General features: G+C 35.9%; 1 protein-coding gene across 1 annotated transcript; it reads right to left on the bottom strand.

Annotated features, from left to right (window-relative positions):
- Positions 1-49,609: 49,609 nt before the first annotated feature.
- Positions 49,610-60,740, bottom strand: LOC123668311 (trypsin-like). The gene is made up of 6 exons (XM_045602071.1): positions 60,474-60,740; positions 54,838-54,945; positions 53,828-53,948; positions 52,289-52,435; positions 51,382-51,510; positions 49,610-50,058 (listed from the first exon to the last, which is right to left on the bottom strand). Exons 1-6 carry the CDS (start codon positions 60,738-60,740, stop codon positions 49,853-49,855), a joined length of 978 nt encoding a protein of 325 aa, XP_045458027.1. The 3' UTR covers positions 49,610-49,852.
- Positions 60,741-72,089: the final 11,349 nt, after the last annotated feature.

Genomic DNA, 72,089 nt, shown 5'->3' with positions numbered 1-72,089 from the left:
GGTCATAAAAGTGTTGACACAGTAAAAAACTAATTATTATATTTATATTTTACTCCTTGAAATGTAATTAATAATGGCAATAAATTTATCAAAAGAAACCTATAAATATTAACCTGTAATTATAATATTTCTTATGTAAGTATAATTATTTATTATTACTATATTGACGTTATCAATTTATATCGCCTTTGTTTTTTGTATTTCAAACCACCAAGAAGTCTAAAGACTTCTAGGAGTTCAACTTGTAAAAAGGTTGGTAATAATAGGAACACAGCAGTGTACCAGACCAGTTCTTTGGCTTTTGATTTATTTTATAGGTAGGTATTATTGATGTATTATTATCGTACATCGCGATTCAAAAGTAAATTCCCTGCTAATTAACAATAACAAGAACCTCAAACTTAGTGAAGGTTGTTGTATTCAATAGCCTTCAGTAAGGTTGAGGCTATCGACCTGTCAAGTTGCTCAGAAATTTCTAGCAGGTTAAGAAAAATGTCCGGTACAGAGATAGGTTGTAATCCGGATTACCAGGATATCACCAGAATATCACTCGGCTAATTTTTAGGCAGGTTAAGTAGTTCGTTTGCTAACCGATTTCAAAAAAAGCAGAAGGCTCTAAACTCGTATTTTGTGTGTGTTTATTGCCTCATAACTCTTTGTCTGATAACGAAGATCTTACGATCTTGTAGTGGTCCAGCTCCGGGGATTATGAGATCGATTGTTGGTCCTAGTAACAGACGACTGTGTGTCTATGTTATAAGATTATTAGTTATCCCTATTTGTCCCTAAAAACGCATAACTATTTAGTAATCCCTCATCGCTTTAATCATCATCATCATCACTTCAGCCTATCACAGTCCACTGCTGGACATAGACGTCCACAAGTTCGCGCCAAAAATGACTTGAACTAATCCCTACTAATGCGTATTTAATAGACTATTTTTCTCGTCATTTTAAATGGAGTTTGGTTTTTTTCGTTTCCGAGTAAACACAATTATCGTGACCAGATTATTTACTCAGGCTTCTTGAGATATTGACCAAGATACTTCCTGCTATGATCTACCTCAACAACATAATTGTTATCTGGTGTTTTTGATTTGTTTTGGACGACTGTTCTGGTGTAATAGTGCGTGTGCCGTGTCGGCGGCGCCTAAACATCGACGGTCGCATTTTCGATTCTCGCTCGGAGTGGATATTTGTGTGTATACAAATATTTATTTTCAGTCTGGTTGTTAGTCCTTGTAAGTCTCCCCACCGTGCCTCGGAGAGCACGTTAAGCTGTCGATCCCGATTGCAATCATGTATACCTGATAGCGATCGTTACTCATAGTAGGGAATATATCCGCCAACCCGCAATGGAGCAGCCTGGTGGATTAAGCTCTGATCCTTCTCCCACATGGGAAAAGAGGCCTACCAGGTATTTATGATAACAGCTTAACGTGCTCTCCGAAGCACGGTGGGTAGACTTACAAGGACAGACATTCAAACCCGAAAGAAATATTTGTACAAATAAAAATATCGCGCGGAAATCGAACGAGCGAACCGTCTGTGTTAAGGCACCTCGCGCACCACTACACCAAAGTGATTGTTCAATAAAAGTTTAGAGTTAAGGAAGATTTTATATATATACATATATATGAATTAAGTAAACGTTAAATAAAATAATAAAGTATATAAAAAATAGAAAAATTGCTTCGTAACAGTTGAATTGAGACAAACAGGAAAATATCTTATTCAATCAGTTTCTTTTAATAATATTTTTCAAAATCCACGATTATTTACAATTATTCGTAAAAAATAGAACAAGAAATAAGACGATAAGTGTAATGTTATTTTGTGAATTTAATAAAAAGTACATAAACACACTTATATGTTGTATATAGAAATTATTTCTTTACTGTTTATATTTGACGACGCGTTGGCGCAACGGTCACAGCATGGCAGGGTTCGATCCCCGCACATGACAAACATATGTATTGGCCATGCAGATGTTTACCGTGATATGGGTGTTTGTGTAGTCCTTGTGGGTCTCCCCACCGTGCCTCGGAGAGCACATTAAGCCGGCGTTCCCGGTTGTTATCATGTAAACCTGATAGCGATCGTTACTCTTAATATTCTCTTAATTATATTTCCGCCAACCCGCATTGAAGTAGCGTGGTCTATTAAGCTCTGATCCTTCTCCTTCATGGGGAAAGAGGCCTATGCCCAGTAGTGGGATATTACAGGCGTGAGCGTTATAATGTTAGTTCAAGTTCGAACAAATTTTATTTAAATATTTATTAATTAATAAAACTTTATTGATTATGAAATAACTGATTGATTGATTGATTCAGTCTGTCATATCCCACAGCTGGGCATCTTTTTCCATAACAGGATTTAACCACCTCGCTGTTCTATCGCGGTTTGGTGGATAATTTCGCTACAACGAGTAATATTGCAATCAGGTATTTAAGACAACAGGGCCGAAAAATTCACGGATTCTCTGAGTCACAGAAAGTAGATCCACAAGGATATACATCCAGACCAGAAACCAATATTTGTAAGAATACAGATATATGCCCCGAGTGGGAATCAAAGCTACGAGAGGCGATACGATCCCACACACAACACCATACATACACCACTTCATAATAGTTGTCAACAAGTTGTTATACTCGAAGTTGTTACGAAATAGTGTTTCAAAAAGTTTTCGTAAATATCAAGGTCGGTTTTAAGTGACATAAATTGACAATTGTATTTAAACATTTTCCTTAAAATGTGTCACAAGAATGTTATGTTATTATTAAGAAATTACCTTAATTAATCGATTTTATTAAAGAGCCGATATTTAACGCCCTCTATGATACAAATTCGTTGTATCATAGAGGGAGATGTATCCATTGTATCACAGATAAATTGTTTTCAAGTAGTGTTTTGTTCTTTCTTTTTCTCTTTTTTCTTCTTTTTCTCCTGGAGAGAGATAGCTCCTGGGGAGTACCAAAAGTAGGGTGAGCAATGCAAGTGATGATATTGCAAGAATCCATAAGCTATGATAACTGCTTACTTAGGCGGACCGTACACTAATTGTTCACACTTACTGTGTATAAAGTAGGTCAAGAAAGACGCAGACACAATCACAAATTCTCAAGTCACCACAACCATTTGAACAAATATTTGTCAAAAGCAGCGGTCAAAGTCGTGACCAAAACCGCAACAGTCATTGCTGTAACCATTTTGCCTACCTGTCACACATTATAAATACAGTAATATAAAACTCTTCCATACAAAATCACAAAAGTCTTGGAATATTCCATTTTCGAGATAAGTTAGGAATTAATTAAAAATCTTCCAAAAAATGTCCAATGTAAATCAATTTAAATTACCAGCGACATAATTATGAGTTTTTTTACCATCAATTCGATTTATTATGCAAGAGATTATCTAACACGTTGTTTATAAATATGCGTAGTTAGAACAAAAATGTAGTTCACAATCGTATTGTCTTCACGTCTGTAAAAATTGCCAATTAGTACCTTCTGTTCTCAACTATTGTTGTGTTTCTGTGGTGATTAAGTTTACCGAGCTACTGGAGAGGGTCGAGCGTAGGGTTGGCAATGCGTTTGCTGTTATTTTTTTTTTATATAAATAGGTCGGCAAACAAGCGTACGGCTCACCTGATGGTAAGCGATTACCGTAGCTTATAGACGCCTGCAACACCAGAAGCATCGCAAGCGTGTTGCCGACCCAATCCCCTATCCCTCCTAGAGCTCTGGTCTCCTTACTCACCAACAGAAACACAATACTGCTTGAAAACAGTATTATTTAGCTGTGGTCTTCTGTAAGGTCGAGGTACTACCACAGTCGGGCTGCTCCATATTTTGAGCTCCTGAGGAAAGTTCTGCTTTGCCCTACCTCGGTAAAAATATATAATGTTATACGATCGATAATATAGTTATAATGTTATATGAGCATGGCAGCGAACAAGGCTACCATTTATCGTAGCGTATAGATGCCTGCAACATCAGAAGTATCGCAAGCGCGTTGCCGACCCTACTCCGAACCCCCCCAGGACCTCTTGCCAACTTAAGTATTATTTAGCTGTGATTTTTTGTAAAGTTGGCGTATTTCTCTATATGGCTTGCTTCAAATTTTGAGCAAATTATTTCCTGTGGTGCCATGTGACCACCAAGGCCATTGTGCGAAAATTAACGTTGCACAAATATTATATCGATTAGACACATAGCTTAAGTGATACGGATGATTAACATATGCGTGGGTTACAACTTAGCTGGGCGAAAAAAAAATGGCGCCCATTATCAGCCAGTCTTAATAATATTTAGAGGCCAAGAAGTTTCTAGAAGCATTCCTTTTTATTCTATTAAATGTTACAACATAATAATTACTATATTAGAAAAATTTCGTGAAAGTATACTTTTAGCACTTGACATTAATTTAATAATTTAATCAAAGGTAAAAATAATTATAAAATTCCCAGTACGCAAAACAGATGACGAATGAAGCAAGGACGTTTTATTAGTATGTATTGAATCCTTTCTAATAGTATGAATCATATATTTTATTTCGCTCTTACATATGACAATGTATTAGAGTTGGAAGGAGATAGAATATCTGGGTAAAACCGAAGGTTGCAACTGCTTTTAATGGAAATTATATCCCAATGCAGATTGTGGTTATAGAGAAAAACAACAATTATTTATTGTTTCCGACATTTTTATATGGTAATTTATTTATTTATTTTTTATTTATTTAATAATTTATGTACACTAGGATAGCAAAAGGAAATAGCTCTTATAAACAATGCTGGTACAAAGGCTCTACTTATCCCATTTTTTTTTTTTTTTGATATCGCAGGGTAACCCATTTACGGGTGATATCCAGGATGCCCGGGTAGGCATTCCTAGACCGTATGTCGGCTTAGCACTTGGGGGTGCACTACCGACCAAAACACCTGCGGGAGCCTTCAGCCGCTTTAATTGGAGGGTCCCGGATCTGCAGGCAATAGGATCCCTCCAGCGACAGGCTGGCCTCGGCGAAAAGACCAGACTTCTCCTCCATGGGACTGTCCGGCTCACCTCTGAACAATCCCGACGACGCCATGTCTAGCAGGACCGGGTTCCCATCCCGGCCCGACATGGGCACAGGGGCGTTACTGGAAACGCATTAAGTAGCGCCTTCTACGCACCCCCGTTCGTCGCCTGCGGATGGAGGCCTCGTCGGCGGCCCCCTCTCTCATCCGCTCGTCGTTCTCCTTCTGGGACATTACTGTCTCGCAGAAGGAGATCATCGCCTTCCAGGACTTGTCGTCGCCGAGCATCGCGGTGATAACGCTCGGCAGTGACAAGTCCCCTCCGAGGACTGTCGTCAGATCGCGACGTAGCGCCGCCCATCTCGGGCACACCTCGAGGGTGTGCTGGGCAGAGTCCACCGCTTCGCCACAATCGTGACATTCAGTCGTCGGCTCCCTTTGGGCCGTCCGACACAAGTATTCACCAAAGCAGCCGTGCCCGGTGAGAACCTGCGTCAGACGGAAGGTGAGGGGTTTGCGCTTACGGCGCATCCACCGCTCAAGGACCGGGCGCAAGGCAGCCGTTACGCGTGAAGGCACTACTTATCCCATGATGGAATCTCTTCCAGTAGTCCTGCTACAGGAAACTTATAAGACAGTCGCAAAATTAACGTGTACAATCTAAACATATAGATAATAAAAATATAATATATAATAAATACATAATTATACAATACACACCGATACTTATACTTATACATACACGCAAACACATATACGATACATAATATAATACATACGATAATATATTCCAATACGCATAAGGACATTTAATTAAATTGATTTTAGAGTAGGATTGATTAAGGTACAATTTTCTCACTCTTTTCTTAAATAACGTAGTGTTTTGCAATCGCGAATTTCATATGGTAGGGAATTACAAAGTCTAACAAAATGTATAGTAAAGGAGTAAGAATAAAAATCGGTACGGTGGGTGGGCATCTGAAGAAGAGAACGTTTAAGTGATCTGCACGGAGAATCATCATCGTGAGAGAAAGAAAAGCGGTCCCGTAGATACGAAGGAGAACGAGGATTAAAAAGAGTCTTAAAAAGGAAACAAAGTATTCTAAAATTTCTACGATGGCGGATAGGTAGCCATTGGAGCTGCTTACGAAAGTGACTTACATGATCATATTTTTTTAAGCCGAAAATGAAACGCAAGCATAAATTTTGTAGTCGCTCAAGTCTATTAAGTGATTCTTCGGTGGCATCTAAACAAGTGACATCGGCGTAATCAATGATCGGATGTATGAGAGTTTGACGAGAGAAACTTTAGTCTTGAAGGGTAAAAAATTTTAATGTATAATAATGGTAATGTAAGCAAAGAAACTTATACACTTTAAAAAATTAGACTTCTTCGTATCTGGTCAAATCGTTTGATGTTCGAGTCATGCTTTGATGTTTATGGCCTACAAGCTTTTACTAAAAAGGCTGTTATACTTTAATTTTATAGTACTATACGAATACAAAACAAATATCTCATGCTGATAATGATTAAGCTTCTAACATTCTATTTCTAGGCCATCCTATTTCATAGGCCTCTTTATCGATGTGGGAGAAGGATCAGAACTTAATCCACCACGCTGCTTCAATGCGGGTTGGCGGATATATTCCCTACTACGAGTAACGATCGCTTTCAAAGCGGTTGTTGTATATTTATTTGTTTATTTATTAATACTTTATTGCACAACACATTAAAGAATTGTACAAAAGGCGGGCTTAATACTATAAGCATTCTCTACCAGCCAACCTTAGGATGTATAAGAACAGACGTTTGTAGGCGTGCAAAATCGAGTATTAGTAAAATTCAGATAAAGAAGTAAAAAGGGAGGAAATATAAAATAACGTTAATGGCTTAGTATATACATGAGCAAATAAAATCATATATATATATGTATGTATATATATATGTATATATATATATATATATATATATATATATATATATATATAAAACATACATAAACAGATATATTTCATGTCATCCTATAATACTTTATCGTAAGCTAAAAAAATAGGAAATAATTACGCACAGTTTTCCAATTTTATTTACGTATTGTTCAAAACATAAATTTGATTTCTCTTTTTAACCCCCGATAAAAAAGAGGGGTGTTATTAGTTTAGCGAAAATGTCTGTTAGTGGCATCGTAGCTCTAGCACCGGTGAACCAATTTCGATGCGTTTTGTTAAGTCCAAAGAAGTGTTTTTACCCTGGTTCTTCTTGCTAAAAACCAACAGTAGGATAATATATTATGGCATTTTCTTAACATCTATTTTATATATTCGTCATCAAACGAAACTATTGTGTTTTTATTAAGATTCTTTAACTTTTAAATTTATACTTGTTTACGGACATGGTGACAGTTACGTGAAATTTATATTTTTAATCTGTATTTATTTTCTCCACAGCAGAATCGCAATGGAGTAGATTTTAACACAATTATTATTAAATCATGCTATGCTGTGTTGTTACAGCATTAAAGAATAAAGCCTCTCTTCCCGTGGGTGTCGTACGAGGCGACTAAGGGATAACATAGTTCCATTACTACCTTGGACCTTAAAAAAACCGACCGATGGCGGGATAACCATCCAACTGCTGGCTTTAAAATACACAGGCTGAAGACGGGCAGCAGCGTCTTCGGTGCGACAAAGCCAGCCCTGCGGTCACCAACCCGCCTGCCCAGCGTGGTGACTATTTGCGGAACACATGAGTTCGCGTCATTTTTGACGTGAACTTGTGGAGGCCTATGTCCAGCAGTGGACTGTTAGGCTGAAGTGATGATGATGATGATATTATCAAATCAAAATTAAATAAATACAATATAATAGCTTGTAAGTGAACTAATATAGGTATGATTTAATTTTGAATATTTAGTAAATAATATTTAGTTTTGAATATTAAATATAACAACCGAAACATGTTCTCTTCTTGAAGGTCATAAGAACTTCCGCTTCTGAATACATTTGACGATTTTAGTGTTACTAAATTTACTTTTTAAGTCTGTTCTAAATATAAAAATTACAGTGCACTTACAAAGGGAGGGCACGAGGTGAGAAACTGGCTTTAAGATGAAACTTTGTGGTACTCCATGAGGGTGACCAAGTCTCATATCAAAGTCCACTCGTACCCTCCCTTTACTAGTAATATCAGAAAATCAGTCAATCATGTCAGAACCGAGTCAGTAGAGATTATTTTACTATATACCACTGCAGTAGCCAACACTAGTCCTCTGATGGTAATACGCTAGACTATGGATGACTGTAACAACAGCAGCATTGCAAGCGCGTTTCTGACCCCTCTCTACCTTAGTCCTAATGAGTCTGGTGTCATATGCACACATTATTTGAGAGCAGCTTCATTTGGCTGTGTTTATTAAATTTGTAAAGTTAAGATACTTCTAGACAGGCTGCTCCAAACTTTGAGTTTTTTTTTTACTCTGAGTCCTATCTTTTTAGAACATTTATATGTCAAGTGTATTTATTTACTTATTATTTTATTGAATTTACATCTTGATTTGATATTGCAGAGAAAACGGTAAAACAAGCTTGATATATCTTTTTTAACTTAGGTTGATCTTACGCTTCCCCTTTCCCCATGTAGGAGAAGGATCAGAGCTTAATCCACCACGCTACTGCAATGCGGGTTGGCGGATATATTCCCTACTGTTAGTAACGATCGCTATCAGGTGTACATGATAACAACCGGGGCCGATGACTTAACGTGCTCTCCGAGGCACGGTGGGGAGACCCACAAGGAGTGCACAAACACCCAGACCACGGCAAACACCTGTATGGCCAATACAAATGTTTGTCATGTGCGGGGATCGAACCCGCAACCGCCAGCGCAACAGGTACAATCCATGACTGTGACCGTAGGCTAATCTTAACATTTTTTAATATCATATTAAAAATCGATCTTTCCAGCGGGGATCGAACCCGTATCTCCGACTTACCGTGTCCGTGCTTTAGCCAATTAAGCTATGGAACGACGTACTCGCTAGATCGAAATTTGATTTAATATTGCAGAGAAAACAGTAGCACGAGCTTGTTATATTATATTTTTTAACTTAGATCTTGATATGAAAGTGTCCTTGTCAAAATAACAACAATTGCACAATTTTTGCAAATACACGCACAATAACAGCATTACGTATTTTTAATTTTGTACTCATAGTTTAATTGAAAAACGAATATTAATTATATCAGATAGGTAATACAAAAATATTTAAATATCTAAAAATCAAGGTTGCCCGAAACTGGTTTAATGTAATGAGCTTAATAATATTATCAATTTTAAAAAATTCACGAGTAAACACGGTTCGCGTAGCCTTGAAGGATTCGTTAACTGTTAGATAATTGATATCGAATACTTAAACGAGCGAAACCAATGTTGCTATCACGAGGTATTTCTTTATTTACTAGCGGCCCGCCCCGGCTTCGCGCGGGTTTTTAACAAAAATTCAAAATTAAAAATTATAATACACACACATAAACCCGTCTATTTACATCAGCTTATTGAAATAAGTAATTATTATTTTAATATAGGTACTATTCTTTATATTTTAATGATTTGTTTGTTATTGCATTTTCGTTAAGAGTATTTTAGTTATTTTCTACACCTTGGTTACATTATTGGAGTTTTCATACGCTCCCCCTAATTTTTTTTGAAAATATAATCTATACTAATAGTATAAAGAGGTAAAGTTTATAACTTTGTTTGTATGTAGGGGATAATCTTCGCAAATACTGATCCGATCATGAAAATTCTTTCGCTAACAGAAAGCTACACTATTCGGGAGTGACACAGGCTATATTTTATTGTAACTGAACAAAAAATTCAGTAAATAAGAAAAAGATTAAAATAGAATATCAAAATGGTAAATAAACTAGCGCCATCTATCGCTATTAGAAAACAATTTATTAGTCTTTAGACATTATTAATTTAGTTTTATTTAGTCTATCGACGACGTTTTCTCGATTTTTGATAGATGTCGTTGGAGCAACATATTATTTATTTGAGTGCTATACAACTTGTTCTTTAAAGTATGTTATTTGGTTCTGTAATTTAAAATAATAAATACACGGGAGCAACATATTATTTATTTAAGTGCTATAAAATGTGTACTTTAAAGTATGTTATTTGGTTAATATAATAATAATTAACGTCCAACGAAGTGGGCACGGGTCGGCTAGTATATTATATAGCCTATGTCACCCGCGGATAGTGTAGCTTCCCAACAGTGAAATAATTTTTCAAATCGGTTCAGTACTTTCGGAGCCTATTCAATGCAAACAAACTATAATATTAGTATAGATTTATTAAAATATTTTTCTCACTAATATATATATATATATATATATATATATATATATATATATATATATATATATATAATAGTTTTCTATTTATTTATACCCATTTTTTTTAGTAAACCCACTTAATTCTTATTTTTTACCTTCTCTTCAAAAAAGGTGGGTGTTCTAAATTAGTTTTTTTTTATCTTTGTTAACTAAGAATAATAATAATAATAATAAATACTCATTATGGTACACCACAAAGAAACATTACAAAAAGTGATACATGAAAAGAAAGATGTACAAAGGCGGTCTTATCGCTAAGAGCGATTTCTTCCAGACAACCTTTGGGCATAGGACATAGCGAAGAAAAAGAGAAGCGGGAGAAGAACTTCTTACTATTACTATATTCTATTACTAACTATTATTCAGTTTCACCCACGGGAAGAGAGAGGGTGGCTAAATTCTTTAGTGCCGTAGCCACACAGCACCCTCTCTCTTCCCGTGGGTGTCGTAAGAGGCGACTAAGGGATAACAAGGTTCCACAACCACCTTGGAACTTAAGAAGCCGACCGATGGCGGGATAACCATCCAACTGCTGGCTTTGAAATACACAGGCCGAAGACGGGCAGCAGCGTCTTCGGTGCGACAAAGCCCGTACTGCGGTCACCAACCCGCCTGCCCAGCGTGGTGACTATGGGCAAAACACATGAGTTCACGTTATTTTTGGCGTGAACTTGTGGAGGCCTATGTCCAGCAGTGGACTGTATAGGCTGTAATGATGATTCAGTTTCAATCCAAAGGTTGTAAAGAAAAAATTACTTGATGCGATAAAGCCATCAAATGTACTTTTTCTTGTTTTTTTTATTTTTTTCTTGGTGTGCAATTAATAATAATTTTATAACTAAAAGTCAATCACTGACATGTACATGAGCGTATAGCTTCTAAGCGATTGCACGGAATGGTATATTTTTGTTTGTTGCTGTCTCAAGAAAATTTGAATTAAAAAAATTAAAGGCAATAAATGTGTTTACCAAAAAAAAAATATGACAGTATGAAGTTTGTTAAGCAACTGCCAGCGCAACAGCCGCAATCCAGCGCTGTGACCGTTGCTAATGCGTTGTCAAAAAAATATCACAGGTATCAAAAATTATATAAATTAGAAAAATATACTTTAAAATTCTTCGGCAAAGATAAAATCTCAAAAAAATGTATCAAAATATTCAGAAAAAAATTAAACAAAAATAATGATGAAATTTTGTTACGAACAAGCGGAGCGTGTCCTTTATTGAAGTGTTTTGTATAGTTCTTGTAGTTTTATAAAATGTATAGCATAAACAACTAAATTAAGTCGTATCATCAGATAGATTTTACTTATTTATTCTGAAAACAATAGTTAGGTACGAAATTTATCTTACTAAATAATTAATTAAAAGAACTGTTTTTTTTTTATTTACATTTGTGTAAGTTCGGTTATAAATATTTAAAAGTGTATCCGATAAACCAAACGGAAAAAAACAACATAAAAATAATCAAAGATATTATACATAAATTATAATTACACAAATAATGCATATTTATGTTTTTATAAAAAGCGCTATGTACCATTCAATTAAACATTTTTGAAGTAACTAATTCTAATAAGATCTACGATGTGTATCTACATAATATATGTAAAATTAAATTGGGGCGCAGGCGCTCAGAAGTAATAAAAAACTTAGGTACAAAAATATACAAGACGGCAATTATTAAATTTATACGAAGAGAATAGATAACGCTAGTTTTTTTATGAATTAATGCACTCTAAAAAGTCTGTATAGGTACAATTATACTCATTTTATTAACTGGCTAGTTTGATTGTCATTTTTATTTAAATAATAGAATATACATTTTAAAAATGGAATTATGTATAGGTACAGAATGTTAGAAAATTCTGTCAGAACAAATTAAGTCATTAAATTGTTATTGTCAAAAGTAAGAGCTTGTGTTATTTCATAGAGCTTCCTGTTCAACCGCGTCAACAGTGAACGTTATAGACCAGCCTCAGGCCATCTTAAATTAATTTAACACATTTATTTACTTATTTATTTAATACATTATTGCATCATACAGGAATACAACATTTTATAATAATAAAAATAAACGTAAAATGGCGGTCTCGTAACATAAAGCGATTTAAAGATTAAATAAAGTTTACTGAAAAATAATTTTAAGTGATTACACAACAAAACTATTCGCAGTCTTAGGTCAGGAGTCGACCCAAGACCCTGAAGCGGACAGCACGGTCATTGCCAACCACGTCAACGAACCGGTAAATATTTGCTAACGTGATTCTAACCTTAAGAATTAAGCTACGATTACGTTTGATAGAAGCGGAAATTATTTTTTAGAATAGATCCAAAACAAAGTTCAATGTTTTAAAGTAATTATTATTCACTTATAAATAAACATACACATAAGACATAACTTATATACATAATTATGTATATAAGTCACTAAACAAAAATAAAAAAAAAAAACATATAATATTGACGTTAAATGCCTTGATATTTTTCACTTAATATTTAAAAAAAATTCGTTCCAATTGGACGACTAAATCTTAAATATATATCGATTCAAATTATAACGTCCCACGGCTGGGCATAGGACTCTTTCCCCACGTAGGAAAAGGGATCGAAGTTTAATCCACATCACTACTTAACTACGGGTTGCCGGATATATTACTATGAGTAACTATCGCTATTAGGAATCCTTTTAAATTTAAACATAACTTTGTTAATTCAAAAAAGTTTAACATTACATTAACATAATTAGTTCGAAAGATGCGAACACAAACTTTCCGGGATTCCTCAAGAAAATAGATATATAAGTTTAATATAACGCAGATATAATTGTTACATATGACGCAGATATAAATACGTCATACTAAAAAGCATGTTAAAACAAGTCATTGGGAATACCAAGCTATTATGTATCCAAGTCCCGTTTTGATGGTAGTGGTATTAAAGGAGTAAATTTTCCATAAATGAGATTGTTACGGAAGGTTTAATCACTAAGGCTATGTTATAATGGGGTGTATATTGAGCGATTTTTTTGTCTTTTGAAATGATTTTTTTAGTGGTATAGATGTATACGGTTACTAGTGCTAGAGCCTGTTTCGTCGGTTTTGTTTAAAGTTTATCCTGTGAATAAGTTACGAATAGGCTTTAACAGCAGGAGGTAGAATACGCCATAATGACCTGTTTTTCCCCAATAATTAATAACCTACAACTTTTATATTCATATTTGTGAACAGAAATATCTCATAAATATAAATGAAATCGATGGCAAAAATAAATAATATATCTAAAACTTTTATCTGTTGGATACCGTCATCCGGCAAACAGCACTATACACAACTGGTGTAACAGGGCCTTACAAATGCGCTACGTTTAAAAAAGTAAAGAGGTAACACACATAAAAACAGTACATACAAGTCATGAACATACAGTCGAATTGAGAAACTGTCTTTTTTTCAAGTCGCTTAAAAATGGAACAAAGCAAATAACAAATAAACTTGCATCAGTTGCAACAGACAACATCAATAAGAAAGAAAAAAAAATCGCTGACGCAAGGGGGAATTTTTACAAGCTATTAAGGTCCTGAAACGAAACCGGTATTTGTAGGATTTTACCCTTTACACCTCTTGCAATGGCTTATACGGATTAAAAGTCTGCGGAATCAGTATATCAAAAGTTTTAAACTGTATGTACCTACAATGTTTCTTTTTTGTTTGTCTTTTTTACGTATTTCTTCAGTTAAAAATGAATATGTTGTATTTTAAAAAAATAGTCTGTATAATTGCTCATTACAGAGGATTTACATTTTATATAAAAATTAATAATGCGCAGATTATTTTTTAATCACACAGACTAAAAAATTTACGCTCCGATTTTATGATTTATAACGCTAAAAATTATTGTAGGAACAATATTGTTGTTGTAATTCGACCATAATTAATTTAAATTATAAAGTTTGAACATTGAACAAAAGTGTATATATGCGTGTGTGTGTGTCAAATACATAGTAGTGTGTATAATGTTTTTTATTTATTTATTTAATGTATTTTTTATGTACAAGTCTAAAAAATAGTAGCATTCTGCACTCCTTCATTGTACAAACTATAAGTGGGCAAAATTACATACTTCTCCGTCCGCGCAAATTTCGATATATAGATAAACAATAAGCATACAAAACTCATTAGTCAATTTTTACTATAAAAATATTATGCCCTAAAAATTTAAATTACTAAAAACATCACTATCGTCCAAAATACTATCAAACGAAACACGTATATAAATAAAACAATTTACTTGTTCTAAAACTAGATGGCATTAAAAAAAGTCTAATTTGTTTTTACGCTACAGTATAAACACGTTCTTACATAACGTGTCTAGGAGCCATTTATTATGACAATTAGACGACCATGGTACGGTGACTTAAGACTATACAATACAAATATAAATTTCATTGTATTGTACATAAGAGAATGAAGCTAAACAAGTAATCTAAAAAAAACTGATTCGGCCAACAAAGAATAATTTTATTATAAATTTACTTAAAGAATTAATAAACTGTACTAACATCAACTACGTTATTTTAAGCAATGTATATGAACTTGATTTGACGAATCAAATGTAAAACTGTTAACGTATGAATTTTTTTACAAGATATAAATATATCCCACGGCTGGGCATATAGGGGAAGGATCAGAGAAGGATAATCCACCACGCTGCTCCAATGCCGGTTGGTGGATATATTCCTTACTATGAGTAACGATCGCTATCAGGTGTAGATGATAACAACTGGGACCGACAGCTTTACGCACTCTCCGAGGTGCGGTTGAGAGACCCACAAGGACTGCACAAACACCCAGATCACGGAGAACATTTGTATGGGCAACACAAATAATTGTCATGTGCGGGGATCGAACCCGCAACCGCCAGCGCAACAGCCACAAATCAGTCCTGTGACTGTGATCATCATCATCACATCAGTCTATTGCAATCCACTGCTGGACATCGACCTCCACAAGTTCGCGCAAAAAATGGCGTGAACTCTTGGCTTTGTCGCACTGAAGACAATTTTTTAGGCGATACATAAGATAAATTATATAAAAATAAAATAGGCGATACATAAGATAAGATAAATCATTAATATAATTTGCAACGTAGACAAAGTCGCGCGTATGAGCTACCTTTGAATGTAATGTCTATTTACTTGTAGAAAACGCGTTGACATAAATATATTTAGCAACTCAATACGCCTCAGCTCAACACAACTCGTACATATGCAAACATTTTTACTCCAATAATATAATTTTACTAAAATTTTTCCACCTTTTTGTATAAAATAAAAGAACATACGAACAAACAACAGTGACTTAGCATATTGTAGAACCAATTTAATCGCGAAGTTTCTTGGCGATTCTCCTCAGCAGAATCTAAAATTCTAATTGGCTTCACTTCGACTATAATTAAATTCTTAGTGGCCAGTTTACTCATAATTATTTGAAAAATGATATTTTAATAGTGGTTTAATCAGTCAAATTAGCATTAAAATTTTTTATTTTAATATTGCAAGAACGATTTAATGTTCAGATTGTAACATCCCACTGCTGGGCAAAGGCCTCTTCTCTACGCAGGATAAGAGTTAGAGCTTAATCCACCCTGCTGCTCTTTTGCGGTTCGGCAGAGTTTTTCAAACTCCTTACGTCACACATTACATTAAATCAGTCATTACATTAAGTCACGTGGGAGATACTCTGGACATCTACATAAGATTGCCGGTGGAAGCTAGATGAGGATTGCCGAAAACCGGGATGTTTGGCGCGAATCTGGAGATGCCTATGTCCAATAGTGAACTGCGATGGGCTGAAGAGATGTTAATGATTGGATTTGCGCTCTTGATCTCGCGGATCTTGCAAATTTCTTCAAATTGATATTTCTATTTCTAAGAGTTAAATTACACACATCGTATGCAGTTTAGTTTATTTATACTATTTTATTTATATTATCTGTGTACAAAAAGGTTCAATTTTCAACTTTAGCATTAAAGAAAAAGAAAAAAAAACTCTAGCATTATTTTTTTTCCGCCAAAGCTTACTTTTTATTCAAGTCTAAGCATTTAATAACAGAAAAAAAAATGTTGTAACCGCAGTCAAGTTTATTTACGTCGTTTCAAATATTATTTAATTGTATCCTTCTCGTATTAAAGAAATATTTCTTATTCGTTTATTACATTTGAATGCCAAGAGGTCTTAAATTTTCCAATGTCTTATAATATATCAGTCGCTATAAGCATGTTTTATTTTTCTCGCAAACGAAATATTTTGGTTTATTGTAAATTTTCCTTCTGTTTTAATTACTTCTAATATTATAGTAGCTTAAAAATGTTTGTTTGTTTGCCCATTATACATTGGTACTGTGTGGCTACGGTACTATAGAATATAGCCACCCCCTCTCTCTCACCGTGGGTGTCGTAAGAGGCGACTAAGGGATAACACAGTTCCGCTACCACCTTGGAACTTAAAAAGCCGACCGGTGGCGGGATAACCATCCAACTGCTGGCTTTGAAATACACAGGCCGAAGACGGGCAGAGCGTCTTTGGTGCGACAAAGCCAGCTCTGCGGTCACCAACCCGCCCGCCCAGCGTGGTGACTATGGGCAAAACACATGAGTTCGCGCTATTTTTGGCGGGAACTTGTGGAGGCATATGTCTAGCAGTAGACTGTATAGGCTGTAATGATGATGATGATGATGATGACATTGGTTGGTGAGCGTCTTGACAAGCGAGTGTTTTCTGCTTGTCACTGGTTTTTTTGACGGTTGTGATACCTGATGGTGACCCCGTTTAGGTCAATTTTATTACTGGACTAATTTTGAAAATTCTTTTACCAGTAGAACGCCAGTTTATCACTAAATGACATAGATAATATTTCATCGAGAGAAGACGAAAAATAAAAATCGTGTAATCGACGCGGTCGAAGCCGCGAGCAGAAAGCTAGTCCAAAACTTATTTATAAAATTAAATTGTGTAGAGATGTTTAAAAAGTTGTTATACATAATTAAAAATGTCACAACCATATACATTTATTTATTGACTATAAAATCATGGCGAATAACTCATTTGCATGCAAAATGGTATTTTTTTTTATAAATTTACAATAACGTACCAAACAACAACCAATAACCTACAAATAATTTTTGTAATGTATTTTTAATCTATACATCTATACATATAAATAAAATTGAAGTACCTGTCGGTGAATTAAATAGTTATCAATCGTTATTTACGCGATATTACAACAGAAAAGAACGATTTAAAAAATTTTGTCTGTCTGCCTTTTTGTTTGTGCGGGCTAATCTTCGGTACGTCTGAACCACTTTTATGGGACTGTCACTAGAAGATAGAGATGGTTGTAGAACAGGGATGTCAAAGATACGGCCCGGATGAAAGAAGAAGCGTGACTTCACTCGATTCCTCTACGGAAATTTCAAAATGCGAACACTAAATTTATTTTTTATTTGAATCTGGCCCGCCTACACACCCTAAACTTAATATATGGCCGTTACGAAATTGAGTTTGACACAACTGTACGTAGAGCAACATATCAGCACCTCTTTTTACCTATTTAACACTCGAACGGTATGTATCTCTTCTGCAGAAATAAATATAATCTACGAAGTCTTGGATTTCAATACGGATTCCGGCACCATCGATATACAAAGAATACCTAATAATACTCGTACCTATCACACAAAGCCAGCCCTGCGGTCACCGACTCGCCTGTCCAGCGTGGTGATTATGGGCAAAACACATGAGTTCACGCCATTTTTGGCACGAACTTGTGCAGGCCTATGTCCAGCAGTGGACTGCGATAGGTAGAAGCGATGACTCGTACATATGTTGCAGTTAAAACTCTTAACCAGTCAAAAGCACTATTGACTAGCAAAATCAGTCAGAAGTACTTTTGACCGTTTGCTTTAGTCAATAATACTTTTGACTAAAATAACAGTTAAAAATACTTTTGCCCAATGGAGCTGGTTAAAAGTACTTTTGACTAAATGATTTCGTCAAAAGTGGTTTTGATTGGTTGTATCAGTTAAAACTCTTAAAAAGTTAAGGTGGTCAATAAAAATAACGACAAACGCACATATAAACTTTTATATTACTAATTATTAGTGGAGAACGTGCTGATATTAGAACAAAAATGAGTGACTACGAAAAGAAAGAAGGCTTTTTGCAAAGAATTTTAGCGATGGAAGATATGAAAGATAGTCATTTCAATGTGATGACAAAAGAAAAATTTAAAAAGTTTGCAATGGATGTGGAAGACGCGAAATTTAATGAAAAGGAAACACCATTACAGTACAGTAGACTACAACGCTTTAACACATTGAAGTTTGTGGTATAAAAAAATTAGTTACAAACACAGAACCTGTCAAATATTTTTGCCGGCTGAGGAAATCTACGACATTATTGATGCTGCTCATATTTCTATAGGGCATGGGGGTCGCGATAGACTTAAGAATGAAACGGCAAAAAAGTACGCTAACGTTACAAAAGAAATGATTAATATATATTTATCAATGTGCGAAGTATGCCAAAGGAAGAAAAACAAGAAAAGGATGGGTCAGGTTTAGAAACCGATCCTGCACACTGAAATGAACAGGCGCTGCCAAGTCGATCTGATTGGCATGCAGTCGCAAGAAGATCGCGGGCATAAATTTATTATGGTTTATCAGGATCATTTACTAAATTTATTCACATCTAACGAGTTAATAGTGCTTTTGACTGACGCTTTTTTGCAGTTAAAACTACTTTTGACGGAGAGCGTCAGTCAAAAGTATTTTTAACCGAGAATTTGCAGTCAAAAGTACTAATAACCAATAATTTTCAGTCAAAACCACTTTTGACCAACTTGTCCAGTCAAAAGTACTTTTGACTGATTTCGCTAGTCAATAGTACTTTTGACTGGTTAAGAGTTCTGACTGCAACACATATATACAATAAGATAGGACATATACAACTACGCCAATAAGTAAAATATAAAAAGCTACTTACTATTTATGGTGTACATTTTTCTTCGCTGATATCTTCACACTCCACTTTACGTAATAAATATAATTATGTATATTGATTATTATCAATATCAAGATATAGTTGAATATGATATGAAAATTGGAATAAGGTATATAATATATATGTATGTAATATGTTATATACTCTCTCTTTTAGTTGTTTAAATTTTTTTTATATGTTATTATAGTCTATTACATTCAATGTTCCACTTTTCACTCCACTACAGTTCTTGACAAATCTGCAACAAAAAAAAAAGTGCGTTAAAGAATTTAGTCTTTATTAAAAAAAACATTAAACATTCTAAATCACTTCAGCCTATCGCAGTCCACTGCTGGACATAGGCCTCCACAAGTTCGCGCCAAAAATGTCGTGAACTCAAGTGTGTTGCTCATAGTCACCACGCTGGGCAGGCGGGTTACTGCTAAACATTCTATAAACTTTTGTTTAAAATAAATTTTTAACTAACTTCCAAAAAAGAGAAGGTTCTTAATTCGATTGTTTTTTTTTTGTCTATGTTACGTCAGAACTTTCTACTGGGTGGACCGATTTCAATGATTCTTGTTATAATCGAGTATCAGTAAGTATAAGCTACTTGTCTTGTAGTCCCATTTAAATTTTATCGATCACTATTTTTTGAATAATCTTTGAAAAGGCGTATTCACATGACAATTTTTTAGTCTACCTACGTTGTATTACTTGTCGATGTAATTGATTTTTTATTAATGAAAATCAGATTTTTTTTATTAATATTTTTTATTTTTATTAATTCATGCATTTAAACTTCTTTAAATGCATGAGGGTAAAATTTTTACGGATGAAACGCAATAATAATAATATTAGCGTCACGAAAATGTGCAACGCTTTTGTCGAACGGCAGAGCCACCTAGCGTGTACTATAGAAATTTCAAAGGTTGTTACATAAATATCGATTAATACATTGTAAACTAACTAGATGGCGCTGGACGGAAATCTAAAGCTTTAGATTTGTATAAATATAAACGAGACTTAAACATGAGTTTGCCAAAGAAGTTTCACTTCTGACATGTTTACTTTGTTCGTTTTATTTTTATTTTTTATTTTTATTTAAATCAGTTATACTGGCAAATATTCTGGAAGCATATCAAATGCCTTATAAGAAAAAGAATAAAAAAAATTAACAAAAATATGATGTAAGATAATAATAATAATAATCTCTACTGTACGTCAAAATATAAATAGAGTAGTAACTAAAAACAAAGAACATGTACAAAGTATACAAAGGCGATGTTATCGCTGAAAAGCGATTTCTTCCAGATAACCTTTGGGCACAGGACACGATATAGTAGTGACGGATAGGAAGTGTACTCTATAAAGTTTCAAAGGATGAATAATAATATTGTTTGATAGATACGTGTATAAATGTAAAATATATACAGATATACAATATGTATATGTTTGAATTCTGAATATTATTATATGTTAAGCGACTTATAATAGTTCTTTAGACGTTGCTCAAAACAGGCTGGAGTGGGAGCACGCCTTATTGCAAGCGGAAGAGTATTCCAAAAGCGACAAGACAGCTTTAGCGGTGAAGGAATTAGAATAGAAGGAGGATGTACGGATGGATTGATGTAAAATACCTATTGTATTACAAAAATATCTTTTTTATCTGAATAAAAATAGCATTTCTTTTTTTTTAACGATAATTCTATTTTTTTAATAGGCGCTGAAATATTTTTTTTTTCTTTTTAACTGACTTCAAAAAAAGGAGGAGGTTCTCTGTAACAAGTACTTTTTGAGCTATATCCAATTATGCGTATTTACTTGACTATGTTTCGTCGACCTATGTTGTATTACTAGTCGATGTAAGCGTCTTCTTAGCGCTTTGGTGTAATGGTGCGTCGGATGTAATAATAAAATAGGTATATATAAATCCATAAACGCAATTTATTTCACATCACTAAATATACTTATTGATACATGTTTCATTGCGATAAGTTAATTATAATCATTTGAACTTTGCAAGTTTTATTTATAATTGGACTCGATAAATTGCAAATAATTTGATAATTTTATTTGGCCTTACATTGTTTGTTTTAATATCTATAATGAGTTCAAAGACCCGCCATGTCTACCTGTGTCTGTCTTTCCTTATTTAGGAGAAGGATCAGAGCTTAGTCCATCACGCTGCTCCAATGCGGGTTGGCGGATATATTCCCTACTATGAGTAACGATAGCTATCAGATGTACATGATAACAACCAGGACCGACGGCTTAAGGTACTCTCCGGCAAGGTGGGGTGACTCACAAGGACTAAAACCAGACCGGAAGTAGATATTTGTATAAACAAATATCCACTTCGAACTGGAATCGAACCCGCAACCGTCGGTTTTTACACGCCGCCGAGACGGCACACGCACAATTACACCAGAGCGGTCGTCACACCAGATCGGTTATTCTAATTTTTTCATATCACAATATATTGTAATATATGTATACAAGTATGCAGATATCTATTTATATGTGTATATGGCTTAAGCACATATACATACATGTTTATGTCTTAATTTGTACACCTACACCGACACAATACCATCTCCTCTGCCCCTAGGTTATCTAGAAGAGATTGCTTTTCAGCGATACGGTCGCCCTTAGTACCTTATGATACTCTGTTAAAATCAATCTGATATGTATTATTTCTGTTATAGTGTACAATAAAGTGTATTGTTGAGTTGTTATGTTATATTTGTTATTGTTACAAATAAGCGTGTGGTACGCCTGATGGTAAGTGGTTCCGTAGAGTACGGAAGCATACAATTGCATATACATCATAAGCACGTTACCGACCCGACCCCCAACAATCCTCAGAAGCTCCGGCAACCTTACTCACCACAGGATCACAACGTGAGTTGAAGTATTTGCCCAGTCGGGCTGGTCTAATCTATATTTGTAATATTAAAATAACCGCTTTTTACTAAATGCATATTGATGTATATGTTACGCTCAAAGATCGAAAACGCTCATTGAGCGGAAAAATAGCTCTCAACGCGATGTGGTCACAGTAAAACATCCACATAGCGAAATTCGTGTTATGGCTCTAATGAAAAGGCGCACGACGCGTTGTGGCAATCAAAGAAAGACCAAAGAGCGAAATTCGTGTCGTGGCTTACATGCTATTCGATCTCAACGCGTTGTGGCAATGAAGAAAAGCCATGACGCGTTCTGAGCATTCATTGTGTTAACCATATCACGACGGACAGGTTGTAACTTGTCGGTGTCGGCTCGGGTGCAAAGACGCATTGAAACCTCAGTTTTATTCATTTCTTTTCTGTTTATGAGAGTGAATTTTAATGTCAGCGCTAATTATGACGAATAAAAAAGAATTGTTTTACGATAAATTACACGAGTTTGTGGAAACAAGCACTGATCGCAGTTTTATTATGACTACAGAAAAAGTAAAGAGAGCAAATGTAACTTGTAAGCTCTTTTTCAGAAAAAATAGCATAAACGTTGAAAGAGAATGTGCTAAATTAGGTCTACAGGAATAGGCAAACAAAATGGTTTCATTGTCTAATTTGAAATTTCCCTGTGTTGAAATTGGTACTAACGTTTTAGTTAGAGTTCCTAAAGTTGATAAAGGACGTGCAGCACCCAGGAATGTTATGTGTGTTGTTATGAGCATTAATCCATCAGGTCTCTACCAGTTAGGAAACAAGGAAGGTACACTCGATAGACTTTATGCACGTAATGAATTTACACTTTCTGAAACCAACTTTATTAACATTTGTGATGTACCCTCAACTTCATAGTTAACACTTCGCTCGGCATCTATGTTATCGTCTGGAAGTAAGCAAGGGTTTATAATGTGCCACTGCAAAAGATACTGTATTGATAAAAAGTGCAAGTGTCGCTCCAAGAATATAAAATGCAACTGAAAATGCCACAGTAATAGTTCATGTAAAAATAAATAGCAATCAAATACTTATTTTTCACAATTATAGTTATTTCTAATATAGGTACATTGTTGTTGTTTATTGGTGATCACCAAATAAAAATACAACAACAAAAAATAAACATTTGTGTTAAATATTTTTATTTCTTGAAAGAATTTTAATTGTCAAGAAAAAATTAAAACCCTTATCATTTTATGTGAATTATGAGTAACTTACAAATGATATGAATATTTTGTGTTCAGTGATTTATTACTTAATACATTGATTTTTTTAAATATAAAGTAATCTCAATAAATAAAAAATATCTTTTCATTTTAATTCATATAATTATATACTTAATATATTTGATAATGAGAAACACGTTATGCCGTGATTTTATAAAATGAATAATATTTCTTAAGGACATCTACCAAAACGTTTCCAGCCTAGGCCTAGTAGGATCTAAATCGGAAAGTAGTGTGCGTTGTAATCAAATAGTATTCCATACGCGTCATGGCTTTTCTTCATTGCCACAACGCGTTGAGATCGAATAGCATGTAAGCCACGACACGAATTTCGCTATTTGGTCTTTCTTTCATTGCCACAACGCGTCGTGCGCGTTTTCATTAGAGCCATAACACGAATTTCGCTATGTGGATGTTTTACTGTGACCACATCGCGTTGTGAGCTATTTTTCCGCTCACTGAGCGTTTTCGATCTTTGAGCGTAACATATACATGTTACATATACCAAAATAATATTTTTTACAATTTTTGTCTTTCTGTATGTCTGTCTGTCTGTTTGTTCCGGCTACTCTCTGAAATGGCTGGACCGATTTTGATGGAACTTTCACTGGCAGATAGCTATAATTGGCTAGAGCACCGACACGGTCAGTCGGAGACGCGGGTTCGATCCCCGCTGGAACGGTCCATTTTTGATATGATATTCAAAAATGTTTAGAATTCCTAATGTATGGGTAACACAAAATAAAAAATCGTACATATTAAAAATAGCATGGTGTCGTCTCCTGTCAAAGATTTTCATTGTTATATGAAACTTTGAATAGTTCCGGGTCTCTGTAAAGAACTCACTATAGACGGCGTTGCGGTCCGCTTAAACCGAATATAAAATCATTATATCAAAAACTTCGATCTAGCGGGTACTTCGTTCCGTAGCTTAATTGGCTAGAGCGCCAAAACGGTCAGTCGGAGACGCGGGTTCGATCCCCGCTGGAGCGGTCCATTTTTGATATGATATTCAAAAATGTTAAGCTACCACATATTGAAACTAAACAAAACACAATAAGAAATTTATTTATTTTGTAGCAATGCGAACTGAACCATATTTTTTTAAATTCCGCGCGGTTGAAGTCGCGGGCACAGCTATTAATATATATGGCAAAACAGCGTTTGCCGGGTCAGCTTATTTTTAAATATATTTAAGGTACATATTGATTATCAGAACTCTCTCTAATATATGTAAAATTGGCGAAATCATCTGTAATATCTTGCAAAACCCTTAATCCCAATAGTACTAAGTAAGTATTTACTCGTAGCGATACAACAATGTTCGAAGACAATGGAGCTTTCTTGTTATTTCTAAATTCTTGTAAACAAAAAAAAATCATATTTGTAAATAATTATCTTAATTATTAACCTACATAAATATATATGTATATATAGGTATATATATCTCTCACGGTCAGTTTTGGACTCACCATCGAATTAGAGAAAAGAAACTTTACGGTCATTCTCCAATTCGGCGTTCTTTGCCTAATTACCGTGACGTTTTTTATTTTTCACTGATTTGGTTTAAACACATTAAAATATGAAACAAATCAAAAATACGAATTCAATAATTATTTTGGCATGTAACAGTTAATTGTGGTTTTCTAGATAATGAGATTTAAAAAAATTATGGGTATGGTAATTAGAAATTTTTTATATTTAATGTAACGGTAATTAGGAAATATGCTGTGTGGTTACGGCAGTAAGAATATAGCCACTCCCTCTCTTCCCGTGAGTATTGTAAGAGGCGACTAAGGGATTACACAGTTCCACTACCACCCTGGAACTTGAAAGTGCCGACCGATGGCGGGATAATCATCCAACTACTGGTTTTGAAATACACAGGCCGAAGACGGGCAGCAGCGTCTTAGGTGCAACAAAGCCAGCCCTGCGGTCTCCAACCCGCCTGCCCAGCGTGGTGACTATGGGCAAGACAAGACAAGACACATGAGTTCACGCTACGTTTTTCTTGAAATATATTCTCTCTTGCCAGGACAAATGCGACTGATCTCATCTTGCTTTACAAAAATTTGGACGTCTTGTTTGGTTTTCTCTACAGTAGTCCCTATATTATTATTATGTAAATACTTTGGTTTTATTTCTTTATCATGACTTTGTTTTGGTTTTGGATGTAGCGTGTTTTATATTTCAGTCTTAATGCTTGCTTCCTGTACTTTTCTTTTTCTCTTCTTAGCTCTATTGTTTTGTCTCAAATATGACATTTCTTTATTTGTTTTCTATACATGCCTTCTAAATAACAATAAGAGTGAGATTTTTTTACGTATCGGTTTCTCGACATTTATTTTGAAGATGGTGAAGTTGGTGAAGTTGATGTTGAACACAAGGAAGACGCTCGTTCCGTAATATTCACACTTGTATCTTTATTTTTGGTCAAATGCTCATTATTGATTAATAATAAAATAACATACTTTCAGTAGAAGATGATGACAGAGCACTAGATGGACGCGGCGTTGATGTAGTTAAAGAAGGTTTAAAATTTGGTGTCTTTTTCAAGGGAACTAATTCTTTTTCAAAAGAAGTCGACTGCAGAAAAATTTCGTCTTGCTGATTATCTTCTTTTTTTGATTTGGGATTTTCGGGACAATTTTGTACTCTTTTAGTGTACTTTTTAGCGCAGCGAGTATGATAAATCATTGAGATGTGGTGTGACAAAGTTTCAAGAGGATCTGTTATATTGTTATCAATCACCTCTATATCTAAGGTCACTTCTTCCTCGATTGTTTTCAATTTTCCCTTTACCTTTTGTCTTTTATAGTAAGCTCTGAAATTTTCTCTACTTCTTTTTTGAGTTTTCTTCCGGCTTTTGGTGACATTTCGCAGATAGGCAGTATTTTTTTATTTTTTTTTTATTGTTTCTTCTCTCCTCCCTTCTTTCTTCTTTATTTTTTTTTTGATTGCTAATACAAAAAGGGGCATTTTTAATTCGTTCTCGGCATTGTCGCGCGGCAAGCCTTCTATTTTCTTTAACTACCTCTTTGGTCTTTTTAGGTTTTCCTATATTATAAATTAAATAATTTGATGAATGGTCAGCATATAATATAGACATTCTTCTCAGTCGTTCACTCTTGACAGAGTGGTCGTGGTTGACGACGATTCATTAGCTAAAGCAGCCTCCGCTATACGTCTCCACTTGATGCGGTTTTTAGCGTCTCGAGAACTCTGGACTATGGAGGTCTGTGTCGCAGCTTTGATGAGGTCTGTCCAACGCGTAGGTGATCGACCGCGTGACCGCTTGCCCTCTACCTGCCCTTGAACAACGAGTCGCTCTATGGATTGTTCATTTCGAACAACGTGTCCGAAGTATTTCAGGATTCGAGTTTGCACAGTCGACGACAATCTCTGCTTGATTTTTAATTCTTCTAGGATGGAAATATTGGTCCTAAACGCTGTCCAAGGGATCCGCAGCAGTCGCCGCCAGCACCACATCTCGAGTGCGTCGATTTTGCGTCGGTCTTTGAGTCTAACCGTCCACGTTTCTGCGCCATAAAGAAATATCGGGAAGATTAAGCTTCTCATTAGGCGGACTTTCGTGGCTTTGGTGATATTACGGTTGCACCAGACTCTTTTTAACTTGCCAACGGCAGATCTTGTTATAGCACATCTCCTTCGAATCTCGTCTTCGCATCCTCCGGTGTTTGCAATTGTGGAACCGAGGTACACATAAGATTGGACAACCTCACAGTTGCCAATCATAGAGATGTCAGGATGGTTTAGTTCGGCTCGATCCACTATCATCATCTTGGTCTTATCTCTGTTGATCGTAAGACCAAAGGAGAGGCTTGTTGTCTCTAGAAGTGTCAGCAGGTGTTCCATGTCCTCTTTTGTTTGAGTGAGAAGAGTAGTATCATCGGCATACCTCAAGTTAGATATTTTTCTACCTCCCACTGAAACTCCCTTGTCCCATTTTTCCAGAACGATTCTCATAATACACTCCGTATAGATGTTGAACAGGAGCGGAGAGAGTATGCACCCCTGACGAACGCCAGCTTGTGTATGAAAACTTTCCGAGTCAACGTCGTCTATTCGAACAGTCGCAGTTCCGTCCTCGTAAAGTCGACGTATGAGACGAACCAGGTGGATAGGTACTCCCATTTGAGTGAGTACGTCCCATAATATATGCCATTTCACGGTGTCAAAGGCCTTGCGAAAGTCGACAAAACAGATATAGAGTGGGATGTTAAACTCTCTAGACTTTTCGATTATTTGTCTAAGAATCAGGATCTGCTCTCTTGTTCCTCGACCCTTGACAAATCCCGCCTGCTCAATAGCTATTTCGGAATTCAGGAAAGCTTGCAGTCTGGTATTGATGATATGAAGAAGGACCTTGCTGGCGTGCGAAATCAAGGCTATAAGCCTGTAGTTGCCACACTTCTTCGTTGATCCCTTTTTGTGCAGTGGTATGAACACGGAGTGTGCCCAATCTCGAGGCCACTTCTCTGTTTCCCAGATGCGGTTGCAGATAATGTGCATAATATCAACTCCGTATTCACCCATCGCTCTAAAGACCTCTATTGGAATGGTGTCAGCTCCCACAGCCCTACCCCTCTTCAGGTGACCAATTGCGGATCGAACTTCACTTTTCAGGATTGATGGTTCCTTAGCATTTTGTGAAAGTGTACTGTTGTTACACGATAGTGTTATGCTGCTATCACTGAAAAGTTCCTTGCAATATTCCCTCCACACACCCACAACATCCGTGATCTCTGTCACCGTTACTCCACTTAAATCCTCGACAGCCCAGGTTTTAGGTTTGAATTGACGAGTAATGGCTTGAATCTTCTTAAACAAATCCTTACTTTCGTGTCGCTCTGCATTTTTTTCCAACTCCAGGCAGATGTTGTTGAGCTGCTTATTACGATCTCTGCGAATAGAAGATTGGATCTGCGCACTTATCGAATTCAATTCCTGGACAGGTGATCCTCTGGCCTTCATTTCACGGCGGCGCTCTACTAGATGCCAGGTATCATCTGACATCCAGTGTTGGTGTTTACCTTTAGTTGGAGTAGGCTGTGACGAACGTACAGTATTTTTTATGTACTCTTTTGCGGACTGCCAGAGTGAGTTGGGGTCGTCATCAAGAGCTAGTGCGCTCCATGTAATGTTATCGGCCGCCAGTTGGTTCCTAAAAGACGTGTGGTCCACTACTTCAAGTCTCTTGTTAGTTTTACGAGGTATGGAGTTGCGTAACTTGAGTTTAAGGTTGCATACGAGAAGTTGGTGATCAGATTGACAGTCGGCTCCGGGTAATGTGTGTGCGTTCATAATTGAGCTTCGCCATCTAGATCTTATCAATATGTAGTCAATCTGATTCCGATGTTTTCCGTCAGGGGACGTCCAGGTGTATAGTCTTCTGCGGTGTTGCTGAAATACTGTGTTCATAATGGTAAAATTGTTGTCGGCTGCGAACTGGAGCAATCTCTCCCCTCGAGCATTCCTTTGGCCGAGACCATAGTTGCCCACAATATTTCGCAAGCCCACATCCATCCGCGTGTCACCCACTTTCGCGTTAAAGTCGCCAAGTATGATCAGTAGTTCTCTACTTGGTATTGTTGCTATTGAAAATTCAATGTCATTGTAGAACTTTTCTACGTCTTCATCTTTCGCCGCGCTAGTGGGTGCATACACCTGTAAAATATTCAGCGGGGTGGGAGATGCATCGATCTTCATAGTTATAATTCTATTGCTGACAGGGTTATAGCCTAAGACCGCTTTAGTCCATTGTTTAGGAATTGCAATGGCCACTCCAGCGTAGCTACTGGAATTATCTCCTGAATAATAGATGGTATGCTTATCCAAGTCCCGGTGGCCGCTACTCTTCCAGTGAGTCTCGCTTAGACCGGTAATGGTGGTATCGCATCGCTGGAGCTCATAATCCAAGATGTGTAATTTACCCACATCAAGGAGTCCACGTACGTTCCAAGTGCCTACGCGCGTATTCTTGCGCAATTGGAGTTGTTTTATTCTTCCAGTCGTATGTTTTCCGGGGGATGCCTGGTTGCCTACATTCCCTCGGCCGGTAGCCAATTTCACACTGTGAGTCCCGGAAAACCCAGAGCGCCGGTCGCTACGCGGATCGTCAGGCAAACGTACTTTTCTATTCGATTGCATTTTCATCATCACTCAACTCTCGTGGGAATCCATAATGTAGTAGTATCCCGTTGCTTTCTACATCGCGGTACTACAGACTCGATGTCCGTAGAAATCTGTCAGTGAACCGATTCAGAACATATTGTTCCTGCGCCTCACTACAGTACTGATGGCTACCGCTGCCCTCCATCAGGATCCAGGTACTACGCCCCTGTGGCTCGCCCCCTCCGCTGGTTGGACCGTACCGACAATTGTTGTCTCCGCTCTTTTCCACCGTTGAGGTCTTCGCCCGTAACCCTGGGCACGGGACCCGCGATATACCCCGCAGAACTGGGTCCCTGCTGAACTTCGCCATCTACACACTCCGGCCTACTGAAGTGTAAGATGCCCACCCCCGCGACAAGGACGCGCCAGACAGGGATTGCTCAAGTGGAGCGCAGAGAAGATGACTCTGCTATCCCAGGAGCCGGGTTAATGGATGTGTATGTACCCACACCCAAGAGCAAAAAATATAGACATATTTACGGAAAATAATAATAATCTACGAAAACCGCGGTAAACAAGTATTACTTTTTCATACAACGGTAATTATAAACATATGGTAATTAGTATACGGTAATTAGAAAACGATAAATTTTCATAAAAATGTTTAAAACCGACACAGTATACAAATTCTAGCTTATTACAACGTACGGAGGCCAAAGTACTGTCTCCATTTACATGATCAACTTGGGTCTATCTTAAAAATCTAGTATTAAAATAAGAACAACGGTAATTAGAAAAGTTTTTAACCAAGGTTACGGTAATTATATACTCACGTGCTTCATTGGCGGTACACTAACATGAGAGTCATACAACTGCTGATGGACTTCGGTACACACTGAGGAGACGCGATGCGTACGGTAGTGATGTGGCAAATACTTTTATTTAGGGATGTGCACTCGAGAACAGCAGATGTTACGGTAATTAGAAGTTTCCATTGGACATACGATTACTTCATAATAATTATTTGTAGACTGGTTCTATTGAGTTGATATTTTGTTATGCGATAGACGCTGCTTAATATCGTTTAAAACGTTGAATGGATCAAAATAAATCTATACGCTATAAAAATTACAAGCAAGTTTTAAGATTAAGTTGGTGTGCGGACACGCCACGGTAATTAGAGAACAGAGGTTTTTTGAACATAAGTTAAATTAATTTAGTCTTAATTACTTAAAACAGAAGCCAATATTTTTTTTACAGCTAGGTACGGATGCTATCTAAAATATATAAAAAAGTGCATGATTGAATATGATGATATTACGGTTTAAACAAGCCCGGACACGAAAAATTTGCTAATCGGAGAATGTCCGTTTAGTTCGTAATTTGAAGCATGCAATATTGAAAATAATACGCCTCAACGCTTTGAAAATAAAAATGTAAATAAAAAAGGCATGGGCACTCAAGAGCCTATGGATGTTAAAATTAAAAAAAAAATCTTGTAAACAGTTCAATACTATATATTTATATATTTATAAACCACCTGCCCATCTGAAGAGTAATATGCCTTTCATTATCAGGTTGTCTGGAAGAGATTGCTTCTTAGCAATAAGATCGCCTGGTTGTACAATTTGTTACTATAATTGCTTGTAATGTAAATTTTGTTCTCTATTTAAATGTGCAATAAAGTATATTATTATTCTCATTATTATTATTAATCTTCATTATCGTCATGATTTTATGGTTAGGTTAGCAAGTAAATGCTAAGTAGTAGGAGTAAGCGTGGAGTTTATTGTCGATTCTTCTCTGCAGAATCTAAATTTCGAATTGCCGCGGCGGCGGTAGCTTCACTTAACTATTTATTAACTATAATTAATTTATAAATAACAAATATAATAATAATTTGTTAATAATATTTCAAAAATGCCCACTTAAATTCATTGACATGGCTATTTTGGTTCACTTGAGAAAAAATATAATTTTTGTTTTTTTTTTAAATGCAGCCATAAATAATAATTTAAAAAAAAACTAATTTGAAATTACTCGTCATTCAAAACGAAAAAGCGAAAAATATACACGTAAATAAACCTAAAAGAAAAATTACTTACGTGTAAATAAAAAAATTATCCAAATCCAATTGGATGCTCATGGTCCCTAAAACACTTCACTTATATATATTTGATCTATCTAGATATATGTTAAGTGTACGCGTTTCCCGTGCAGAGTCGAAAGCACTAATGAGGCTAATTGACGAGATAAGGGCTATATCTCTGTAACTAAAATAGGGGCATTTGATAGTATGTCACGATTAATAAAACATAATATTTGTCCGACTTAAAGTTTAGTACATCTGTATGTACTTTGTATGATAAATACTCTTTTTCGTGATTTAATTGTCTGTATGTTACCTGGTTCTCTATTGTAAATTTTTAATATTAGCTTATAATATTTTTAGTACACATGTTAGAAGTGATACTTCTTCGGCAAACTATTTTTTAAGTCTCGTTTATACTTATACATGATATGTAAAACTGTGTGTGCATGCTTATAGTGCTCTGTGGCTACGGCACCAAAGAGTATATCCACCCCTTCTCTTCCCGTGGGTGTCGTAAAAGGCGACTAAGGGATAACAAGGTTCCACTACCACCTTGGAACCTAAGAAGCCGACCGATGGCGTGATAACCATCTAACCGCTGGCTTTGAAATACACAGGCCGAAGACGGGCAGCAGCGTCTTAGGTGCGACAAAGCCAGCCCTGCGGTCACCAACCCGCCTGCCCAGCGTGGTGACTATGGGCAACACACATAAGTTTACGTATTTTTGGCGCGAACTTGCGGAGGCCTATGTCCAGCAGTGGACTGCAATAGGCTGAAATAAATGAATACTTATACAAATCTAAAGATTAGAGACATAAACGTTGCCGTTTCATTAAAACGTAAAAATTTTACCCCCGTGCTAAAGAATTTTCACTTCAAAAATACTAGATATGATTTTCTTTTAATTTTCTATACCTATCCAAGATTTTCTATAATGAAAGTTCCCTATTCCAGTTTCATACAAAGTCAGACCGCAAGAATTTTTAATTTGAACTAAAATCAAACGTGTATTAACAAGAAAATGAATGTCCCAACACACATGAGTTCACGCCATTTTCGGTGCGAACTTGTGGTGGCCTATATCCAGCAGTGGACTGCGATAGGCTGAAGTGAGTGAGTGAATGTCCCAATGTTGGGAAAACGCTGCTTCTATAGATATATAGGTAATATATACAATTATTCCTGGAACCGATATCTACACTAGGCAAGATAAAGAGATCTAATGGAATAAAAGCCAGGACAAAAACAGAATGTAACTTGGCACGTGACTCGGGTTCAAAATAATAAAATAGCTTTCTATTTACTATGACTAGAATAGCCAGAAGGCTATAATCTATATCTTTTCCATTTTAAATCATTTTTATCCTCTCTATTTTTTTATAATAGCGAAAAATTCCAAACACAGCTATGTACGAAGCACTGCTAACCAGAAGTTTATTGTGGTAATAGTGAGAATGGTACCCATAACTACTAGGAAGTGTCAAGGTAAGGATCTTCAATGCGCCTGTAATGCTACTAGTGTCATCCGCTCATTATCAAGCAGATCGTACGCTTATTTTCCATCTTAGAAATGAAAAGCAACATTTGGAGCTCATCTAATGCTTACTTTAGTGTTTGAGCGGTGATAAGTAAAAAAAAGTAAGGAAAATCCTCTTAAATACCTCTACAGCGTGGAGGTACCGGAGATGTTATTTCAAACTTTTACTGACCAAAAGTCATCCACCTGGGCGGGGCGAGATGGGTTCGCGTTAGCATTCGCCACCAAGACTGGAGTAACTTTAATACTTATTAAAATATTTTAACTAAAATATTATAACGTTTCTTGCAACAGATAATATCTTATAACAGTTTTTACGGTTAAGGAAAACGATTTAAATCTAATCTACCAGTTTTTATAATGCAAATTGACACAAAAACTTATCATCATCGTCTTCAAAATTACGCTCATTTTAAAGATGTTTTGTTTTACTCGCACCAGCTCAGTCTCCCGGAGCCATCATATACAACCTTCGCGTTGTATCTAGAGAATTGAAAGATAGACGAAAGAGTCAACGAAAAGCTGACGCACATATCGAAGCACTCCAGATACTAATAGTTGATAAGTGAGGTAGGACACATGAGGAAATTTCCAGCTCAAAATATGGAGCAGCCCTACTGGGGTAGTTCCTCGACCTTACAGAAGATCACAGTTAAATAATACTGTTTTCAAGCAGAATTGGGTTCCTGTTGGTGAGTAAGGCGACCAGAGCTCCGGGACTTGGGGATAGGGTCGGCAACACGCTTGCAATGCTTCTGGTGTTGCAGACGTCTAAAAGCTACGGTAATTGCTTACCGTCCAGTGAGCCATACGCTTGTTTGCCAACCTAATTGTACCTGGAAAAGAAAGAAATAGTGGTCGAAGACTCCCCCCCACCTATGGCTAACATTTGTATAGGCGATAATAATGTTTGTAATTGAAATTTATGTTCATTTTGTTTCGTAACCATTTGATTTTGAGACAATTTCATGAAGTTAAGTTATGTAAGTAGTGATATTAAGGTAGGCTATAGCAAGAAAATATCTTATTCAATATTTGAAGCAGACCAACAAGTGAAGTACCCAAAACCTTACGGAGGCAGCCGAAAAAAAAACTGCTCTCAATTAGTGTTGTGTTCCTGTAGTGATTTGGGGTTAGCATTGCTCTTATTAGACCCCTAGGGTTGTCGGCATCCATAAGATATGGTAACCGCGTACCATCAGGTGGACCGTAAGCTTTTTTGCTACAATAGTGGCATAAAAAAACAAAGTAAATTTTACATTAAATCACGTTTCCATAAAACCTATGTAGGCTACATAGAATTTATAATTTATTTATGTGTATTATATTTATTTGTATTACACACATATTAACTATAATTACTCATCATCATCATCATCATCATTTCAGCCTATCACAGTCCACTGCTGGACATAGGCCTCCACAAGTTCACGCCGAAAATGGTGTGAACTCATGTATTGCCCATAGTCACCACGCTGGGCAGGCGGGTTGGTGACCGATTATAATTACTATTTGTTTTAAAAAATATTATTTTAAATATATATAATAAACAAGCATATCTGCACGATACTCGTAGTATACCGTGTATGTTGACCTTAGCTCTTTCTCCCGCGATTTTTATACACATTTATACTTTTTATACTTTGTTATATAAAGGAACAATCTAGAAAGAGCTTACAGCGCATGATTAAGAATTTTGTCAAGGGCTAGAGAGATATAACTTGGTTTAAGAAATTTAATTTTTAATAGCGAAAATATTGTTCAGTCGCTAAATGTACTCTAATATTTTGTATTATTATATATAGTATTACGCGTAAAATACTGTATGAGTGAGAATAAACCAAATCGGCTTTGTTATTTTTTTTACTTTCCAATAAAATGTTATTAATATATCTTTGGATCAGATCATTGAACGATGGTAAGTGTGATTATGATTTTTGTGATTCCGCCTAAACACCGGTGTTGTAGGTATGATTCGCGCTTTTTTTTTCGTAATATGTTTTAATATTGGCACTATCGACCTTGACAATATTACTAGCTGTGGTGGCCCTGTGATAAGATCTAGCCGTGAAAGAAAAATGAGAGCCTTTCAGCAAAACTGTCGATTCCAGTAGTAATAAGCACCTGATAGCCATCGCTGCTCATAGTAGGGAATATGTTTACCAAATCACAGCAGATCAATTCTGCTGAGCTAGATTAAGCTCCAATACTTCCCTTGCACGGAAAAAGAGCCATAAACCAAGCAGTGGGATATATATTATATATATATATATATATATATATATATATAATCACGCCTCTTTCCCGTAGGGGTAGGCAGAGACCACTTCTTTCCACTTGCTACGATCCTTACATACTTGTTTCGCTTCATCCACTTTCATTATTCTCTTCATACATGCTCGTCGGTTTAGGGTACTCTTGACCTGGCCTTTTTTCAAGACGTCCCCGATTTGGTCTTGAAATGTCCGCCTAGGTCTACCCCTTCCAACACTTCCACTCACACTCGCCTTATACACTTTTTTCGTCAGTCGTTCTTCATTCATTCTCTCGACATGACCAAACCATCTCAGCATACCTTTCTCAATTTTTGTCACTACATCTTCTTTCAGACCACACCGTTTCTTTATCTCACTATTTCTCATCCTGTCACTCAGTTTAACTCCTATCATACTTCTTAACGCTCTCATCTCAACTGCATTTATTCTGCTTTCATGTCTCTTCTGCCATACCCAACTTTCACTTCCGTACATGAGTGTCGGAAGCAACACCCCCTCATGCACAGCCAAACGAGCCTTTTTAGACACCTTCCGACTGCTCATAAAGGAGTTCAAAGCTCCGTTCACCATGTTTCCTGCATTCACTCTTCTTTCAATATCACTCTCACACTTTCCATCTCTTGTAAACTTCGAACCCAGATACACAAACTCATTCACCTGTTCAATTTGTTCATCTCCAATCACGATATTACAGTCTGTCACTACCTCATCTCTTTCAAACACCATCACTTTCGTCTTCTTTACATTCATCTTCATTCCCTTTCTAACAAAAGCTCCACTCATAGCAGTTACCATCTCCTGCAACTCCTCGGCCGAGGACGCAAGTAATACTTGGTCATCAGCATAGAGAAGACATTTGACGAGTAACTCACCCATTCTCAACCCACTTTCATTCTCTTTTAACTCTGTCAAGCAATTGTCCATGAACAAGTTAAACAGCCACGGTGACGCAACACATCCCTGTCTAACACCTTTTTCGATATTAAACCATTCAGTGTATGCCCCGTTTATCCTCACACAAGCACTAGAATCCCTATAAAGAGATTGTAGTGCTCGCATGAGTGCGCCGCTCACACCGTACACGGACAATGCTGACCACAATTCATTCCTCACCACTCTATCATAGGCCTTTTCCAGATCCACGAACGCGCAATAGACCTTTTTGTTTTTTGCTAAAAACTTTTCGGCTATGCACCGCAAGGAAAAGACCTGATCCGTACATCCCATTCCCTTTCTAAATCCCGCTTGTGCATCCCATACTTTTTCATCTGTTTCATTCACAACTCTTTCAATCAACACTTTCGCATACAATTTACCGACGACGCTGAGAAGGCTTATACCGCGGTAATTTATGCAGTCCTGCCGTGACCCTTTTCCCTTATACAACGGCACGATTACGGCTTTGCACCAGTCTTCCGGTACTTGCCCATTTCGCCAGCACAAATTGAAAAGGCAGTACAGCTGGCTAGCCACTATACCCTGTCCAGCCCTCAGCATCTCGACGGTGATCCTGTCATACCCTGCAGCCTTACCTAATCTCATACTTTTCAGCGCTTTCACTATTTCATCCATGCTTATCTCACTTTCATCGACATTTATACTACTCTCAATGGAGGGTGCCGGATGTTGTACCTGCACTTCCTCTCTTTCAAACACACTTTCAAAATACTCTTTCCATCTCTTTAACACACATTCTTCTCCATTTATAACGCTCCCATCTTGACTCCTGATTGTGCTCAGCTCCGAGGGAGAAATTTTTCCTCTGGCTGTTTTGATGGATTTCCAGAAAAACTTAATGTTTGACTGGAAATCTTCAGTGAGCCTCCTATCAAAATCATCCTTTCGTTCTTCTTTCTTTCTAGACACAACTTCTTTCACTACTGATTTCAATCTTTTATACTTCGTTCTTACTTCCTTTACCTCGTCATCCGTTGCCTTTTGAACCTTTTGGTTAGCTTTTGTTGCTAACCAATCCAACCACGCTTTCTTCTTTTCTTGCACAGCCTTTTGTACATCTTTATCCATCCACACATTATAGTTCTTTCTTCCTTTCCTTCTTTTAGCTACCCCGCACACCTCAATAGCACTAATCACGACCCTTTCTTAAAAGTCTCCCACAAATTCTCAATCACACCTATCTCTTCTATGCCTTTAAAACTCTCTTTCGGTTTCTCTACATACTCATCTTTCTTTTCTTTTCCTTGTAGATTTTCCACTTTTATTCTGGCTAAAACACTCGTAGGCTCGGCCCCTCGGTGGCGCCATCGTTTAAAGAGGCCACGTATTCGGGCTATGACCAGGAAGTGGTCTGTGTCGAGACCAACACCGCGGTATGCCCGAGTGTCAAGCACTTTCTTTCTCAGTCTTTCATCCACAATTACAAAATCAATCATACTTCTAGACTCACCCTCATCTCTTGTATACAAATGGATCTTTTTGTGTTCAAACATTGTGTTGACCACGCAAAGATTCCATTCCAAGCATACTTCAAGCAGACTTCTCCCATTGTCATTCACTCTTTCGTCCCCAAACGTACCCAGAACTCTTTCATACCCATCACGCTTTACTCCAACCCACCCATTAAAGTCCCCTAACATTACGATCCGTTCATTTTCTCCGCATTTATTCAAGACCTCTCTCATGCTATCCCAACATTCCTTTCTCTCTTGTTGGTCTTTTAATGACCCACCTCCGCGCAGATCCGTCGGTGCATAGACCCCAAGGATAAACAAGCGAGTGAGTCCGACTTTCAACCTAATCCAGAGGAGTCTTGGGCTTACACATTCATGCTCCATCACACATTCAACCATTCGAGAGGAAAGGATCACACCAACTCCCTGACAGGCTCGGCTGGTTTGGGGGACTCCCGACCAGTATGCCGTGTAGGGTCCATGTACCGTGGTGTCACACCCTTTCCTCTTGGTTTCATTCACGCACAAAATATCTATGAATCTTTCATCCATCATCTGACATACTTCATCTACCTTACCATCCATTCCTCCTCTTACATTCAACGTAGCGAAGCGGCTCTCCATGGGCCGCTTTTCGCCCCCGCGAGAAACGAGACGTGATGGGTGGCGAACCACACCGCCGCCATTTTTGTGAATAAAATTTTTTCGGTTATCCATTGCGTTCCCACGAGTAGCTAGGGAAAAGTTTGTCCACCCTGGCAGAGCCCCACATGCCAGGGTAAGGCTGGCCTTATTCTGGGTCGCCCGGTCCCAGGGCAATATGGCACGCTTACGACTAGGCTTGCCCCTAGCCATGCATCCATCCGCGCGGCAGACGTTGGATTGGCGGGGAGGGTAGGAATAGGGAAAGGGAAAGGATAGGTGGTGTGAAAAAGGAAGATTGGTAAGTTAGAGTGGGAAAATAGGAAATGTAGGATATTACCACCCAGGAGTGCAAGGGATAGGGCAGTAATAGCTAGGGAAGCCGGGGTCGCATACCCGTATACCATACCACAACTACCGGACAGGTAAGTTGGGATGAGTATCCCATGACTAATATATATTATACACTGAATCAAACAAACAGCTGATATACATATCTGTATTTTCCGTTTTTAATATATTTATATGTAAATAGTACATTCTAGCAGCTGAAAGCGGGGTCATGGCCATGTTTATCAATAGGTAAATTCCCTCAAAATAAATATAAAAAAAAAAACGAACACGCACACGCACGCACTCTTACACACACAAACACACACACACACACACACACACACACACAATATATAGCAAAGATTTGTACTATTTATGAAAAAGTTGACAATTGTAAATATTTTTAATATCATATTAAAAATACCGACCGTTCCAGCGGGGATCAAACCCGCACCTCCAACTTACCGTGTCGTCATGTTAAAAAATGTTTATAATTTCCTCATGTGTGGGTATTACATAAAAATAAATAACACAAACAAATTAAGTTGACAGACAATTGACTTTTCAAAAAAAAATTTCTGCTTCGATTTTCCTTAACTCTTAACTTCCGTAAGCAAGCAACAACAAGTACTATTATAATACATATATGTATAATGAAAAAGAAAGAACTAAAAAGGAGCAAATGGAAATACTAATGCTTCATCCTGCAATATTCCACTACTGGACAAAGGCCTCTTTCCCGATGTAGGAGAAGGATCAGGGCTTAATCCACCACGCTGCTCCAATGTGGGTTGGCCGATATACTTAGTGTTGACAAACACTTGGTCGTTTTTACACTCAAATCATATTTGTGGTTTGTTAAATTTATTATCAATAACATACTTACATACTTTATTATTAATAGCATACTTTACAAAAGTCTATATTACGTTAAAATGAGGAAATGGGTGAAATCAAAAGACACCATTACATACATACATACTTAGATAGTTGGGGTCACGGTAATATAAATAAAAACAAAAATTTCTCCTCGAATAGCAATAATTTCACAATAACCTAACCTTATGAGGTTGAAAAAACACGTGCTTGCTATATATATGTTAGGGTTCCGCGATGTTTGTATAAAAACCATTATGAGAGTCCAAGTTCATATGTTATCTATATTAGCCTTATATAAATAATTGTGTTTTTTTTTTCAAATAAAATAATTAGTTACTTACTTCAATGACATCGACAACCAATAAAATGTAGTTAAACGAAAAAATCAAGTAGTCAAGTAAATTCGCGTTATTAAACCTTACTCAAAAAATCTTTTTGAAATTTTCAGCTGTGCCCTACCTCAGTTAAAGTGAAAAAAGTGGGAGAAAGGCACCATTCTTCCCACTCACCACCGGGATAATAATACGCTCATTGTCGCTCTACGAAGGCGACGCGCAAGAGCCAACACTTGGGGTGTCACGTTAGCATGCGAAATACGTAGTGCCTCACTGACAATAAATGCACTGCTGAGTTTTAGTGGGTATTGGGTTTTATGGGATTCTGGCTCGTTCTGTCTATGCCGGAAGCCCACACTACCGCCGGCCGCTTCGACAGGGTGCGTAAAAGCATATTCCAGCGATAATAATTGAGTTTGCTCACATTCCGACTTCAAATACATTAACAAACGCACTAGTCGTCACTGTGATTTTCGAGAGTTTTCTTCGATGTCTCTTGGATTCCAATCTTGGTTTCCTGTTCATGTACCACTCCTGGAATATTTCCTTTCGAACAAAAAAAGAATTATAAAAATCGGTTCATAAACGACGAAATTATCCCCGAACATACATTAAAAAATTATATATATACGGTCGAATTGAGTAACTTCCTCCTTTTTTGGAGTTTGTTAAAAAATGCATGCTTTATTAGTGTTGGAGGAGTACATAGGCTACCAGGCTACGGGCTTCAGTAACCGTTTACCATCAGATGAAAATTGCGATTGTTCGCTACTTAAGTAGTGTAAATTACTAATAAAAATTAAATTTTTAGTGTGCGAGTGTGCGCCACCTTCATGTGCTGAAGCTTGTCCTCGATGGCCTTGTTCAGCAGCTCCAATGTCTTCTCCACGTCCAACATCTCCTGTTGGATCTGGATATGTGCATTTCACGTTTAACCCCTTAACGTCGATAATTCTGACGGACGCAACAGTATGTAAGGTCCGAAATAAACTTGGTGAAAAACATATCTTAACGTCTAACCTCGATAATTCTGACAAAAGAACAGTGGGGTATTATAATTTTCAGCGCCCGGACCAATAAAGTTTACCACCCCATAAATAAAGGGAAAAAGTCAAAAACAGACTATGTATTAGGGATGTGAGTTTTCGGAAAAAACTATTGATAAATAATCGATTATTTTCATGTCAAGAGACTTTTTTATACAACTAGGTCGGCATACAAGCGTACGGCTCACTCGATGGTAAACAATTCCCGTAGCGTAGCTGTAGTGAAAAAGTTTAGACTGAAAAGTGTTGATCTACAACCCGAGACAAAATTAAAGGAAAATTTTGAGCTTCAATAATCTACATTGCGGTAAGGGGGCTGAAAGAATTTTTCATTCAAAATAATAAATTCAATCTCCAGCGCCTACAATTCTATCGAGAAAATGGATTTTACTGGTTGTTGTAAAATAGGCGAACTGACGAAGGGAGCGTGTACAAAACTGTAGTACATATAACAACAACGATAGTTCACCCTGGGAACATTCACCTCCCTCTGGCGTTTAAATAAAACGACCAGAGCTTATGTGAGGAAATGGTCTTTTAATTATAGATTTGTTAAGCTATCAAGTACCGAATACAATATTCGACTTAATTAATTGACACTTCGATAGCGCGATCTATCCACGAACAACGCCATCTGTGTTTCATCGTATGAACTAATATCTATACCGTGGAAATGAATCTTGTCGATGTTAAGCGACGGTAGGTTCTGTAGGCTGAAAGTAAAATCCTAAAATAATAGTTTTAGCCTCCGTGTCCTACTTTTAGGACTTTAAGGGCCAAAATAATGCTTTGAATTTAGCGCCAAGTACAAAGGAAATAAGGCTTGTGAGGCTCAAATTATTCTTTAACTTTTGTCTCGGGAAACGCCCTACTCATGACATGAGATAATAAATTTCTAACATCAAAAACTGTAATTATGTACTTTCGAAATTTCAAAACTACGTCAATGTTTTTTTTTTTTTAAATATAATTTAGACTAATATTAGTCATGTCAGCTCTATTTATTAATTAAATATTATATACTAATTTTACAAGTATCAGAAATAGTTACTTTGACAAAATAGTAAAGAACATCCAACCTTAAAATTACTAAAATAATTTATATTTATAAAATATTGTCTAACTAGTTTTCCGCTTGCGGCTTCGTCCACGTGGATTACATGATTTTGGTTCCGTATTGTCTCATTAAAATATAGACTAGGCCACTAAGTGAGAGCGTAGCATCTGGTTTAAGAATTGTTCTACTAGTTTTTAATTCATCCATTACAAACATTCAAAAACGTTTCCTCTTTAAGTCGGATGGCGCGTTGGCACAGCGGTCACTGGCTGATGAGTTAGAGGTCGCGGTTTTGATCCCTACTTATGACAAACATTTGTATAAGCCGTTCAGATGTTTGTCGTGGTCTGGGCATTTGTGTTTGTGTGTGTGTTTCCGGATCCCCGACACAGGAGAAAGCCGTACTTACTATTATTTCATCATCATCATCATCATTACAGCCTATACAGTCCACTGCTGGACATAGGCCTCCACAAGTTTACGCCAAAAATAACGTCAACTCATGTGTTTTGCCCATAGTCACCACGCTGGGCAGGCGGGTTGGTAATCGCAGGGCTGGCTTTGTCGCACCGAAGACGCTGCTGCCCGTCTTTGACCGGTCGGCTTTTTAAGTTCCAAGGTGGTAGTGAAACTGTGTTATCCCTTAGTCGCCTCTTACGACACCCACGGGAAGAGAGGGGGTGGCTATATTCTTTAGTACCGTAGCCACACAGTACTATTATTTATATTAAAATAAATATACGAAACCAAACTACCAAGTTACATATAATTAAATAAGATGTCACACATTGACACTTCAACTCTCATCACGTGCTGACTACGCAATTGATAACACGAAATGGGAACAGCATACGATAATATTAATATATTTATAATATCTAACAAATTACTTTACAAAAATATTTTACAAGCCGACTTTAAAAGTTGGCCTATAATAAATCCCGGTGCCTATAATTCAAAAAGTATTCGTTGTACTTTTCTTTTGTTTTGTTACGTACTGTATATATTATTTTGTATTTATTTATTGGTTTATAGTAAGGTTATGTATTATGTATGTATGTACTTATGTTTGTATGTATGTATGCATTTATATGTGTATTCTGTATAAGTCATAGTGTGTATGTATTAGCATGTAAGTTTATCATATAACTGCACCACCTACCCTGTTTCGAGATTATATTAAATTTATCCTTCCTTTAATAGGGTTGTCTGGAAGAAATGGGTAAATAGCCATAAGTCCGCCCATTGTACTTCACAGTCTGTAAATGTTTTTTAAATGTGTTTATTGTTTAAAATGTAGTTGTGGTGTACAATAAAGTATAAATAAATAAATATATAATAAATAAATAGTTTGTAACAGACTTCAAAAGTTCTAAATTCGACTGACTATAAAATTTCTTTGTATAATTTATTTCGTACTGGTGATTGCCACGCATTAAAATTAAAAGCTAGATGACTAGTATAGTTTTAAAGTAAGTAATAATGGAAATTGTAGTACTTTCCATGTAAATTGTAGTCATTTTTTTTTTGAGGACAAATACGGTTATCTTTTGAATATAGGAGGCATACATAAACACAAACGTCAATACCCAATGATCCCCAGTAGCAACACGGTCAGAAACAACACAAATACAAAAACACCCGACCATGACAAACATATATATATATATATATATATATATATATATATATATATATGGCCCATACAAAGATTTCTCATGAGTAGGAATGAAAACCTCGACCAAATAGCGCATTGGCTAGTTGCGGTGACAATAAATAAAAAATATATTGTTTTTGTTACACGTATTACTGTTTAGAAGTAGGGCCTAATTACTAACCAATACACGCGACTTTGTCCGCATCATTAATTTAATTTATATTTATACTAGCTGACTATATATGTTATTAACGCCCTTAACCCCCCCCCCCACCCTTATGACTTCGGGATATGAAAAATGGATGTTGTTCGATTCTCAGACCTACCTAATATGCACACAAAATTTCATGAGAACCGGTCAAGCCGTTTCGGAGGAGTTTAACTACAAACACCGCGACACGGGAATTTTATATATATAAGATATATTAGCGATGCATGTGTACTTTTTTTTAATAATAAAAAAACGTAAGATACTAAGTATAGCTATTTAATATTTGTTTATAATATTTGATATCGGTTTAATTTGCACATAATTAAGTAATTAAATAAAATGTAATTAAGTAATTAAATTAAAGAATTAAATATTTTATAGATTAGTACAGAAATCGAAAATTCATCATTACAGCCTATACAGTCCACTGCTGGACATAGGCCTCCACAAGTTTACGCCAAAAACAACGTGAACTCATGTGTTTTGCCCATAGTCACCACGCTGGGCAGGCGGGTTGGTGACCGCAGGGCTGGCTCTGTCACACCGAAGACGAATCGCAAATCACCAAGTGCTAAAATCTCCTAGGGTGAGTCAAGGTGAGTTTCGGCAAAGCGATACTTCTAGTGTTGCATGCGATATATTGCAACTGCTTACCATCAGGTGAGGCGTTTAACTAAGGTAGGGCACAGCAGGAAATATCCTGCTCAAAATCTGGAGCAGCCCGACTGGAGAAATATCTCGACGTCACATAAGATCTACTGTGTGGCTACGGGTACTGTGTGGCTACGGTACTAAAGAATATAGCCACCCCCTCTCTTCCCGTGGGTGTCGTAAGAGGCGACTAAGGGATAAGATAGTTCCGCTACCACCTTGGAACTTGAAAAGCCGACCGATGGCGGGATAACCATCCAACTGCTGGCTTTGAAATATACAAGCCGAAGTCGGGCAGCAGCGTCTTCGGTGCGACAAGGCCAACCCTGCGGTCACCAAACCGCCTGCCCAGCGTGGTGACTATGGGCAAAACACATAAGTTCACGTTATTTTTGGCGTAAACTTGTGGAGGCCTATGTCCAGTAGTGGACTGTAAAGGCTGTAATGATGATGATAATGATGACATAAGATCACAGCTAAAGAATATCGTTTTCAAGCCGTGTTTTGTTCCTGTGGTGAGTACGGTGACTAGAGGCTCCTGGGATGATTGGGGGTCGGCAACGCGCTTGCTATACTTTTGGTGTTGTAGGTTATAACCTACGGTAATTACGTAACATCAGGTAAGCCATAATTTTGTTTGCTGACCTAGTTGTACAAAAGCCTAGTATTATAAAAATGACCTTCAGCCTGCAGCTGTACATGAGTATAGGTAGAGTATTATAAATAACTATAGTGCCGTGTGGTGTCGGTTGAGTAGAATAGCACCACCCCCTTTCTTCCCATGAGGGTCGTGGGGGTCGACCGAGGGATAAACCGGGCTCAAAATCATCAGGGTCCTGAAGAAGGAAAACCTCATGTGAAACCCTGAATGGGGTCTCCGTCAAGCATTCGTAGCATAGCTCTAAAATGTGAAAGACTCCTGCAGCCGAACTGGCTCTACACGTATAGACTCGTCGTTCGTGTGGGCCTAGCCAGTGGCTCCGAGAGGGTGGCACAGAGCTTAGGCAACTCTGCATTTTCCTGAATAGTTTCCTAGGCGACACAGTGTCTGTCTGATATTGTCTAAATCGTCTACAATAGACGAACTAAGGCCAATGATATAGTATTTATATCACAAATTTGTGTCGTAAATCTGTGTCACTTATCATTATTTGGCAACAATTAGAACTGGATACTAGACAATTGTGTCAAGGGTATAATAGTCATTATATCTGCCTACTATAACCTTGAAATAGTTATTAAAATATGTTTGTATATAAAACTAAGAATAACCAATGAAAACATAATATGCACCTCCATATTAAATGTGAATCATAAAGATATTAAATTTTAGTAAATGGTTTACATTGAGGTAACAGCAGCACAAAGGGTACAGCAAGAAATATCCTATTCAAGATCTGGAGCAGCCCGACTGAAGAAGCATCTCAACTTGTAGAAGATCACACCTAATTAATACTGCTCTCAAATAATGTTCTATTAATTAAGGTGGAGAAAGCTACTAAACAGGGTTTGGGTCTAACTCACGGCAAGTATCACAAATACTTCTGGCGTCGCAAGCTCCATAGGAGACGGTAACCACTTACCATAACGTAGACTGTACGCTTGTATCTTAAATGTTTTTGCTGCTCTTATTACGAAAGTTTCAGACTTGAACTGGAGTTGCGGGTGCATTTCCGGATTTAGGGTAAAAGTGATTGCTTCAGCCTATAATGTCCCACTGCTGGACATAGGGACAGAATGTCCCCAAGTAGGAGAATGATCAGAGCTTAATCCACTACGCTGCGCGAGTACGAGTGCGAGGTGGCCGATATATTTCCAACTATGAGTAACGATCGCTATCATGGCTTAACGTGCTCTCCGAGGCACGTTGGGGAAACCCACAAGGACTACAAAAATACCCAGACCGTGTAACATATATAATTTTACTGATTTGTTTTGGTGTGTAATTGCTTTTTACTTTTGCTAGGCGAACAAACAACAACAAAACGACAACGTTTTTTAACGCGGTTATTGTGACCTGTGGGTTTGCTTATGGGGGCCATTGGTGGGAATTAGGTGAGTAGGGTTTAGCTCATCAGTATATAAGCGCTTGCAGCGAGGGGCTCCTTCTTTTCCTTCGTCTCCAGCCACGGCCAGGTTCAGGGTGCGATGTGTTGGGTGAGTCATTGTGCTACTAACGTAGATTAAGTTTTTATTTTAATTGTGATTACGTATGCTGATTGTGTCATGTACTATTTGTAACTACTACTATTTGTAATTGTTTCAAAACATTTTGTATGTTTAGTTTAGCCTAACCTCGTGATGCAAGGTGCTACTACAGGCAGTGCCACGTATTGCTTTGCAGCATGATCGCTTAAGTGATTTTTTTAACCTCCAACCATGTGCCACGAATAAGTCGAACCTTTATTTATTTATTTATTTTATTTTATTTCAGTCGAACCTTTGTTAATTAAGTGTAATATTTTTTTATTATATGTTGGGTGTTCATAATTTTAATTTTAATATTAATAAAAAGTTGTCATCTTGTTTTTAAATTACAAAAATTTATTACTTTGTAATAAATTAATTAATCTGTTATTTTAAGTGTTTTAGTCATATTACCTTTTTTGAGTTTGTCGTGTTAAAAAATTTAATTTCTCTCTAGATTAATTTTTTTAACGCGCGACAACCATCTATATGGCCAATACAAATGTTTATCATGTGCGGGGATCAAACCTGCAACCGCCAGCGCAACAGCCACAAAACAGTGCTATGGCCGTTAGCGCCGATGTGTCGTCAAAAAACTGACTAAACAGATTTTATTGGACGTAACATAAATCCATACTTTAAAAGTCGAGGATCTCTTCTTATTAAGAAAATTATAATTGTGTAATCTTTCTGCTACATCAAATAATAATAAACAAATAAATAAACATCTCATACTCAACTACCCCTAGTAGGATTTTCTCCAGCGTCGGGGGGAAACACATTCAATACACAAGCAGAAACGCACAGGCAAAATCTGTATGGTCTAGTTATGCTGGACCAACAGCTAGTACTGTGACCACTGACTGCCAACGCGTCGTCATCTCATTGCACATTTACACCATAAATAAGTCGAACACACACACTTTCGAGACATAGAGGTGCGGCTACATCTCCCATCATCATTAAGCAATGGTTTTTTAAAATAATACTTAAATGTAAATGTAGAATTATGTTAGCCTTTTCTGTACGATTAGGAGAAAAGCAAGCTCACGGCCCACCCAATAGCAAGCAGTTACCGTAGCTTTTGACTCCTATAACACCAGAAGCATCACTAGCGCGTTGCCGACCCTCTCCAACCCTGTCCAGGAACTCTGGATACCTTACTCACCACAGGAACACAAAATTACTTGACTTGAGAGCAGTGTCATTTAACGGTCATATTTTAGTCACTTTGGGATTTTATTAAATAATAATAGTAAAATTGCCGAAGCTTCTGAGGGTGCAGTGTGTTGATAGCTCTTGCGATAGTCGTGGTGTTACAGGCGTCGATATGCTACGATAACCTCATTTATTATAATGCTTTTCATCAGGTGAACTGTACGTTTGTACACTACTGTAGTAGCTTATAGTACTACCGTTTCAGTCAGTCAGTTCAGCCTATTGCAGCCCACCGCTGGACATAGGCCTTCCCAAGTTCGCGCCAAACATCCCAGTTTTCCGAAATTCTCATCCAGTACTACCAACTTCACAGAAGCATAAAATATCGTAAATAAAACAAATTACGAATTATTCAAAAAATATTCATAATTTATTTTTATCTTCATTTAAAACTAAATTAATAAATATTGAATTAAATACATTCTTACAATGATAGGTAACTAAAATAAAATAATAAAATTTATTCAATCACAATTTTACAGAAACTAAAAATTATTTTAATGTAAATACTGTTTTTACATAGCTTTTCATATTATGTACGCTAATTAAAAAAATATAGATAAGATAGTAGAATATAAATATAAAAAAAGTAAATGATATAATCTCAACACCACTTAAAAACCAATCTTAATATAAATTATTAGCCTCTATTATAATTGGAATAACAGATTTACAGCTGGTATAATTTAAGCAAAAAATTATCATGAAGATACTGACTTTGAAAAAATTATTCTTACTGTATATTTTAAGACATAGTAATATATAAATAACAAATTTAATCTTTGGCATTAACTTTAATTTATATAATACAACTACAATAACTATTTTACTTAAACTTAACTGTTAAACTTAAACTTACTTTATATATTTTGTATGGTAACTTGTATGGCTTATTCATTTACATACATACATGTCAAACATGATTAATACAATACTGTATAACAAAATGTAAAAATAATTTTCATAATCAACAAAGTGTAATTCGTTTGAAATAAAATTGGTTACAAGTCCGACTGGGGTAGTACCTCGACCTTACAGAAGATCACAGCAAAATAATACTGTTTTCAAGCAGTATTGTGTTCCTGTTGGTGAGTAAGGTGACCAGAGCTCCTGGGGGGATTGGGGATTGGGTCGGCAACGCGCTTGCGACGCTTCTGGTGTTGCAGGCGTCTATAAGCTACGGTAATCGCTTACCATCAGGTGAGCCGTACGCTTGTTTGTTGACCTAGTGACATAAAAAAAAAAAAAGTCTTTGTATTTTTTTTAAATTAGTAATTTGTTTTTTTCTATTTTAGTTCAATAATATTATATATGTAATATTTTCATGTTGAATTACTTTTTATATAATATTTAGTATTAAGAGTTTAATCATAGCGTAGTTAATATTTATGATCAATCAAATTAAAAAATATAGTAACCAACAATCCATAGTAGAGAAGTGTGGCAGATTAAACCCTGACCCTTGACCTTCACAAAGATACCTTCGTCCTATAAGAGGTCATTACAGGTATTATAGCACAAAATTTATTATGGAATAGGGCAATTTTCTAATGTATCTTTTGCCCTAAGGAAATGGCAGTGCTTTTAATCCAATCAACATATGACGCCACTCTTGTATAAACCCCTGGTCTCGCTCGCCTGGCACAGCCTGACCCCCAGGAGACAACACCTTGTAACTGCCAGCGATTGCTGTAACAAGCCAAGGGACCTCCAGAGTCCCCCTTGCACGCGTCTACACCCCCAGAGAGTACACCTGAAAATAGAATTTGTGTTATTTTTATAGGTCCAACATATTTTTTTATACCTAGCTCTCCGACATGTTCAGAGAAAGTATCTTTCGGGCTCTTTCATACCAGTTCAAGTTTTCATACCTCTTGCACTTTAATTTCGCACATTATTTCTTTCTTTCATTCAGCCACAGTATCACCAGGCGTGGGTTCCCCTCCTATCTATTGTTAATACTTTTTTATATGAGAATAAATGTACAGGGTGAGTTTATAAACATACTTATTTCTTGCCTGGAAGTTTAGTGTGTATTTTAAACATACTGTATACTAAAAACTTTCATTGTTTTAAATGTATGTGCTATTATAAATTAAAAATAACAATTAAACACCTGTTTTTTTATTGCTGCGGACAAGAATAATAGTCTCTAAAACTAACTTCAAAACAATAATGGCATTAACGCAAATAAATATTATTGGATTTAATTCCTTAAAGATATTGGATTTGATATAAAGCCAGTGGTACGAAAAAATAGAGGGTGTCAAATTGTGTAAAACAGAACGCTGCCCTGAAAGTGACATTTTACAGAATAATTGTGTTTGCTCGCAAACGAAGAAACAAAACCGACTTCAATTACATCGACAAGTAATACAACGTAGATCGACGAAAAAATAGTCAAGCAACTACGCGTTATCAAAGATTACTCAAAAAGTAGTTATCAGATCTCAATAAAATTTATATGTGACCACATGATAAACATCATCTTTCGATTAAATTAAAAATTATCAAAATCGGTACACCCAGTAAAAAGTTATTGCGGATTTTCAAGAGTTTCCCTCGATTTTTCTGGGATCCCATTATCAGATCCTGGTTTCCTTATCACGGTACTAAACTAGGGATATCTCCTTTCCAACAAAAAAATAATAATCAAAATCGGTACATCCATTAGAAAGTTATGCGGTATAATACAACGTAGGTCGACGAAAAAAGCGTCAAGTAAAAACGCATTATTAGATATAACTCGAAAAGTAGTTGTTAGATCTCAAATAAATTTAAATGGGACCAATTGGCACACACCACCTTTCGATTAAAACAAAATTTGTCGAAATCGGTCTACCTGGTCAAAAGTTCTAATGTAACATACATAAAAAAAAATACAGTCGAATTGAGAACCTCCTCCTTTTTTGGAAGTCGGTTAACAAAGTATCTTTGCGAGAAAGAGACAAACATATTTTTAAATGTCACGCCAACCATTTTTAAGGAGTAAACTCTAGAAACGTATCAGAGCTTACACACACACACACACACACACACACTTTTAATAATGCTAGCTAAAATTAACTCAACTTACCAGCACACAACATGGAATCTAATATTGTCTGCTGACAACCTCCTAGCACTTTCTCCTTCCTGCAAGTAGTCTGGTCCAGTACTGGCACGGCCGCTGCCCTTAACACTGGCGCGAAATTTTCAGTACCCTCTGAACAAAAATGTGTCTTATGAAGAACGACAAATGTTTAAACAAAGTAATACACAAAGTAGTACAGTAAATATAATAAGGGTAAGGTGTTAGTTGAAAATTTATTAGCTAAAATCAAAAGATGGCAACGTGTTAGCAAACGCAGTGTGGGATGTCCTCCGGCCCGATGGACCGACGATTTACGTAAAATTGCCGGTGGAGGTTCGATGAGGATTGTGGAAAACCGGGATGTCTAGCACAAACTTGGGGAGGCCCATGTCCAGCTGTGGACTGCGATAGGCTGAGCTGACTGGCTGGCTACACTTTTACTGTTCTTTTGTAAAATCTTACAAGAAAACAAATAAAACCTAATAGTCCCATTATCACAGAGTTTAATACTAAAGTTATTATATTATAAGTAATAAACATATAAATCTTAATCAGTAATTCGTGTTCAAACTTAACTCGTCTCGTGTCCATCGAAAAAAGGAAACGTTTTGAGATGATGAATCGTTATGAGATCTTTCTATTAAGTTTCTTCCTATATATTATCTTTAGCTTCAAGTCCATAATGGAATTCGAAGCTCATTTGGCTATCAAAAGTTATCCACAATAAGAGCAAGTTTTATCTTCGCCTTTTCCGTGTAAGTACGCTTACAGACTGTTCTGTACACATTTTACTGTGCAATTATTAGTGCAGTACTCAGTACAGCAATATAATAATCAGAGCAGAATATTGGTAAAACTTTATCGAATAATTGCTTCACGGATAAAAAAAAATATTAAAAAATTCTGGTACCTGCCTGGTATCCCCAGCCACTGACAGCACACCACCGCCCAGTGGTGTCAGCTTGGTCTGGCAAGCAGATTGGTCTGACGTGACTGTTGAACTGAACTCCTGAACGAGATACCAGGACAATGGCTATGTCATTACTGTGAGGACCATCTAAAAGAAGAATTATATACCTATTTAACGGTTCATTTTTTTGTTAATTTATTGGCCAATACATAACAAATACATTATCCTTTGTAATTTAAGTACCACGAACACCTCGCGGGTTTATCTGGGTACAGAGAGTCACTCGGTTAATTCCGTTTGTTTTCGTAAAAAATATTTTTAAAGCGTGATTTCGTGGTACTCTTTTTTTATGTCACTAGGTCGGCAAACAAGCGTACGGCTCACCTGATGGTAAGCGATTACCGTAGCTTATAGACGCCTGCAACACCAGAAGCATCGCAAGCGCGTTACTGACCCAATCCCCAATCCCCCCAAGAGCTCTGGTCACCTTACTCACCAACAGGAACACAGTACTGCTTGAAAACAGTATTATTTAGCTGTGATCTTCTGTAAGGTCGAGGTACTACCCCAGTTGGGCTGCTCCATATTTTGGGCAGGAAATTCCTGCTGTGCCCTACCTCAGTTAAAATAAAAAATAAACTCTTATACATTTAAATAAACTCTTATACATTTCTTGCAGTTCTCTGGGCAGTTCGTTAACATATTCAGGTATTAAATAGTCGTCAGTTCTCTTTCCATACTTATTGTTAGTTTTTGGTAAGTGATATTTAATTCATGCAAAAGAATTAGAAATATTAAGCATTTTTCCCGCCTGCAGAAGTACTTCAAATTTGCAATCAAGTTTGGGTTATAGAAAGACAATTTACAGCCTACCTAGTCACAATTTAGCTTTGCATTGTTAAAAAATCGTTAAAATCATTTTTAAGGACGTTATACGATGCCTTTAAAAGTTAATTAAAGTTGCCGTGTTAGATTTTCTGTGAGAACTTATAACTACTTTGTTTAACAAGGGAGAGATAAGAAGTCAAAAAGAAAGTTTTATTAATAGTTATGATGACGACCGCTCTGGTGTAATGTTGCGGGTGCCGTATCGGCGGCGCCTAAACACCGACGGTCGCCGGTTCGATTCCCGCTCGCAGTGGATATCCAGTCAGGTTGATAGTTTTTGTGGGTATCCCCATCGTGCCTCAGAGAGCACGTTAAGCCATCGGTCCCGGTTGTTATCAAATACACCTGATAGCGATCGTTATGTAGTAGGGAATATATCCGCCAACCCGCATTGGAACAGCGTAGTGGAATAAGCTCTGATCCTTCTCCTACATGGGGAAAGAGGCTTATGCCCAGCAGTGAGACATTACAGACTGAAGCGATTTCAATATTTAAACATTTATTAAAATACCTTAGTAGTTACAAAAACACTTTTAATATTAATTTATTTAGTTAAAAGCAGAAATGCACGGAATTTTTATTGACTACTGTATTTTTCTTTTTTTATATATATGTTACACTCAATGGTGACTATAAAAACGCTATACTAACTTTTCCTAAATTCGGGATGCAGAACAACCTTCTCAGCTAAGAATCTGTTCTCGTGCTTATCCTGCATCTTCAGACGATGTTCTCCAACCAGTAATCTGATATGATCCAATTGGAGTGGTTGCTGAAATTACAGATACAAACATAAAGAAAATGTTTTCTAAATTGTATTATAAACATATCTATACAAATAAATGAAATCGGGGTGTCTGTTTGTCATATGAAAATAATCGATTTTAACTAAATTCATATGTACACGGTACATCTACCAAAATAACAATTTTTAATAATTTTTGTCAGTCTGTCTGTCTCTGTAAAATAAATTGATAATGCTAATATAATATTATATATAATATTGAATGCTTAATTTATGTTAAAAGTCCAAGAAAGAGGGTTATAAAATAAAATCATCATCCATCATCATCATCATTCCAGCCTATTGTAGTCCACTGCTGGACATAGGCCTCCACAAGTTCGCGACAAAAATGGGTGAACTCGTGTGTTGCCCATAATCACCACCCTGGGCAGGCGAGTTGGTGACCGCAGGGCTGGCTTTGTCGCACCGAAGACGCTTAAAATAAAATAAAAATCTAAAACTAAACTAGCCTAAGTCACTCCTTATTAGATCAGCTATCTGCCAGTGAAAGTCGTCCAAATCGGTCAAAATCGGTCCAACCCTTTCAGAGAGTAGACGGAACAAACAGACAGACAGACAAAACTTATAAAATGTGTATGTCAACTCCGATGCACGAGTGGAGTTTACTCCTTCAGATCGACTGTTCAAATAGGCTCAAAAAAGGCTTACTAGTCTAAGAAAAAGATTAATACTATATCAATAATCAAATGGTAAATAAATGAATCAAATAACTCCATCTACATAGATGGCGTTACAAGAAACGTAACGAGGTCATTCGCTTCGTAGATCGTACTCCTCGTATTTTTTAATACCGGGATTCTTATATGAAAATCGATTATCAATAAGTTAACTCCAAAAACAAAGCTATGTGACTAACCTTATCAAAACAATGTGCAGCAGACAAAACAAGCCTCTCCGCTATGACAGCACCTCCGCAATGGTGTTCAAACGTTAGCTTGTCAGCATCTAGCATCTGTATCTCCACCTGAAACATTAAAAATAACCTTTGAGAAGTATTCTGGTACAAATAAAGTATACTTCCTTCCTCTTATAAATAACAGGATTCTCCGTACAAAAAGGTGAGTGTAGAATCAAGTGTAGAACCTAGCTTAAGGAGTATGGGGTTTAAGAGATAATTGAGTACAGTAAGGATGAACTTAATTCGTCGCAAAAGTCATAAAAAGTTTTTACATTAAATTCATTTATCCATTTTTTATACAATTTTAAAAAAATAATATAATTTTTGTTTTAATTATAATTTCTATATTTAAATCCTTTAACTGCTGCTATTTGAGATTATCTACTTAGGATTGTCATATAGAGTAAATTAATTTTATTACTTAAGCAAAAAAAAAAACACAAAATCATCATCAAAAACGAGAAGCATCTTATTTTAAACGTCGCTAAGACAACCTAAATACCAAGTCATCTTTAGGTTTTAAGCTATTATACAACAATGTGTGTCAAATTGTTGTATTGAGGCTAACGCATTGTATGCAAAGTCTTATACAAAGCATCTTTGTTGATTGACGCTTGGTAAGGCAGAACGAGATTTCGTTTATGGTTCTGTACAAAATTTAAGAAAACTGTATGATGTATTGAGGAATTTAGAAGGTTGGTATTAAGATATAAGCTTTTTGGAACTAAATTGTATAAATATCAAATAACAATACAAACATTACAAGTGGAAGTACCAGAAATTGTTATACCTTATAAAGCCTGTAACATCCCACTGCTGGGCAAATGCATTTTTCCCGATATAAGAGAAGGATCGGAGCTTAATCTACCGCTCTATCCCACTGCGGGTTAGCAAATAAATTCCCTACTATGAGTAACGATCGCTATCAAGTGTCATTGACAACAACGGGGACAGTTGCACATACGAGTAACTATTTTTTCTTACGGCTTATATCTTATAATGACCGCTCTATTGTAATGGTGCGTATGCCGTATTGGTGTGTGAGTGGAGCAGCGTGGTGGATTAAGCTCGAATCCTTCTCCTACATGGAGAAAGAGTTCTATACCCAGCGTTGGGATGTGACAGACTGAAATATCATTTGCAACTGATACGTAAAGCCGTACTTACGCTTGGATAAAAATAAAACTTGGGACATTTTCAATATTTTCAAATATTTGTATAATTATTTTAAAATTTGGTTATAGTTCTAAGAACATCCATCAACTTTTATACTAAAAGAATTCTGTTTCGCAAGTTCCATAATATTGTTTAAATACCCACGTCTTTTTTTTCTTCACTGCCCACGTGTTCACAACATTTCTTTCATTGTAGTTCCGCTATGAATAAATGATCCACTTTTACTAAATTGAAACTTCTTTGGAATCGGTGTGATTTGAAACTAGATGTAACGAAAATTCGTCATGATAAAGAAGCAAACACATAAATGAGAATAATACGAGATAATACGAGAATGAGACAGAATATACTACTGCTCAAAAAACATAATTAAGCGTTTCGTTTCGCAAGGCGCTTCCGACATTCTCACGGGGCCGTGATCATAGTCGATAGAACAAATAGCAAAGGCTTCCTTCCTACGACTTTCAAAAGTTTGAAGGATACATTTTTTAAAATACCTTTAGAAGGAACGTTCATTCTGATTCCTACTAGATGGCAACTATTTTCCAAACCGGCTCTCCATACGACACTGTGATCCTAGGATCCTAGATCCTAGGGTCTACAGTAACATAGTTATACGAAAACAAAATAACCTTTTAACCGTGGATCTCCAAAATAATAGCAGCAATTTAAAAGTGAAAGTTCAATGAGCATTCGTTTCTGAACGTTGCATCATGGCGGACTTGTTGATATTGGCGCGTTTTTTTTTTTTGTTAATTTTCGCGGGTTCCTTTAATCGTTTCGTTAAGTAATCAATAATTAGTCTGTCACATAGTGAATGATTCATTTTAAAATTATTTATTTATTGATATTTATGTCTGATAACTTTTTACAATTTTGACACATGACATAATTATGTGTACATATTTACGTGCTATGGAAACTTGGTTTTTATATACACCCAATTCCAGTTGTTATAAAATTATTTTATACTAACTTTTACCCGAGGTTTTGCTCGCATTGAATTTTTATTAACAAAAAGTATCCTATGTTACTTCTAATACCTCCAAGTATACTTGGAGGTATTAGAAGTATTATGTATTATGTATTCCATGACGACCGGTTAAGTAGTTTTTGCGTGAAATCGTAACAAACAAACTTACATTCACATTTATAATTGCAACCTGTGCCCGCGGCTTCGCTCGCGTTGAAATTAGTATGTCACAAAGTTTTCCCGGCAAACTTCCAGTGAAACTTTCATCAAAAGCGGCTTAGCCGTTCCGCAAACCTTCCTCTTGAAGCTTTCTCTCCATTGGTGAAACCGCATGAAAATTCGTTCAGTAGATTTTGAGGGAATCGATCACATACACTTTTGGGGACTTTATGAAGATATGCATAACTATCAAGATGTTTAACGCAAATTATTTTTTTATTTCAGTCACTTGAAATGCTTATCACACTGAGTAACTTTTTAAAAGGCACAATTTAGTATAATTTAATAGTTATTTTTATAAAAACCTCTCTATACACAACATTTTTAGTTTTATTTTCAGGCTGCAGTATAAATAACCTATCGGGCAAACTTATAGCTGCTGTATATGTTTTATACAAACTATCAACACCAATTAAACCATCTTAACGGTGGAATATCGCAAAATCCGTTCTTAGCGGACGTCTACTAACTATAGTCTACCTCCCTGCCAAATTTAATCTTCGTCCATCCTGGATGGATCGACCATCCAGCGGTTTTTGAGTTCTCGTCATGAGTGAATCATTTGCCTTTCTCTTTAATATATGTATATAGATTACGATGGATCATTTGGATACCTTCTTCAAAAACATAGGACTTTCATACAAACTTCCAACCCCCGTTTTATCTCCTTAGGGGTCGAGTTTCGTAAAATCTTAGTGGTTGTTTACGCCTTATAAGGAACCTACCTCCCAAATTTCAAGTGTGTAGCTGTTATAGTTTTGCAGATTTCGTGATGAGTGAGTCAACCTAGCATCCCCCGTTTTAACCCCAAAAGGGAGTTGATTTCTAAAGATACATTATTTAGACACCATCTCACCATCTATAGAGCTTACTTTTTAAATTTCAAGTCTCTTACTTCATAAACATAGGACTTTCATACAAACTTCCATCCCCCGTTTTATCCCCTTAGGTGTCGTTTCGTAAAATCCGTTCTTAGCGGTTGTCGACGCCTTATAAGGAATTCCAAATTTCAAGTGTGTAGCTGTTATAGTTTCGGAGTTTTCGTGATGAGTAAGCGACCTTTCGCTTTTATATATATATAGATTAGTAATTAAGGGATATTAGGGATTTATTAAAGTTTTCAATGTTGTGATTTGTATTTTTATGGTCAATTAACTTGCTTATGTTCATATCAAAAGCTGTACTGTTAGGAGTATTATAGTTTCAGAATAGAAAATTTAAATTAAAAGAAATAAAAAATATTTGTTAGCAGATTGATAAATTGATTCAGGTTTAATCCTAAGTGGATATAACAATAACCGCTTCTTCACTTACAAATTATCATATTTATAGGAAAACAAGCGACTGATCAGAAAATTAGTATTAACTATTCGGAAGATAGTGTCACCATCTTTGTACTGTTCCGGTATTAAGTGAATAAATAATAAGAGTGATATCGACACAAAATACAATATTACCATAGTTGTCAGAATTACGAATTTAAATGCTAACACTATGTGTTGATAATGCTTATTATTGTTAATATTTTACAACTACCGTCATATAACTTATTGATGTAAATAATGTCGGTTTTTTCCGTTTGCGAGCAAAAAATATTTATCAAACAAACACTGATTTGTAAGTTTTATAAAAAGTAATTAATTGAATGTTACCGCAAACAATTTATATTTTCAGTACCAATGGCAATGAACTACAGCCTAGTTCATTCTGGTCTTGGCTACTTCATGCAGGTTAAGAGAGTATTAATCAAACTACTTTATATTGTGCAGATAGTCAATTTTATGGAAATTTAGTTATTAGGATTGAGTATTATTAAATAAATTCAAAATCACAAAATTATTATATATTCTATTTTTTTTCTTTTACTTATTTATATTTATATATAATTATTATATATTCTATTTTTTTTCTTTTACTTATTTATATTTATATACCACCTGCCCATCTGAAAAGCAATATCCCTTTCATTATCAGGTTGTCTGGAAGAGATTGCTTCTTAGCAATAAGATCGCCTGGTTGTACAATTTGTTACTATAATTGCGTGTAATGTAAATTTTGTGCTTTTTTTAAATGTGCAATAAAATATATTATTATTATTTTATCGAAGTTAGCTTCAAAAGCAATTTTGAATGATTAGTTATAGTTGAAGTAAAACTACCACCGATCCGGAATGTACATACAAGGATACAAGAGGAAGCGTTCGCGTTATGTAGCGTCGGCTTCCATCGTACCCAAACCAGGCAATCAAACGACAAATATTGAAATAGTACTTATTGCCACTTTTAAGATTTAAAAAGGTGCTTGTAAGATCATTCAAAATAAACTCTTCAGCTTCCTATATTTTGATACAAGCTAATTCGTACGGTATCGATTGTAATTAAGTTATTATTTACCTTGTTCACAGGTTCACACCATAACTCGAGAACGAATTTACAGATTTTTTCACATTTTTTAAGAAGGATTTTTTATCTACTAATATTAAAAATATATTAAAATGTTTATACTTTTAAAATTATCAATAATCTTTAGAAATGAAAATGCACCACTAAATGGTTAGCGCAAAATTCGAGGATGGCTTGTCCAATTTTTTTTCAAGTTTTCTAAAACTTTATAGAATACTAGCTGTGCCTCAGGTTACGCCCACGTTAATTTGAGAAAAAAACTCAAACAGAACGCACTCAAATATTAGCCTTCATCGAAACAGTAGTTCCTGAAATTAGCGCGCTCAAACATTCAAACTCACCAGATTTTTAATATTATTATAAATTGTTATGAAATTAAAAATACGTAAATTGATACGTAAAAATTATTTAATTAAAATTCATATTTGGCTATTAGCGAGACTGGACAGATACAATTTTTTTTTTCGAATTTACTAAGTCTGTATAAAAGGGGATCTTGCAGAATAAAACATTACAGAAATTTAGATAAATTGTGCAGACAAAAAAAAAATAATTTTAGACAACAATGTTTATTCAAACTTCACGCGTTCAACAGAGGACAGAATAACGTCTACCAGATTAGCTAGTTAAATTGGATTTTTTTATTGATCCTATCTGTAACATCCGAACCCACCGGAAGCTGGACTGACCAGAAACAAACATTTATACAAATGTCCATTCCGATTGGGAATCGAACCTACACCCACCGATGCTTAGGCACACGGCACACTCACCATTACACCAGAGCGGTCGTCAAAAAAGAGATTTGATGTGTGCGACCTTACCTGCCAAGGGAACGCCCCATAAGGCGCTTCAGAGCCACCAACGATTTTCCCTCTTCTCAGAGTAAAGTCCACAGTCCTAGTACCGCACTTCACTTTTTCTTTCCCCGGTTTAATCAAATTCTGATTGAAATAGTTCATTGAATTACTATTAAAGGCCTTCGATGGGCGGGTCCTATTCCTATAAAATTCCATGTGATTGATTTGAGACATAAAAACTTGGCATGAACAGATGTTTATGATGATAATAAACAAAATTGGCGTAATCATTTTTTATGTCCAAAAAAAAAATAACCAAAAAATAAAAGTAAAAATTACAAAAATACACTTATTTTCTTGACATAAATTTAATTTTTTTTTTAAATCTTAAAACATCGTAATATTTTGAACACAAAAAAAATACGTCTGCACAGCGCGACAGTCAGTACCGAAATGCGCATCTGACATCGGAACAAATCGTTTTTTTTTTCTCTGATCACAATGCCATATGTGTTACACATGAAATGTGGGTCACGGGATCGATCTTGAGATGCATCTTTTGTTAGAATATTGTCACAGTTAATTCGATTGTGTGTAACGCATTTTAATTAATGACTTAATTTATTACAAGAAAGTATATACACAAAGAAGGTTTGTCTTTTTTACAGAATAGAACAGGGACATCATTGTTCTGACATTTTTTTTTTGTTTACTTTTATCATAACCTTAGTGTCAAATTATTCGTGCAATAACACAAAATAGTTTTCATACCAACATTTCATTAATATTTTTAATAATTTTAATTTTAAGCAAGTATTCTTAGTGAGTGAGTGAGTTCACGTTATTTTTGGCGTAAACTTGTGGAGGCCTATGTCCAGCAGTGGACTGTATAGGCTGTAATGATGATCATGATTCTTAGTGAATATTATAATAAATAATGTTTTTTTTTTCTTTTTGATTAACTTATAACAATCATTGTAAATGAAACAAATTTTCGGATATTATCGCGGTTTATTAAGTTTTTTAGATACTCGACGTTTCGGATACTTATAAGCTGTAAATTGTGTAAAGCATCCGAAACGTCGAGGATATAAAAAAATTAATCAACCGCGCTAACATCCGAAACACTCGTTTCATTATAATTAAAATTCGCGTAAACATTAGAAAACAATAAGCATTATAAAACTGAATTTAGTAATATAGGCAAAATTTTACAAAACAGCACGATATTATTTTCCTTAACGCAAATAGGTCTGTGTTGATAAACTCCAAAAATACTAAAACGATTTTGTTAATTCTTTCATCATTGGATAGATAAACTCTCTATTATAAGCTTTAAAACATCTCGGTGTTACTTAAAAAAGCAGAACAGTAAGTAGTAACTATAAATTTCAAAATTAGTGAAAACGCTCCAAGTGTTAAAATGCTCTTTCAGTACCCTTGACCATTTCAGGTTAATGTCTGTATAGGCCCCGTATTTAACAATCGTTTTGCAACGATAGATAAGTGACTACAAAATGGTTGTATCTGAAAGGTTTATTATACGAATTATTTCGTCACTGTGACGACATATTTGTATCGTAAAAGTTTTACTATTCAATAAAGGAATCAATAATTTACTTATAAAATGGCAAAAAATATAATTGAGAATGATTCTACTTGTGATTATAAATTTGATTATGTCTTATATATAAAATTCTCGTGTCACAATGCTAGTTACAATACTCCTCTGAAACGGCTGGATCGATTTTTATGACATTTTGTGTGCATATCGGGTAGATCTGAGAATCGGCCAACAATCTATTTTTCATACCCCTAAGCTCCAGGGATTAAGGGGGTTAATAACATATATGGCAAAACAACGTTTGCAACGTCAGCTAGTAATTATATAATAGGTTTTATTTGTGTTCCGGCGACAGACAATGTCAACTGACATGTCTTGACATGTTGATGAGACAGTGATACTCCTGGTTGCAGTTTTCCATAGGCTACGGTATTTACTTACCATAAGACAGGCTTAACGTTTGTTGGGCATTATAACCGGCAAAATTATAATTTATAAATTTTATGAACTGTCTACGAAAACATTAAATAAAGTCAAATGTTCACAATTTGTAAGGTATCCTAATGACCACTTTGACACAGTACTTAATGTATTCAAATTTGTAACAGCTATTAAGTGAATTTTTATATTATTAAGTAAATTAAACTACGTAAAATATTAATCTTATTGACGTGACAACGTCTAATAAATCGATGAACGCCGGCTGAATGCACGAAAAAGGATGACTCATTGTCCCGTTACGCTCGATGTACGCTTGCGCCCTATCTATCTCTCTTCCACTCGATTGGCCTATGCGTCCAAGGAGATGTTTTGTTATTGTTGTCACGTTAAACTATCGTCCGTTAACTAACTTTACAGACAACCAATTTTTTTTATTCATTATAGTAATGTAATAAAAGTAAAATATTAAATTTGTTATATATTTGAATAAAAAATATATTCGCTATTACGATAGTGATCCAAACTCAAAACATTCATAAAAAATTGGGACGGTTATTTCTCATACATTTTTTAATAATAAAAAAAAAAAGATTTGAAAAATCCACGTAGCCATAACAAATACCGTGTAAATAAATTTGTTCCAATGTCAGCCATCATTTACATATTTATGTGTATAATTATCGATATATTTTTAAATTACGCCGTAGACTTAGACTTATTTATTATTCTATGTTAAGGGTTAAGCCTACTTTAATTTAGGTACAATTTTTTTTACTTTTCCACCACCTGATGGTAAGTGAAGATGCAGCCTAAGATAGTGCGCGCTTGCCTAGAAGATGTCTATTCACTCTTGATTTGAAGATACCCAAGTTGTAATTATTTGGAAAAACGGAAGCCGGGAGGGCATTCTTAATTTTTGCGGTGCGTATTAAGAAAGAGTAAGCAAAACGCTTAGTGCGAGATCGTGGGATTTCAACCACGTAGCGGTGCACACTCAAGCGATGTCTTGCGATTCGGTGGTAGAATGGTGATGGTGGAACCAAATTGTGCAGCTCTTGAGCACACTCTCTCTCGGCAAACATAATTATGTTCAACCTAATGATAAGCGGATATCGTCTACAACGCCTGGAACATTGGGAGCGCATTCCTGACCCTACTACCCCTGACTCTCCTCAATAGCTGGGTATCTTACTTACCACATGACAACACCACTACTTGAATACACTTGATTAACTGTAATTCAGTAAGGCTGAGATACTTCCCCAATCGAGCTACTCCAAATTTTGAAATTTCCTGCTGTGCCCTTGCTCAATAAAAAAAACTTATTAAATTAAACTAGCAGCCGTTTACGGTATTTGATTATAACACTCACTATGGTTCCGTTTTCCATGACAAATCGCCGCACTCTTATTTTGGACTTGGTTCTTAACCTTGACTCAAAATTCCACATGGCAATTCATACAGCACGGTCTAAGTTACGAAAAGTTTATACTATATAGATAAGGTCACCAATAGTTTTTTTCTATTATAAGTCCTAATTCATTTTGCTTAATTCGCACAACTATTCAATATATTCAACATCTCAAACATGAAGCAAACGGCAAAAATAAAAATATATCGACGAAATGAATGTACCCGTACTACGTCTACGTCTCAACGGTGGCACCATGCTCATAATTCTTATTTTTCTTTAAGATAATTAAATAAAATGGGTCAGTTTACGGGCTGAAAAATTTAATGCAATAAATAATTATGTTACGACTTATATATGTTTTAGCATTATGTAACGAAAACCACAAATAAAATTAAAAATCTAACCATAACATCCCTTTAAATAAAACCGCTTTAAACCGGCTTACACCGCCTTAACATTTGTTCCAATTTCGAATGCATGGCTGCATCAGTTATCTACATAGATAGCTTTGACCCATAATCTGTGTAAATGTGCAAAGGACGCGCAAGTAAATATTGTACGCAGAAAATATGCTAATTTTTTTTTTTTTTTTTTTCATTGAAGCCATGATAGTATTATTATCTCTTGCTAGTAGTTTTATTTAAAGTAAGTTGTCATTACAATGTTAAATTGTAATGCAACCATACAATTTTGGTTAATTGAAAATTTGTCTGTTTGAATTTTGCAATAATTAACTCGTTCTTTTTTTATTCTTTAATTAATTTTAAGGACTTTTGTCCTAAAAGGACACGCCAGTCCCAATCTCGTTCTTAGTTTTTACATTTGTATACACTATAGATAAGTCGTTTATAAAAATAAATTGTACGTATTAAACTACTGTGTACTGAGTGGCTACGGTACTAAAGAATATATCCACCCCATCTCTTCCCGTGGGTGTCGTAAGAGGCGACTAAGGGATAACACAGTTCCGCTACCACCTTGGAACTTAAAAATCCGACCGGTGGCGAGATAACCATCCAACTGCTGGCTTTGAAATACACAGGCCGAAGACGGGCAGCAGCGTCTTCGGTGCGACAAAGTCAGCCCTGTGGTCACCAAACTTGGGTGACTTTCACGTGGAGTTCACGTTATTTTTGGCGCAAACTTGTGTAGGCCTATGTCCAGCCGTGGACGGTATAGACTGTAATGATGATGATGATGAAATAATGAAATTTGTACAAAATATGAAGGTATAATAATATAATTCTATTGATAAAAAATTTTGATTTTTGAATTTTTGGGGTAAGGATCTATCTGATGATCGTCACAGATCATCGAATATCGCGGATATATTCTATTACACTTTTTTCTATTTGTTGGAGGTTCCGAAATACACTAAATTTAGTAATAAGTATTGGATTATATATTTATACGCATAGCTGTCGAAAAGTTAAATGAAGATCTTGCCCGTATTGCTAAGTGGTCTCAGGCTAATGCACTGTCGTTGAATCCCAATAAGACTAAATACATGTTGCTAGGCACCCGATCTCAAGTACAAAAAATGTCGTACACATGTCGAACGAGTAGCTGAGGCGCGTAATTTAGGCATCCTCGTGGATGAATGCTTAAAATTTGAAAAAAACGTCATACAAACCGCAAGCAATTGTTACTACAGACTGAAATTGTTGTATAAAATACGAAATTCTTTATCTGTGGTCCTTCGCTTAAAGCTATGTGAGTCATTAGTCTTGTCAAAGTTTAACTACGCAGATGCCGCGATAGGATCTTGTCTACTCTCTCAATCAAAAAAAATAATAATAATAATAATACAAAAAGTACAGAACGCATGTGCTCGATTTTGTTTTGATGTGCCTTTCCGTGCGCATGTGTCGCCCTTCCTCAACGAGGCCAAGATCCTTCGTATGGACAAAAGAATGACTACACTTTGCTACACTTCTATTTGGCATAATTCGTTACAAAACGCCGCCTTACCTATATGATAAACTGCAATGGGCGAGTGATAGGCAGCTTAATCATAACACTAGAGGATCGGGGTACATGCTCATGACCCGTGCACACAGAACAGCAGCATTTCGGGGTAGTTCTAGATACATGGCGACAAAGTGCTGGAATGATTTACCTTCACCATTACGATCTCTTGAAACGGTGAATAATTTCAAAATTAAACTATGTTTATACATTTTTTTAATTATTATTATTGTTTTTATGTTGGTATTTACCTATTATTATTGTTATTTTTTTATTTTTTTGTAAAATTATTGTATTTTATTTTAGTTGCGTGGTATGTACATTGTTGAACAGTTATCCTGTATTTTTTTTGTCTAGTCTTTAAGTTGTCTTTGGATCGATGTATGTATGTGAGTGTGAATAAACGATTATTATATTATTATTATTATTATAAGTGTCGGGTTGTCTGGAAGAAATGGCCAACTAGTCATAAAACCGCCTCTTGTACTACACATTCTTAAGTTGTCTGTATTATTATTACTTTGCATTTGCATATTGTGGTGTACGATAAAGAGTAAATAAATAAATAAAATAAGTAAGTGTACTTTACGAGTAACTCTGAGGGTACAGTTTGTTTAATAAATCTGAAAAAAGTATTTCGTTGCCTCCCTACAAGGGTGGAAGGCTCTTTGGGCTATAATTGAGCTTAAGGCCTCTAGCATCTTTAAAATATTAAGGCTTTAATACTTTTTTCTAATACCGAAGACAATGGAGTTTTAAAGCTACCTCGGCCTTACAGAAGATCACAACTAAATAATACTGTTTCCAAGCAGTGTTGTTTTCCTGTGCTGAGTAAGGGACCAGAGCTCCTGGGAGGATGTTTCTGGTTTTGCAGATGGCTATAAGCTACGGTAATCGCTTACCATCAGGTGAGCCGTACGCTTGTTTGCCTTCTTAGTTATATAAAAAGGTTTGGAATCATGATCAATAGTGGAATCGGAACGCATGTTGCATCCTGAGTCATTTAGACTCTAGTCTGTGTTTTGAACTAACCTAGCTTGTGTGGTGTGAGCTAGCCTAGGTTGTGTGTAGTACCTCCCTGTTGAGAATTAGATATTAGAGATGAGATGAAGTGTAATTTAAGCCAAATCCACTGATGGTTAATGCCCTGCCAAGGGCATCAATCCTTTTAAATCATTATCAGAAGCTTATAGTAGCAACCGGAAGTTATGGTCTTACGAGCTCTAAATGACAGTGGAAAAATCCACAAGGACAAACTACTAGACTAAAAACTTAATTATACCGCAGATAAAACGGAATGTCGTCGTATTTCGTTATTTGATAGGTTTTTTCAATGTTACGTTAATAATACTTGTGGAACGCAGGTGTGATAATCATAAGGGCATTATCGATAGGGGCTTAGAACTAACTTTTTGAATGCGTAAGTATAGTGAAATTTTTTAACCACTACGTGCTAACTGTTGACTAGGAATACCTATCAGTCAGTCAGTTCAGTCATTACAGTCCACTGCTGGACGTAGGTCGCCCCAAGTTTGTTCCAGACATACCAATTTTCCGCAATCCTCACCCAGTCTAAGTCGGCAATCTTACGTAGATAAAGATCCTGCGTTTGCCAACACGCGGTCTCTACTACAGGACTCATCTGCTCCAACGACCATCTGTCCTGCGTCACAGGTGGCCAGCCCACTGCCACTTCAACTTGTTAATCCTTCATCTTATTATTTATTTAAATTACAGAAGACATAAAAAGTGTGTGTGAGCTGATACACGTATTTATTTGTTTATTACATTGTTTCAACATATTTTCATATTTCTGAATCTTAGAAGCGCATCACGCTACAACGCTCCTTCTGGGAGCTCCTGGGGGGAATTGGGAGTAAGGTCGGCAACGCGTTCGTAATGCTTCTGGTGTTGCAGACGTCTATAAGCTACGGTAATCGTTTACCATCAGGTGAGCCGTACGCTTGTTTGCCGACCTAAGTGTATATAAAAAAAATTCTAAATACATTTTAGCTAAACTTTATTTGATTGAAATCTGAAGACCACAATCAAGTAGGTTGATCAAGAGCTCCTAACGATGCGTTACGTTGACAGCGGAGGTGTAATCGACTTTGTCTATTATATTGTCCTGTTCTATACCTGAAGGTTGTCTGGAAGAAATCGCTCTTAGTGATAAGACCGCCTTTGTACATCTTTCTTCGTATGTATCACGTTTTTTGTAACTTTTCTTTGTGATGTACAATAAAGAATATTTATATTTATTATTGTGCTTATCGATCGCTATAATTATATCTACAACATCAGACGCATCGTAAAGCTACTAGTAGGTGGACTATATACTTGTAATTTTGTTATCGGTAGTACAAAAATATTATATGCTGCCCGGAGAGGCTTCGTTCTGTCAAACGTTAATAGTAAATAATAATTATATTAAATTAATATAAAAGTCAATAATTTATTTTTAGTATTAAAATCTTAAGAAACATAAAAAAAATTAGCCGAATTGGTCGAGCCATTCTCGAGTTATGCGCTTAGCAACATTCATTTTTATTTATATAAGATAGATAAATAGTATATAAGATAAAGATTACTCCAAAAGTTATAATAATAATAAATACTCTTTATTGTACACCACAAAGAAACATTACAAAAAAAAGTGATACCTCCAAAGAAAGATGTACAAAGGCGGTCTTATCGCTAAGAGCGATTTGTTGATTGAAAAGTTTTAATCAGATCTCCATGAAATTTAAATGTAACCGCATACTAAACATCGGCTTTCGATTAAATTAAAAATCATCAAAATCGGTACACCCAGTAAAAAGTTATGCGGGTTTTCGAGGGTTTCTCTCGATTTCGCTGGGATCCTATATATATCAGATCATGGTTTCCTTATGATGGTACCACGCTTAGGATATCTCCATTCCAACAAAAAAAGAATTACACAAAATCGGTTCATAAACGACGAAGTTATCACCGAACATACTCGTATATACGGTCGAATTGAGTAGCCTCTTCCTTTTTTAAAATCGGTTAAAAACGAGAGTCAGTAATAAATATCAACGAGGGAAACCGCATGATTCTATTATATACTTTAATAATCAATATTACAAGCCTACTTCTGTTATCAGTATAAACTCAAAAAGTATATAGGCGTATACGCAAAGATGGTTTCACATTGCATCAGATTTCTGTGTAAAGAATTCAGTGCGTTTGTTTGAAAAATGCATCCATGTATTTTGTTACATTGCCTGCGGCCTATTGAAGATAAATAAGCAAATGATATTGTGGTATAAAGTCTGAGTATACATATATTACATAAAATTTAAAAGTTATAAGAATAAGGAATTTTAACCAAAAAAAAAATTATATATATATTTAAAATTAACAACCACGGGTTCAAATGCCTTTTGTTAAACATCCATTAATATATAATGCAACCAAATATATTCAAAAATGTTTAGCTAAAACATGTGTAAAATCGATAATAATTTAAACATTTTAGTGGATATGATGAATACTTCAATAAATATTTAACAATTTTGTCAAAATGATAGAGATAAGTGTCATAATGTAAATACACTAGAAACAATACATTATTTTTTTTAATTGTAATATTTAATAAAGCCGACGATATAATACAAAGGTAATAAGGTGTTACCTAAATAAATATTGTGATTGTGTGTTAAGGTTGCTGGATAGCAAGCACGGGTACATTACCTAAGTTTGTAATGCATGATTGATATTTTAAGATGAACGTTTTTATTGATTGATATTTTTGTTACCTTAACTTTTTTTTATTGGTTTTTTTTTTGTAAATGATTTTATTTGGTCATTCGTTAAGTATGTTTTTTTTTTTCATTTAATTTCAATGAGTAAGACTGATAGACTTATTATTATAGTAGTAATTAAATTTTGTCATAGTGACGATATGTTGACATCGTATTTACGATGACGTCGAAAATAATGAAGATCACAGCTAAATTATATTGGCTATTGATGCTACTGGTGTTACAGCCGTCTATAGTACAAACTAGCATCAGAATAAACGATCAAAATAAAGAAACGTTTGTTTGTCAGACTAGCTAAAGGACTACAAGCTTCTAACTAGCTATAAACATAATATTACAAATATTTAAGCCCTGATTTGCTTCAAACTTCTAAGAAGCTCAATATGACTCACTGTACAAATAACAACTGCGTAACTGATTTTTCGGAACTCTGACTTTCTATTTTTTCTACGAGGAAAAGTTTAATTAAAAAAATATATTTTCTTAACATTGTTCATAAAATCAATATAAAATTTAGTGACTATGTCCCAGTGTTTTATGTTGTGTTTACGATTCAGCTTGTAACATCCCACCACTGGGCATAGGCCTCTTTCTTCATGTAGGAGAAGGATCAGAGCTTAATCCACCACGCTGCTCCACTGCAAGTTTTTTTTTATACCACTAGTACTATCCCCAATTCCCCCAAAAGCTCTGGTTACCTTACTCATCAACAGGAACACAACACTGCTTAAAACAGTATTATTGTGCTGTGTGCTGTAAGGTTGAGGTAATACCCCAGCCGGGCTGCTCCATATTTGAACAGGAAATTTCCTGATGTGCCCCGTGTGCTGTGGTGTGTGCTATACCTCAGTTAAATCTAATATATAGAATTCTCGTGTCGCGGTGTTTGTAGTTAAACTCCTCCGAAATGGCTTGACCGTTTTTTTATGAAATTCTGTGTGCATATCGGGTAGATCTGAGAATCGGCCAACATCTATTTTTCATTCCCCTGAGTTATAAGGGGGGATTGAGAAGGTTTATAAAATATATGGCAAAACAACGTTTGCGGGGTCAACTAGTAATATAATATTTGTATGAATACTTGACATAAAGAGTAAGCACATATATTGCCTTATAACTACATACAGCTAGTGCTACACTTTTAAGCTTCTAGGGACGACTATTGATATGTGTAGATCAAAAAATACATAAATCGCTTACTTACGTTTGAAAAAAGTAATAAAAACGAAAAAAAACCGACTTCAATTACATCGACAAGTAATACAACGTAGTTAAACGTAAAAATAGTTAAGTAAAGACGCGTTATCAAAGATTACTCCAAAAGGTGTAATCAGATCTCAATAAAATTTAAATGTGAGCACATGATAAACATCGGCTTTCGATTAAATTTAAAATCTTCAAAATCAGTATACCCAGTAAACAGTTATGCGGATTTTCGAGGGTTTCCCCCGATTTCTCTGGGAACCTATCGTCAGATCCTGGTTTTCTTATCATGGTACCACACCTAAGATATCTCCTTTCCAACAAAAAAAGAATCATCAGAATCGTTTATAAAACGACGAAGTTATTTATATGTTTTTTTTTTCTTTAATAATTATGTAAGTCTATCATATCGTAGTTTTTATCTATTTATTATTGATTTTTCCTCCTTAATTTGTGCACACTTCTAACCGCTGCTACTGTATCGTGTCCAGTACCCAAAGGTTATCTGGAAGAAATCGCTATTTAGCGATAAGATCGCCTTTGTACATCTTGTATTGTCTTTATATGTGTCTGTATTTGGGTATACATTAAGAATAAAAAAAAAAAAAATAAATATCCCCGAACATATATTAAAATATATATATACGGTCGAATTGAGTAACCTCCTCCTTTTTTTAAGTCGGTATAAAAATACCGTAGCCATTTCTAAGTATAAAAACTCTTTTTAGAACCTACCAATCCAAGAATTTTTAAAAAAACAAACCACTTTATATAACAATAATTTATTTGTACATGAAAACCATAGAAACGGATTTATGTATCACCAAATTCACCGTTTTCTTTCTTAATGTCAACTTCGATTCATATTTGACTGACAATAAATTATTTTTTACCGAATACAATGTGTCGATGACAAAACATAATAGTGTATTAATATATAGGTTATTTATTCGTGTCGACAAAATATGTGCTCGTCATAACAGGACGGTGATGTCTTTGACAGGGCTCGCGAACTGTTTTCATTGTTTGATTATTATGATGATTTTATTTTTCTTATTTTATTTTTTATTTTTTTTATAACCTTAACCGTTAAATGAGGACACAGCAGGAAATGTCCTGCTCAAAATCTGGAGCAGCCCGACTGGGGAAGTACTTCCACCTTACAGAAGATCACAGCTAAATAATACTGCTTTCATGCAGTGATGCTTGTGGGTAGTCTGGAAGAGATCACTATTTAGTGATAAGACCGCCCGTTGCATGCG

Source organism: Melitaea cinxia, chromosome 30 (genome assembly GCF_905220565.1).
Source record: "Melitaea cinxia chromosome 30, ilMelCinx1.1, whole genome shotgun sequence".
Taxonomy (NCBI): domain Eukaryota; kingdom Metazoa; phylum Arthropoda; class Insecta; order Lepidoptera; family Nymphalidae; genus Melitaea; species Melitaea cinxia.
This window is presented reverse-complemented; position numbering and strand designations above follow the sequence as displayed.

Excerpts from the sequence above, each read along its gene's own strand:
- LOC123668311 (XM_045602071.1), bottom strand. The coding sequence starts at position 60,740 with ATGATTACGCCAATTTTGTTTATTATCATCATAAACATCTGTTCATGC. Across the intron at positions 52,436-53,827 it reads GCATCCCGAATTTAGGAAAA|ATGGTCCTCACAGTAATGAC; the intron begins GTTAGTATAGCG and ends TTCTTCTTTTAG. Across the intron at positions 50,059-51,381 it reads AGATTCCATGTTGTGTGCTG|GTGTACTCTCTGGGGGTGTA; the intron begins GTAAGTTGAGTT and ends TTCTATTTTCAG.